Below are 69,646 nucleotides of genomic sequence, written 5' to 3'. Positions count from 1 at the left end.
TCCTGAAGAAGTCACTGCTCTTCTTTTTGGGTCTGTCATCCTGACAGCTGTCCCCAAGGAGATCTCAAAACCAAGACCCCAGTGTGCCAGAGAAGCATACATCACTGTGCTCTGATCTCATCAGCTCCTCCAGCCCTTCTCACCAAATGCTGGGGACACAGCCATGCTCTTCCCCTTCTCTTTATTCCTTTGTTCCATCCTCTCAATCAGGCTCTGGCTCAAAAAGGTTTCATTGCACAACAGCTACACTGGCTTTAGAAAGATGCAATTAAGATGAAACCCACTTATTTAAAGCAGATCCTCTCCCAGCCTTGCTCTAATGTCACCTTTGATCACTGAAACCAACCCAGCTCACAGACTGCCAGGGACATGTCCTTTCATTTCTCCCTTTCCTCCTCATTCCATTCAGACAAAACTGGTCTTTCTTCCTGCTGGTGCTCTGAGCATTTTGCAGAGCAAAGGACGGTCATTTTTTCATTGGGCAGCAGGAGAAAAAAGAGTGAAATGCCCTGGCTGTTGGCCATGAAGGTTGGAAAGGTCACATAGATCATGCTGCATTTTGAGCTCAGACAGCTTGGCCCAGGCACAGCGCTGCAAATAAGGATGGGCTTGGGATGGGCAGGGACCCCTCTAGTAATGAATCCAAAAGTAAGTATCCTGAATATATTGCGGAAGGCTGGACCATTTCCCCCATTTTATAACAGTTCAGCTCAAACCATCACTTAGGCATGGCTTAGCTTTAAATCCCTGGCAGATCCTGCTCAGCAGCCTCCATCCATACACTTTCACACATTTGATTGTCAGGCACTGAAACCCCAGATTTCCTTGTCATTAATGCATCCATCAGGTAGCATTTTCTATTAGACTGAGGTTTCCTGGTTGTCAGTGCTTCCACCCACACAGGCAGGTCTCTTCTGAACTCCATCTCTGCCTCCAAACCTCTCTGCGTCGCATTTTCTTTGGAAATGGAGAGCAAATACATGTGTATCCCTCTGTTCTCTCAGGGAGATGGCAGAGCAATTTGCAGGGTTCCCTGGGTGGACAGGTTCCTTCATCTGAACTGTTACTTCAAACTGTTTTGTTTTGATCTGCAGGAGAGAAATCTCTTCCTGAGAGAAGAGCAAGAAGCTGCCCTGTTACAAAACACCAGTGATTAGCAATTCATCACCAGCCCAGGGCCAGGTGCCCTCCCCACTACTATCTCAGGGGGACACATTTTTTCTAATTCTTAGAAGTGGACATTGGCATGCCAAAAGTTTCAGCACTGGCATTACAGATTCCTTCTGATGTCTCCAAGTATCTCTGATTTAGCAGCTTCTGAGGATTTCTGAGCACAGAGCACATTTCCAACGCACCAAGGTGACAGCCCATGGGCCACATTCTGTGTATCAACAAGTGACACTAGAGTGAAGGACCCCAGCCCCTGGCTCAGCTAAATCATTTGGTCGCCCCTGACAGGGGGAAATTTGTCAACTATCAGCAAAAGCTACAGTTTTAGAGGCATCCCACTCCATCAGACTGCTGGGGGCTGCATACTCCATTCCTGCTTTGATCAGGAGCTGGAGGCAGCAGAGGTTGGATTAAACCTCTCCCCCTCCTGATCTACAATGCCAGCTGAGCTGAAGATAACCATCAAGATCAAGGCTCCCAAGGTCTTGGTCCTTCCAGAGAGAGATGTCACTGATGGCTCTGAGGAAAACAGCAAAGACACCAGCCCAGGTGCTCCTTCTGCTGTGAATCTGCCTGTGAATCAGTCCAGATGGGCCATCACTGACCTGCTGAGTGCTCTTCAAGGCAGCTTGGACACAGATGGGGTATCAGGCATGGCAGGGCTCTTACAGCACATCCTGCTCAGAGCAGCCAGGGAGTGTGAAGCACAAAGCAAATGTTTTCTTGGGATCACTGAGATTTCCACATCCTGCTCTGCCTGAGAGACTGTGCCTGACTCCTCCAGGTCTCTCCTCCTGCCTTCCCCCTCCATGGAGGCTGGCTTTTGCCACTTGAAGTTGTGATCAGGAAATGGAGGGCTTTTAAAAACACTGCTATTAAGAGCAATAAAAATAATAGAGCAGGAACATATGTCTCTCCACAGGGCCATCACCTTCTGCTCACTTGGATTGAAGTGTTTTACCATCAGAGCATGACAGCATGCTGATACCTCACCAGAGCAACAAAACTGAAGGCTTTATTACTGTTATTAACCTGGTTTTCTGAAGAAAGGCAACAGAACACCACGTGTACCCACCAGTGTGTCAGCCCACCCTCATAACTCCTTAATTGGTCAGCTAATTTCAACCCACAGGGCTGGAAAGGTGGAGGCTGCCAGAAGCCTCAGTCTGTGCACATGCCACTGGGACAGACAGAGGGACAGGCAGAGGGACAGTGAACACCCAGCAGGGCAGATCAGCCCCTGGCCAGATACCAGAGAGCACCCTGAGAAAGCATGCAATCCCCACCCCATACCTTTCAAACCCCAGAGAAACACAGAAAGTCAGGCTGTGGGCTTTTCTAAGCCCTTGTTGGTTCCCTGGTCCAGTATGGAGCCAGCACCAAGGTACAGGGCCCAGGGGAGGCTGGGCCTGAGCTCTTGGCTCCCATTTGTCCTGTCACAGCACTGCCAGCAGGCATTTCCCAAAGTCTTGGTTTGATATATGCACTGACACATCCCATGTCCCAGAGAGACTCCCAAGGGGTTTCCAGGCCCTCCAGGCTGGGCTGGCTGAACAGGGATAATTGGACACCCCAACCCAAGCTCAGCAGCTGCACAGGGCTCCTCTCAAGGCACCCAGACCTGGTTTGAGCAATCAACCATCCCTCTTCTTGGTCATTCCTGTAGCACACAGCACAGCCCCACTGCTAACACCACACTTCCCAGTCACCTGTTTGGGCACTGGCTCCATTTCACCCCTCCAGAGAGGTCAGAGCTGCCCATGTCCTTCAAGAGCCGTGGGGAAGAGCAGGGATTTTGTCTCCACACACAACCACAGGCAATGCCACACGTCCAGGAGCACAGCACCAAGGTTTCATTGCCTGGGTGACATCCAAGGCACCATCCATCACCCAGGCACAGACCCAGGCAAGCAGCCAGACTGGCAAGGACAGGGAGGGTTTCCCATGGAAAGCTGAAGTCAGTCCAATCCACGGGCACAGTTCAGCCAAGAGTCCTCACTCCTCACACTCCCTGAGGAGCAGGGAGAGCTCTCCATCCATTTCTTGGAGCTCACATGTTTTGGTCTGTCACTTGAGCCCACTCCCACACAGCTGTGGCCAGGCTGCTCACTCTGTTTAGCAACACACGCGCACATGCACAACAGCAGGTCTGAAACAGTTTGGTTTTGCTCATATTTTCTTCCTTCATTACTGAGGTAAATAATCCATTTTAGTAAACAGAGGGGCATTGCTCTCGCATTGAAAGCAAGGTTGCCCTGGTATCAGTCTGTATGAGACAGATTAAGGTAACTCCATAACTACCCTTTTTCTAGTAAAATCTCAGTTGTTGAAGTTCTCCTGTCCCCTCAATGGTGGCAGGAAGGACAACTTCCCCCTGCCCAGTAGTTTAATCCCTGACCCACACCAAATTGGTGAGTGTTGTGCGTGAACAACACTGTTCAAGGGGAGACCAACTTACTTATAGTGAGAAACCCCATGGGCCTAAATCACCTCTGAGGTGAAGCAGGTCTCAGCACCAGGCTGTTTGGATTGGCAATAAGCAACTAGAAAGGAGTGGGAACTAAAGATCAATCTACACCAAGGGCTTAAAACCGAGCTGAACTTCTGGCCAGGGTTTAAATTGCACAGCAGCACACCCTTGGAGTAAAGCAGCAAAATAAATGAAGTCACTGAAACAATCACACTCCCTGCATCTTTAAGGTCAGGATTTTCACACCACCCTCTCTCCTGTGTTTTGGCTTCCAGAGTCTGTTTTTCACAGGTACAGAGAGTCGCAAGTCTGCAAAGGGGGAAAAAAACCACAACAAAACCAACAAACCAGGGAAGTGACTTTTGCTGTTGTCATTTTTCCTGTCTCCCAGCAACAACAGTGTCTTCTCCACCTTGCTCCCCTTCCAGCACCTCACAGCTGGCAGAGATCTTAGGAACAAACAAGGCTCCCTGCAGCGAGGGCTGCCTGGCAAGGGCTGATGCTTCAGTCTAGCATGAGGACGATCTTTTCACCTGCAGAGGTGACAGCTCTTGGTTTATGTCTAACCATCAGTTCTCATCCTCCATCTGCGAAGATTCCCAACCCCACTCCAGGGCTGAACAGATGGTGACAGTGTCTGGGCTAATGCCCAAGTGTCAACAAGACAGCTTCTTGTTTCCACACAGACTTATCCCTGGGAAGGGAAGTGGAAAAAAAAGCATGTGATAAGACACTGCCACCTCACCCTGTCTAAACAGTCACACTAACCCCAAAACAAGTTTCTGGGTTTGTATTATTGATGTTCCTCCTTTTAGGCCGAGGGAGAGCTTCCCAGGGGATAGATTTTGTTCCAAGAGACCTTTCTGTGTCTCAGGAGGGGAATTAGCAGTTGGAGCTTCCTTCAGAGCCTGTCTTTTTTCCAATTTATACATGAATAATCAGCATAATTTCATGCCAATTGTTTTGTGTTCTGACACCACAGATATTCTGTGTTACTCTGCTACCAAACTCCTCTGCTCCTTTTAATGGAATTGATTAAGTGCTAAACCACGATTTCCACATCCTCAGAATCATTCATACAATTGGTGCTGTGACAGAGCTGGGCACAGGCAGAAGCACATCCTCAGAAGGACGTACCACTGGCACATAAAAGTCAAGCACAGTCAGTGTTTGAGGACTTTGAGGGCAGGGTTTTTGAGAAGTGGTGGTGGCTCTGAAAGGTGTCTCTGAAAGGATCCCATCAGCTTACCTACATGTGTGATAACCATGCCTGCATGGGGACAGGGGAATTTCACACCTCTATAGATGTGTTTGCCTGACATTTTCATCATCAAACACTGATTTCAGCTTCCAGATGGCTTGGAATGCCTGCATGCTGGGGAAAATCCATTGCTCTGTACTGCCTCATGAAACCCATTCTGGAAACACATAGTGGGTGTCCATTCACTGCTTACTGCTCTTAGTGGTGATGGGGCACCACAAAACTTTCTTTCAGAGTACTCATGAGGAATTTATGCCACCCCTTTATCTATCCCAGATAGAAGATAGGACAGCATGCTCTATGCCATGAAATTTCCTCTAGAAAATTTCAGGACAAAAGTCCACAGGCAAGGGTAGAAAACTGTCCCTTAGTAGTTAAAGTCCATAGGGCCATTTAGGAACTCAAGGATCCCACTATGGCTAAAGGAAAGATGAAGCTCTATATCCCTGAGGGCAGACCTGTCTGATCTGCTGTTCATACTGCCACCAGCCTTGGTACCTCTGTGTGCCATCACAGACAAATTTAAAAAGTTACTGTGAGCAAGTGCATCTGACACTCACTGGTCAGGCAGATTCAGGATCACTGGGAACTTGGGAGCACCAGCAAAGTTGTACTCAAAGGAATTGTGATCCATGCTGGATTTATCCAGGGGAGCAACAAAGATTTATGGACTGTCACAAATATAGGACCATATTTGAGTTTGCTAACCCTGTTTCTATTCCAATGGTACATTGGATTCACAATCTCTCAGATAAAGCAAGCTGGACTCTGCTCTTATTACATGTAGCCTATCCCTATTAAATCCAAGGGAATCTCTTTGCTGTCCAGGAATGCTAGATCAAGACTTCCTTACAAGCAGGGCTGCCAGGAGGAGACCAAGGGCTGTGAGCCAGGAAGGTCCTCTGGTAGCCCAGAGCCACTGCCACTTACAGGCATCACTGGCCTCCTCCTGACCCTTTTCCTCTGAGTGCAGAACAGCAGCAGAGTTATTAAAGCACCAGCTGGGCTGGCAGAAATAAATCTTTCCAATCTGCCTGCAAAACCAGAGTGGCACAAGATGACTCTTGACTTGCTCTTGGGTGCCCCTCTGGGCTCTGGGGCACCTGCCATCATCCCTCCCCAGGATTGTGGGCATATCCTCAAGCTGTGTTTACAAAGGGATTTCAGGCTCCTTTAGGATAAGACGTTGCTATAGAAACAGCAGAAAGGAGACTGAGCTCACTGGGGGAAGGCCTGGCCTCTATTGGCTTAAGCAACAGGAAAGCCCATGAGGGAAATGCAATTGTCTGGAGATTGAGCAGGGAGCACAGCCTGTTTTAATGAATACATCCTATTTTTGGAAAAAGTAGGAAACTGAGTTTCCACAGCCCTTTACAACACCAAAAAGTGCAGGAAGAATGTGCCCAACACAGGGAACACCAAGAGACATTTTCCAGCCTTGAGGTGGGATCTCAGGCTCAACCACCCTGCCAGAAAACTTCTACCCAGCTGGAGCTTGAGCTCACAGCTCAGCACTGCTGTCATCACTGCGTGGTGTCTCTGCGTGGCAGATGGAGTATGACTGGCACAGGAAATGCAGAGGACCAGAGACAAGATGCAGATGGATAATTGAAACCTCTTACAACTGATGAGCTCTGAATAAACCTGCAACAGAATCATTAAAAGGATAACCAGCTCTCATCCAGGTGAGAGCCATTTCAAAATGCAAGGTACAAACTAAGAAAACAGTGAGTTAACTCCAGGATTACATCTTCCAAAAGGAAGAATCTGACTATGGAAGTCAAGCTAAGATATTTGACTGCAGGTTGATGCTTTCCCCTTTTCTAGTTTCCTCCTGCAGCCTCAGACAGGAAAGGGAATCAAAAAATACATACTACATACACACACACACTCAAAAAAAAAAAAAAAAAATCCAAAAAACCCCAAACCAACACACACCACCTGGAATAAAAACCTTCCAAAGGAAAACCTTTGTGCAAAGCTCAGCCAGGGCTCATCAGCAAAGGCCATCATTAACTGTGAAGTAGCAGGGCGTTTCCTTTCCCAAAGGCAGAGCTACCACACAGCCCTGCGAACAGCTCTTCACAATCAGCCTGTGTTGAAACAAACCCAATCAGTGAGACACTGAGAATGACTGTCCCTCCATGGATCCCTGCAGGGAGCTGATCTGATTACAGAGTGAGCTGGGGAGGGACCAGAAAGCACCCAGTGGGGGGCTGTGGAGAGGAAAATCAGAGCAAAGTCTCCGAGCTGAGAGCCTGTGAACAATAAACTCCACTGGGTGCAAATAAGAGACACTGGGGAAGAGTTTGCCTTGGAAAAGCTGCAGCTCCACAGCTGCACCAGCCTCTAGTGAAGTGGTCAGCTGGGAACAGCAGAGCACAGATTGTGATTTCCACACTGCCCTGAGTGGCCTGAACAGCTGAGAACCCAAGGGAGGAAAGCTCCAGCCCTGTCAAAGCCTGGTGAGCAGGAAGAGAATCTTTCTGCACCTACCAGCTGCAGCACAAAGGCTGCAGAGCCAAGAAGCACACGCTGGATGGATGGCATGGGCTCAGGGCGGAGGTGTCATTTCCCTCATGAGGAGGCAGGGCTAACAGCTGTCCCCTGTCAGGCTGGGAGGTCATCCCACTCCCTGGTGGGTGACAGGGCTCAGAAGTAGTGGCAGCAGTCCCTGCCTCACGAGCATCTCTGGTGCCAGCTCCAAGGAGAAGCTTTTAGAATTAATTTGGCCCCAGGATGCACAGACACTTGCATGCCACCAGCTGTCCCTAAGGTGAACACCCTTGCAATTCTTGTATGTTGCCATTTGTCATTTGCCTCTCCCCAGGACTGTTTCCCAGAATTTGCCTTCCCCAACAGCTGGGTCACCTAAACCCTGCCAAAAGTCCTATTTCCCCTCCCTCAAATAAAAAACCTGCTGGCAGTGGGGTCTGAACTCAAACACAACTCCCAGGAGATGCCTAGGTCCCCTCAGAAGTTTTGCCTAGAGCTAAGCTCCTGCACGGGGCTGGTGCTTAGGATGAAGCCCTCTCTTTCCCCTTGTCAGACACCCCAAAAAGCAGAAAGGGCCCAGAGCTGGTGGCCCTGAGCCCCCTGACTGTGGGGTGGCACCCACAGTGCACAGTTCCTCCTGTCACACTGCTGGGGGCCAGGAAGAACTTTATGAGACAAGCACCAGAGGGAATATATGAAAAATCATCTGCAAACCAGATGCAAATCTAATAATATTGCCAGCTCCCTGAAGGGAATGAGGAAGTGAAGCAACCTGGAACAACTGTCAAAATAATACACTCCCCAGTGTGGATGGGAATGGGTTTCTCACTAGGTGCCAGAGTCACTGGTTTAACCTTTCTGCTCACCCCTGTCTTCTCACTTTGAAGTAAAATGCTTATTTAACACCATGAAAAAAAAAGTTTAAAAAAGAAGAGCAGAAAACAGAGTCAGAGCATCCCCTGAAAGTGGAGATGAAAGGACACTGGAGGACAGAAATAGACCTGAGAGAAAGGCAGGTGCTTTGGGGAGGAATGTGTGCTGTGCTCGGGGTCAGAACACCCTCCCCTTGGCCAGATCCTGTTACAGACAGCAGGATCTGGATATACACAGAGAAATACAGAGATACAGTGATGGTAACTGAACAAATCCTGCTGGAGTCAGGCAGGCCCCTGTTACTTCTGGAGTCTCAGACAAGGTCCCAGCCAACTGACCCTTAAGTGGAGCTAAAGTCCCTGTAACACACTGAAAGACTTTGGTGTGTCTACACCACACTCATCTTTCTACTGATGCATCCACCCCCCTATTCATCTTTAAACTCCTTTATTCCTGCCCACATCTCTCTGATTTACACACCATGCATCCAGAGTAGCACTGGAGCTGTCTGGCACAGTAATATCAAAACTCAGAAAAAATTCCTTTCTGAGCCAGGAGGACCCATCCAGCCCCTAGACATTCAGGGAATGAGGCATTCTAATTTCTCAAGTCCTGCATTTGGGAAAAACAACTTTCCCAGAGGAGAAATCAATATCAGGGCCATTGGAGAAAGTGAGGTATCTATGGCCTTCCCTAGGATCATCCATCTGCATGCCATGGGAGCACGATCCTGTTGTAATTAAGAATATTCTTCAATGCTAGTGGCACCAACAGGACACAAATGGAAGAAGCTCTGTTATACTGACACCAGTCCACCAGGAGAATCTCTAGGCTGAGACCAGCTCTGTTTGCTTTTCACACAGGGGACAGTTTGGGAAGTTTTATTTGAGGAAAAAGACAGTTCAGGTTTATATCAGGAGGAAGATTAAAACACACTTGTTCTTTCAGCTCCCAAAGAAGAATAACCAAATTTGAAGGTCAAGGTCCAGGTCCTGCTCTCAGGTGAGGTGCAGGACAGCACCCATTTAACTGGTGAGAGGGGCTTAACTAGAGCTCTATCAGGTAATGGGATAGAAGTAACCAAAAAAAGAGGTGGAAGGACACTTAATCCCTTCAGTAAATAGTCACGCTAACATCTCTATTTGTGTATTTGCTGATCACAGTTCAGCTGGAAACAGAAGCAGACAGGGTGGCAGAAAGCACCAAGAGCTCCTGAGGGAAAGGGAGCTGGGAGCAGAGGTGGAGGGAGCCCCAGCACCTGAACAGGAGGAGCAGAGCAGGTGCTGATGTCAGGTCCATTGACAGCCCAGTTAAAGCAAAGTGATAACTCAGGCCCAGAGAGACAAGTAGAAATAAATCTAAAGTAGCAAGGGGTGTTTCCAGATTTTTTTTTTTCATATCTTATTGCCTGCCAGAAATAAGAGCGAGGGAAAAATTCACTTCTTATCATACCTTCTCAGAGATGCTGAGTAGGGTAATGAAATAGAAAATCTGTTTCCAAGGTACATTCAGCCCTGAAATGTGAAAATATTTCCCTGGATGGCTGGAAAGTGAAAAAGAAATAAATTATAATTCTGGCCTCCCAAAGTCATGGCAAAAATTGAGGTGTCCATTAAAAAAAAAAAAAAAAAAAAAAAAAAAAAAAAAAGAAAAAGAAAAAAAAGGAGGGGATATGTTTCTGGAAGAATTGGTCATTCTGATATTTGCCAGACAAATTCAGCCCAGGGCATGCCATGCCAATGAGTAACTAAAGATTCACTTAGCCACTATTTGAAACACTGGATTTGGGCATTCAGGGCAACACCTTCTCTCAGCAGCTTTAAAAGCCAATGTTCAGATGCTCCCAGATGCCCCATCTTGGGCAGCCTGCATAGACAAAACACACTGCTTGTCTGCTGAGCATGGTACAAGCAGCAAACACAGCATCTGACTGGGAGTATCCAGGGCACTTTGCCTTCCCAGTCCTCTTGCCTTACACCTCCCAGCTGAGGCTGTGGACTAGGGAAGCAGATGCAGACCTGGGAACTACACCTGCAAGGTGCAAGCACCTGCACTGCAAGGACAGTTCAGAACTGGAGCTTGGGGTGCAAGATCCTCAAAGCCACCTGAAGACTGGAACAAAGCTCACAAACGAGCACCTGAAGATAAGGAAGGTATTACTGAGCCCACGTGGGAGTGAGTTAATCCCAGGTTTTTTGCTGGCTATGTAAAAAAAGTCCCAGTAGCAAGAAACCAATGTATTCATAAGCTGATCTTTACACTCTGAAAATGCCCCCCTGCTACCCCTGTTTCCAAAGAGGGCAGGGAGGCTCTGTAGCCCAGCCCAGAAACATTGCCTAAACATCCTCACCTTCCTTGCACAAACCTAGCCAAAATTTATCATTATTTGGGCCCCATCCAGCCCAATTCCTGTCAATTTCTTCATAAGAAGAGATCAAACAGCCTCTTTGAGCCCCCATTGACTGCAGGGCACTGTGGTGCCCTTCCCCTTTGGACAGGTCTTCACCCTTTGGTGCTTCTCTCCCCTTTCATGCCATATTGCAGGTTACTCTCCTGATAAAATCTGTCTGCCTGCAGGACAGGCAGCTCCTGACAGATGTGTTGCAAGTGTCCACACTTTCCCATCACTTTCCTGTCTGCCACTGCCTCTTGGATATTAAAAATCACCTGAAGCGATGATTCCTCACTGCCCTGTGCTCCCTCCTCCAGTCTGTCACCGTGTAAGCCACTTGACAGGTGATTATTCGGTCACTGAAGGCAGGGAAGCCGGGCTGAAGGAAATTAGTGTCTCCTTAAATAAACACGATTTGGAGAGGGTTTCTCCCCGGACAGGCAGGCTATTTTGGGATCGCACCACTAAGCTGCATTATGGCTTTGTGGACAGACTGGCTCAGAGCAGCTGCCCTGCTGGCCTTTTGCACCCCTTGTTCCTCCCCTGAGGCACTGCTTAGCCTGAGCCATGGCCCATGGCCATGGCTTTTCTGTGCCTCTTGGTCAGACTGGGCTCCTCTCCCTGCACAGTCACTGTCTTGGTGTCCCTCTTCCAGGAAACACCACTGTCCCCTCTGTTATATAAGATGAATAATAAGCAGCTTAATTTCCTTGGACATGCACTGTGTTGTTCTGATTAAGGCAATGCACTCTTTGGCTTTAGGAACTGATTTGTGCAATGTTAGTCTCTGGTGGTCTGCCATCCCAGCTGGAGACATCTCTGCTCCCTGGCTTAGGTTGAGTTTACACCTGAGCAGATGATCCCTAGATCAAAAGCAGTGTGGAGCTATCCCTGTGGCTGGTGAGTGCATCATCATCTTCAAAACAGCCATGAGGAGCCATGCAAAGTTATGTCTCCCTCCAGTTCTTGGCTTAGTTACCCCTCCCAACAAGGTTTCAGTGAGAGACAAATACTGATTATGCTTCATACAAACCCCTCTACATTCCTGGCTGTCCTTGCTTTGGGGTAGGGCATCTTCAACATCAGAAAATCCCTCATAAAATCAGTGGGATGAAACTGAAAAGATTACTTATAACACTGTCCACAAGCTGATTTGGTCTGAATTATCATCCCCTTTTGCATTCATTTTCCATCCATACTTTTATTTGGTAGTTGGAGAACCAGCCTATATTTTTCACCAGCTGAACCTTCCACTTCCTTGGGCTCCCATTTGTTGGGAGCACCTGGCACAACTTGAGGCATTTCCTCTCATTTTACCACTTACTACTTGGAAAGAGAGATCAACACCCACCTCACCGTCTTTCAGGAAAAAAAATAAAGAGGATATTTTGCATGGTGTGAATGTTAGAGCCTGGGGTTGATTTTTTTTTTGCTTACCAACACAAACCCATTCATTTTCCTGAGACCAAATCTCCCAGGCACTGCTGAGACATAACCTCTGTCCTTCAGCATGAGCATAAAGCAAAGCCTGGGCAAAGTCAGAGCCCTGCAAGCCCCCTTTGAGCACTGTTGACTGTTTAATCCCTGCCCGCTGTGGCTCCTCTGCCAGGTGAGCACACTCCACATCAAAGCTTAATCTGTCATGGCCCAGCTCCTGGAATCACTTGTGTGTCAGCTTTCCCACTAGACCTGTACAGAACACCTTCAACTGGGCCTTGAGTAATTTTGAGTAATTTTTTTGTGTAATTTTGTACTTTCCCTCATATCTGCATCTGGAGAATTTGTCTCCCTGCAGATAGTCACATAAGCAGTTCAAAGGGAATTTGCTCTGGCTACAGGAGCTGCTCTGTGGATAGAGTCAAGATGGATTTCTGCTCTGCCCAGAGCTGCCACTTCTGCAAAAATATATTAAAAATTACATGAAAGTGAGTTTCTGGTTTGAAAACCCTTTCCACAGAGACACTGTGGTGTGCCACCAGAGTTCAGATCAAATGTGATCTATTTTCAGGTGGAAAAGATGGCTCTTTTGCTCGTATTGCTGATCACACCAGGCTCCTCTTGGGTCAGCTGTCACTGAACTCTGCTCATTCCCACAACCCAAATGGTTGCAAAAGTTTGAATTGTTTGTAAATAGAAGGTGACTGTAAAGAGAAGGAGCTGAAGTTTCTTGAACAACTGAGCTGAACATTTCCACAGCAGTCATAGTCAACAACCAGTTGCTTTTCACTCACCATCTGCCTGCTGTCAAGGCAAAATGGAAACAAGCCCACCCCCATTCATCACCTTAATAAAACCCATCATTTAACATCATCCCTGACACAAAGATCTCTTCATTCCCAGTGCTGATGCATTGGTCTCCACACAAGCTGCAGGAGCAATGCTAGCAGCAGCAGCAGTGGGAGGTTTTGAAGTTGGGTGTGAGCTGGACATCCAGGCATGAAGAACACCAGCAAGTCCCCTGAACTTGCACTGTGTCACATCCCTCCCCAATACTCTCAGCTTGCTTGAATCTGATGAGTTGGTTCCACTGTTTTCTGTGCTGTTGGTTGTTTTCTCATCTCATGAGCATTTTCCTGTTTGATGAAAATATTTTGCTCCTTTCCAAATGACTAGGGTTTCTGGAAATAATCACCTGTGCCCCAAACAAAAGAACTATTAGCCAGGATTAAGAAACAGGGAAGGAAAAAATAAAACAACACAAGGTTATTCACAGTTTGATACTCTGGCCTGCTTTTCCTCAGCTCTCTGCCTGTCATCCTCCTCCTGGCCTCCTGAGTTAGATAAACTTTGCCCTGCTGCTGCTATGCAATCAAAAAAATGTCTTTATTTCCTCTGTCAAATTTGGCTTCTTGAAAACTGGTAGAAATCAGTCAGGAAATCAGAGGGAAGGGGAATAATCAGAACTGTTTTTCACACTGGGGAAATCAAGGCTCAGAAAACAGAAAGTGAGTTTCCAGAGGTCATGGGGACTGTCCGTGGCAGAGAGGAAAGGGACCATGGGACTGTGTCCTTCTAACACCTTGGCTATATCTCACAGCCTCTGGAGACAGACTTACAGCATTACATATTTCTCTGGCCCTCTTACAAAGCATTTGCCTGCCAGCAGCTCCCTTCTCAGGGAGGGAGTCCCAGAGGTGGAGACTCACAGCAGCACTGGGAAGCTGTGTGACAGCAGGACAGTAGGTGTAGTCAGTCCCTGGGGACAGGTTCCCCTCAGACAGCACACAGCACTCCCTCTCCCCCTTCATTCCTGCTCTGATCTTCCCATTCATCTTCCCTCTCCTCTTCATCCCCAGATAATCCCATTACTTAAGCTGATGTCAAGCTGCTGCTAAGCACTGTCACCTCTGCCCTTGGCTGGGCTACAAAGCTGCCCCACACATGGGACACTCAAGAGGATGCTCATACTGACATGGGCATTGCTGGAGTCAATCATTTGGCTTGGAAGCTTCCCTCTGGAGCCATGAGGGTTTGAAAACATGACCTTGAGTTGTCACCTCACAGAGAGATCCCAAAAATTTGGAAGAAAATATCTGAAAGCAACCAATGAAATACACAGCACTGCTTCAAGGAGAGAGCCCTCTGGGGTCAGGGCAGTTTGGTCTCAGGTGAGGAGCAGATTCATGAGGACCCCTTGTTTTTAATGGGACAGGGGTCCTGTGCAGGTTTGTGGTTGTGAGCTCCTGGACCACAAGCTTCAAGCTGACCTGCTGCCCACAGCCCCTCCCCAGCCAGCTGCACATCCCCAGGCCAGTGCCAGTTCCCTGAGCAGTCCTGGAAGAGAAGAGGCACTACATAAAAGGCAAAAAGGGCTACAGGGGAGAACATTAAAATGAAACATTTGGAGCTGCCTCTTTCTATTGTGTCTTCCCCCACACTGTCAGCCTGGCCTTTCCTTGCTCAGCGCTGTGGGGGTGACTGGCTCTGATCAATTGCCCTTTATTTCCACATTAATTGAGGCAGATGGGGGATGGATATCTCCCTCTGCCATGCAGCCCCGTGCATAATTTTTGTTAAAAGCTTGTTAACTTGTCCTTTTTACTACTATTATTATTATTATTTCCTCCTTCCAAAGTCTTTGTTTCTACATGCCATTTAGAGAACCATAGGAAAGAATTTTAACAGTTATGAAATGCCAAATTATGCTAAATAGATTCTGGATGACCTTAGCAGAAAGCTGGCACATTGACAGACCTGCTATACCACCCATTGTGTCCAATATCAAGTCAAAGTCCTATCTGAATCTCCTCCAGGAGTGCCACATGGAATCCCATCAGCTCAAGGAATGGTCCCATCTTATATTCCCCAGTGGATATCCCAGTGCACTGCCAAGATCAGGTGCTCAAAGAACCAGAAAATGCAGGACACTCCAGCACAGAACAAATGATGCTCTACGGACCTGACTTTGATCAGTCAGGTGTCTGTTCACATGCTGGGGCTGGTGGGCTTTCTCTCCAGAGTATTAGGCAGCTTCCCTCCCTGGAAAGAGCTGCATCTTGTACTTCCCCATGGCAGGGGAGTGCAGGACAGCACAGAGCTCGTGTCAATGCTTTTAGGGAAATCTCTTCACCACCTTCTCCCTGGCTAGTTGGAAAGCTCAGGGTCACTTGCAGAAAACAAATATCTGCCCCTTAGCATGCCTGAGCACTCTCCCTCATCAAGGAAGGCTCAGCATTCAGATGAGCTGCATGTTTACATCTGCCACGCTCGCCCCGAGAGCTGCACTGCACACACTTGGATGGCCACAACAAAAGGTCATCTGGTTCCTCTGCACTCCCTCATGCATGAGCCTGGCAGGGAGCTGGACAGGCACCTCCAGGGGGAAGGGAAGACAGGCTTTTATCTCTTCTCACAGAGGAAACAGCAGCAACAGCCTTAGAAATCCAAGTTAGGAACCTTTCAGGGATAACACAGTTTCTTCCCCATACCTGCCTGCTACACTGGGAGATGTCACCTGCCAGCAGAGTAGTTGGAAGAGATGTGTGCACTGGCTTCATTCAGGTCACCTCTGTGTGGCTTTGCTTGTAAGAGAACAGCCAGCTGAGAGCTGCTGCTCTTAGATGGAAGAGAGGGAGCTTTGCTGAGCCCAGCAACAGGCAAAGATGCAAAGACACAAGGCTTTCTTCCATGTACTAGTGCTAAGAGCAGGCTGGAAAAAGGGTTTACTGCACAAACCTCCTGGAGATTTCTTTTTTCTTCTCCTGTTCCAGCTGAAGATGAAAATCCCAAGCTCCTGTGAAACTAAACAGAAATAAAGCCACCTGGTTTGGGTCAATTAAAATGTTTTGTTTCAGTAGCTTCTGAACATGCTGTTAATAATCAGCTTAAATTGCACAACAAGGGCGTTTCAAATTAGAGATCTAAAAATCTTGGTTGTCAAAGCAGGACTTTTCAAGAATTCAAGGGCTCTTTTGTAAACCAAGATACTTGTCAAAGCTGTTCTTTTTTACCCCAAAAAAACCAAAAAACAAAGTCCCCTCTTCAATAGATCTGCTATATTTTAGACACAAACAGAGACAAGGAGAGAGAAAAGTAAGGCACAAAGCTGGTTGGAAACCAAGGTCATAACCAAGGTCACTCACTAAATCACCATCACATCAAAGGTTTGAAATGATAGGATGAGTTCTGTGTTCCTCACTGGCATCTGCTATTGCCTTTTGTAACACCAAGATTTCACTAATGACTTAAAATGTCCAGCCCATCTTTCATCCTCAGTCATGACATGGAAGCTACATTACCTCTTTAGGAGATTAATGGGACCCTATTGCACAGGGACTGGTGGTTCCCTCATCATCCATACTGCTGATCCAGCATGTTTTGTAACCACTCTGCCTGGGCAGCTTGGACATGACTGAAGTGATAAATAACTGCCTCTGCTTTGGGTACAAGAAGATAAACACCCTCAGCACTGGTTCAATTGCTAAGGCAGAGCTGAAGATGATGTTGCTCTTCACAGAATGGGCTTGGAACCCCAAGAACCACGTTTACAAATGATGCTTTGTCACCTGAGTTATTGCCAGTGGCTATTGTCAGATTCCTGAGCAGGCAGCAGATCTGTGTTCACTAAAGAACAGGAGAGGCAGCAGTGGCAGAAAGAAATGTGCATCTCTGAGGGCTCAATGAATGCACAAGAATACAGCCAGAAAATAGTTCTCAATGTACACAAGTACACGTCCACACAAAAGTTAGCAGAGGGCAAAAAAAAAGCAAAGTTGGCTCTGTGGAGCCACCTCAACCACTTCCCCATGCCAATTTTGGGAAAACAGCCTCAAAAAAAAAACACATGAAGGAGGAAGGGATCTAGTAAAACAACAAAAATGGATTTTTAGAATTCTTAGAAAGCATACAGGCAAAATCCTATGAAGTGACAACATAGAAAAGAAAACAATATCTTAGTAAACAGATTTATTTTTCTACAAAGAATCCTAGAATAAACTGGGAAAGTATTTGCAAAGTTCCTGATAAGCACTCTAGGGCATTTCTAGAAAGTGAAACAAGAAATGGCTTGAAAGCAACATTGGCATGGTAAAACAAAGGGGAGATTTCTAGCAAGCAATGTGGAAATTTCTGGGAAGAAGCATAAGAAATCCTGGAAAGTAATATGAGAATTTCCAGAAATCGTATGGAGATATTCCTTGGAAGGAACCAAAAAAAAAAAAAAAGTCCTTGGAAGCACCCTGATAAAATTCAAAAGAAATCAAAGGAGAAATTTCAGGAAAAGGAAAATTATTGGAAAACATCTTGGAGCATTTCTAGGAAGCAGAAAAGAAATTGCTTGAAAGTAACTCCTGTTGTAAAATGTCTGCAAAATATCAGGGAAGTTTCTAAAGTTAAATGTGAAAATCCTGTAAAGCAGCTGGGGATAATCCTAGAAGGCTAGGAGAAAAATCCTGGAAAACAACCTGAGAACTTTCCAGAAAGCAATATGGAGCTTCCTAGAAAGAAAATTAGGAGAAAAGTTATGGAAACTCTGGAAAATTCAGAGAAAAATTATGATGTGTTCCCAAAAAGCACTTGCAGAACATTCAGAAAAAAAATCAAAGCAGAAATTGTTTCTGAAATTGCTTCAAAATTGCTAGAAATCAATGGGGCATCCCTGGAAAATGTGCTGGGACATCCCTAGAAAGCAATGTGGAAATTTCTGATAAAAAATGAGGAAAATTCCTGGAAAGAACCCAGGATAATGTCAAGAAAGGAAATGGAGATACCCACAAAGTAGTGGGAATGTTGAAAGCACTGACAGTGCTGATTTTGAAGGGGAAGAACAGCTGAGGGTGGCAGCAGACCTTGAGAGAGGATCAGGGGATTTGAGAAAGGTGTGATATCCCCAAGATCCCAAGAGTGCTGAAGGTGAAAGGCAGGGGAGCAGCACCCAACCTCAGGAAGGTCCAGCTTGGTGCTGGGATGACAGGAGACCAGGAATGTCACCTCAGAGACCAAGGCTCACACATGAGGGCACACAAGGGCACATTGAGTCTGCCCACATGGGCCTGATCCACATTCATCTAGTGTGTTCTTAGAAATCTCCAGTGATGAATAAACCTCTTTCCCATGTCAAGGCATCTCTGTATTTACCTTCCCATATTTCTGGAAGGGCTTTTTTTGTTGCCTCAATCTCTGAATGTCCTCTTTCCCTGTCCTCTTGGGCACTGAGAAGGATGTGTTCCTAAGGCCACAGGATGATTTGAGTGGAATGGGAGTTTAGGAATTCTTTAGGTCCAACTTCCTGCCCAAAGCAAGGTCAGCTCTGAGGTGAGAACAGGTAGTTCAGGGGCTTAAAATCCTGCAAAGGTTGAGATTGCACAGCCCTTCTGGGCACCTGTCCCACTGCTTGACTGCCCTCACACAAAAAGTTTGTGTTGTAAAGGGAGGATGTATATATAACCTAAGGATGTGTACATAACCAGCCTGAACCTCTCTTGTTCCACAGGATGTGCATTGCTGCTCATTCTCCTGCTGTGTTCCACTGCAAAGAGCCCAGGTTTGACTTTCCCATGTGTTCCTTCCAGAAGGCTCCTGAGCACATCTATGGCTGCCCACGCTGCCCTGACAGCCCTCCCTTCCTCTCTGGCAGATGATGGGCCCATCTGCCCAACTCCCTTAAGACCAGATCTGGTTTTTTCCCCCGTGGTTTCTTCAGAAGCTGTTTTTCAGACCATTTCTGCTCAGGAAGAAGAAGAGATCACAGAGGAATTGGTGACATCACTTCAATGATGTTCCTCTCCCCAGCTGACTCAGCTGTCTGGGAGAGAGCCTGGCAATTATCTCCAGTAGGCCTCTGCTCATCTGATTGACTTGCTTTTGCTTTCATGCCTGGCACTTCAAACATCAGGGATAGCAAGGCAGGGGGAAAACTTTCCTAATGGAATGAAACAAGGACTCCAAAAATTACAGCTGCCTCATCTGGAAAACAGAGCATGCCTCAGCCTCCCCCCAGGTTACCATCCACATGCCCAGGCTCAACAGCACTAACTGTAATCATCTGTAAACAATTAATTGTGGAAGTGGAAGAGATAGCACTCACATCACTTGCTGAAAGGCAGCGTGGAATATGACGTGAGAAGGTGAAATCCACTCTTGGAGGTTGCTGTTAGGTGTGGAGAGGGATGTGCCACGTCCTCGAAAACCTGAGCTCCTACTTCTGCCGCTGAGTCCAGGCAAGTCCTTTAACTGGTTTGTGCCTCAGTGTCTCCACTGTTCCACCTGGGAATGGCTCCCACTATGCAGGAGCAGAGCATCCAGCACAAGAGACCCTTGAGCTGTTCTAGCCAGATAAAACAGGCCAGTTCTGCTCGCTGCGGCCCACAGGCGAGGGTCACGCCAAAAGCTCTCCTCAGAGCCGGGTGATTCATCGCTATTGTCACACGGGAGCGGGCCCTGGCCTGCCTGTCCCCACGGCTGGGCACAGTCACATCCAGAGGATGTTACCTGGGAGCATTCTAATGGTGGAATGCCAGCAGACTGCTGTGGGCAGTGCCCTGGCTCCCCCAGGCCTGGTGCAGACGTGGCCACCATGGCCCCTCTGGGCAATCTCTACACCTGGCGGTTAAAGGAGTTTCCTTTCTGTCCCCGCTGTGCAGCTGCAGCTCTGCTTGCAGGTGTCCAACCTGGGCTGAGGAAGAGCTGAGCTGAGGGAAATGGTCTCAGCATCGCTGTGTTCAGCCTCTCCCACACCACCTGGGCATCTCTGTGGGGTGGTGGCTGCTCTCCAAGGGAATTCCTGCTCCAGCAGAGTGTGGGTACTGCTATGAGATGACAGCTGCTGCTGGGGCAGAGCCACACACCCACATGCTGTCTGAATAATGAAAACAAAAATGCCTCGCTCCCACTGGATGCTGTTTTATTGCCTGACTGGTGGCTGCTGCCATGTGAGTCACTTCCAGGGGAGGCCACGAGGCACTTCTGTTGCAAAAAGAAGAAATGATGCAGAGCCCGAGCTGCTGTGCAGTCAGGAAAGCAGATCAATACATGATCAGCAGATCAATCACTGTCTTGGGCAAGGGAATTCTGGCTGGAAAGGCTCTCCTGCTTTTTCTGGGTCATTAGTAGAGCCCCCTATTCTAAAGCAGGGCCTCCATCTAACAACAGCGCTCTACTTGATTAATGCTGATTAGCCCTGCTTTGCTTGGTACGTTGATTAAAAAGCAAGGTTCATTTCCCAGGTTTCCTTCCCAATCACATTCCCTAATTTCTTTTGGCACTGCCACAACCTCTTAATTCTTCAGTCCTTCAAGAAGCTCATCAGACAAGGACAATGCTGAGGCAGTAACAGGCAAAGGTCAGATATGGGTTATGTCCAAAGGGAAGCTCTCTCCTGGGCTGTGTTACTCCATGTAATGGGCTGTCTAGTGGCATTGTCACCTTAAAATGTTGCTCATGACAACTGTGAAGGTAGATAAAAACCCACCACCACTCAGGATGTTCCTACATGCTGTTCTCCTCAGACACATCTGCTTGATTCCCTGAAACTGTAGAAGCAAAGGGTCCCATATTGGCTTCTCTTCAAATTATCAGCTTAATTGTTGTAGAAATGGCTTTATGGCTTAGCCCGATGGTTCAGCCAGACTGGTCAGTTGCTGGAGCAGATGCAAAGAAATCCAGGAAACAGGGCATATACAAAGAGGTCTTGGCCCACTCTCCCCATCTTTGGTGGTCTGTGGTTCAAGGGCCTTCATCAGATGAAAGCCATACTCAGCTTATGGGGTTTAACATCCGCAAATCAGTTGTCAATCACACTGCGTGGAAATGCAAAAGGGACTTGCTTCTGTCTGTATCAAATCTACTGCTTGGCTGCTTTCAGAAATACCTAGTTATGAGGAAAGAGTAGCAATCCTTCCCTCACAGCTCCCCACTGTCCATGATATGAGAGGTCTCTGTCATTGTCCCTTAAGGCATCTCCTGTTCTAGCCAGGGGGTCCCTTCTTCACACAGAACCAATTTTGCAGCTTATTGGAAGTTGCTTCAATAAAACAACCATGGCTCAAGAAAACAAACATCCCATTACTGCCTCCTGCACAATAAGAAAGTGGAAATCCAGAGTATCTTTAAAACACAACCAAATAAATAACATTTTGAAGCAGAGAGCAATGAGTTAATCTGACATCTGAATATTCACTGCTATTAAGATGAAGACTTGCCTCCTTCAGCTCTTATGTAAATAGAACTCATCTGCGATGCAGATTTTATTAATTAACTGGCAAATCGAGAAAACCCCAATAGGCTGTAATTGAACTTCGTGTTGATGATAGATGAGGAGACACTTACAGGCCATCCACTGTGTCTGCACAGTCACTTCTGGGTCTGCTGCCATCCCTACCCATCCTCACAGCAGAGGGGCTGCCCCATCCTGAGCAAAATCAGGAATATCTGAGGGGCAAATGCCTGGAGCTGATGGGATGCCTGGAGCTGATGAGATGCCTGGCACATATTCTTCCTGAAACACCCTCTGGCTCATCACATTGCTTTTGTTCATGTTTTCTGCAGCTCCCAGATGCTCTCAGGGGCCAGGCACTAGCTGCTGAAGCTCCAACAGCAGTGAGGATGCTTATAGCTTTGAGGGGACATAATCACCTCTAATTTGAAGAGGGGACACTTGTTAAAGCTGTGGAGAGCTGGGCTGCTCAGATGTCCCCAAGAGTCCCAGGTGACCTGGGAAATATAGGATTTCCCTGTACATGGGGATGGAATACCCTGTGATGACATGCCCTGTAGAAACACACCCCAAACCAGGATGTTAGGTGAAGCACAGACCAGTCAGATTCCTGTGTGTCCCAGTGGTGGCTCTCTGCTGGGTAACATGGATAGTGGCAGAGCAGGCTGTGTGTGGAAAAGGCAGCCCTGGAGCTCTGCAGGAGCACTATGCTGCCCTTCTCCATCGAGGCAGCACACAGCAGAGCCCAGCAGGAAGGAGATTAAGGCATTATTGATGTAGGAGGAGAAGGGATGAATGAAACAACCCCCTGCATGGGTGCTTTGCAGTTCTTGGAGGGGAACTAATTTTGCTTTTATTTTGCTAGAGGAACAGCAAGGCAGCAGCAAGGAGCCCACCCTTGGAGCTGCTGAAGTCTGGGTTCTTCTCAGCGCGGGAAGAGGAAGTGGCATTTGAAGCACTGAGATGTGAGAAGAGTTTCATTATTGCTCTGGATGGCCCCTTCATTAGAGGAAAACACAGTATTTAATGAAGGGGAAAGAAAACTGGAGCTCCCTGCTGCGTCCAGAAATCCATCTCTTTTCAGCTTTGCTTCTTTCCCTTTATTTAAGGGAATGAGGGATGCTGGACCTATCCATCCCCATTGCAGCACATCCCTGGGTCTCATGAGGGATGCTCCAAGGCCACCCCAAGTGAAGATCTCCCTGCAGACAGGGACCCACAAGCACAATTCCTGCTTTGGGACTCCCCAGCTTTGGGATAGCTCCCCGTGCCCACACCCCGGTGGGCTGAGGCTGCTGGCCATGGGTGCAGATATGGAATACCAAGATCCACCCCCTGCAACCACACCCCAGGAGCTCTACACCAGAAATTCAGTGCCATTAAGGAGAAACTGCGGCACAGGGGATGTCTTACACACACCTATAAAGACCATGCTTGATTAAAAAGCACAGAGAATGCTTTCCCCATGGCTTCCTTGCAAAGTGTGTTCAGATTACCAGGGAAGGACTTGGTTTCTCATGACTGGCTTGACAAAGCCAACATGGGATTCACACGTCAAGCTAATTCTTCCCAGCTTGCACCAATTATTTGCCAAGGTAGTTTTGATCTCTCAATTGCACCCCATGAAGTTTTCAGCATGGAAAAGCAGAATATCTTTTCATTCTCTTTCTTCTCTCCTAATAATTGGGGTTTTTTATAGCAACATGTCAACAGACATCAGGAGTGGAACCAGCTCACATTCCCTTTGCTGGGACAACTCTAGCTCTGCTAGGAATTGAGATAAAAGGAAGCTTGCTTTCATCCCAGCATAAGCAGGCAAGAAGTGGAGCATGAACAGAGAGAAGACAAGTACAGAAGCTAGCACTGTGATTTTATTCTGAGTCTCTGCACCTAAAGCTGTCCTTAATCACCACTCATGACTCATAGCCATTTCTTTCACTGGGAGCTCCAGACAGGGTAATTTGGTTTCAGAGGCTCAGAGGCACATTGGCTGCAAGGGACCTCTGGATGTCTCCCATCCAACCACTTCCTAATTTGCTTTTGGAATTTTCTTGGGTTTCCTCATGACCTGTCCTGTTCCCAAAGTGATGAGCTTTGAATGTGTCCTAAGGTGAGAAAGCTTCCTGCAGCAGAGAACGTGTTGGAGGAAGAAGAGTAGTTTCAACAGTTGCCTGCTCTTTTGGCTGCTCTGGAAAATTTCCCAGTCCCCTTCACCAAGTCAGCTGTGCCAGGAGATGGATTCTGGGACCTGTGTGGGTCAGGATTCTTGGAATACAGCAGGAGGAGGGAATCCACAGGATCTCAGGAGACTGAGAAAAACAAAAGGACAGGGGACACAGCTTGCAGGAAGCAGTGAGGTTCAGGATAAGGTCAGGAGCTAGAGAGGGACTGTGTGTGAAGGTTGGATAACCACAGACTCAGAGCATCAAACCTAGCCATAGTCTGACACTAATAATTTTTTCCTGCTTGATTCTCAGCTGCAGCTGGAAGCTGGACTAAGGTTTGACTGGAGGCAGGATCAGAATCTGCCTGCTCTGCCTGTATCAGAGACAAACTCCTTAATCCTGGGCCTTCCTGCATTATTTACAGAGACCACATCCCCTTTTCAGTACCATCACCAGGACATTCCAGTGATTTCCAAGGAAAGGAGCGAGTTTCCTGTAAATTAAATTTCCAGCAAGCATCTCTGCTAATTAAAGATTATGAAATGAATTTACCATTGCGTCAATTAAAATCCATTCACAGCTAATACCTTCCTCTTTTTCAACGTCATTTATTTATTGAGGGTGGGGAAGGAAGGAACCGTGCTCGGAGTCTCCAGAAGTTCTCTGGATTTGGAACAGACTTGGCTCTGCCTCGTTACATGGAATAGGTCCCTGGAGAATGCAGACTGATTGCAATCTAATTTATGGCATTCATCAACATATGAATTAATGCTGGGGTCTCAGATATGAGATCTCTCTATTTGCCTCTCCCTCCTCGCACAGCCTCAGCAGCTCAGTTCCACTGCCATGCTTCCTTCCCTCCCAGTACTGCTACTTTCCTGCATTAAAGAAACAGCCTTGCTTTTGGTTAGGAAAGCTTGTTTATCATGAACAAACTGGGCATCTCACCTAAATTTCTGGGAACTTAAATCAACTGAAACCAAGGAGAATTTAATCCCTGTTTTGAATGAGTTTGGGCTCTGGTGCTCAGCTGCCGTGCACCTCAGCTTCCCCATCTGTGACACAGGGATGCTGTTCCCAGCCTCCCTCTGAAAGCCACAGGGAGAATAAAAATACACTTGTGCTTTGGAGCCCCGCAGAGGAGTTTGCAGAGGGCTTTTGTGTGTTTTACTATTGCTTCTCTGTATTGTTCTTGGCTTTGACCTTGCACTGAGCTGAACCAAAGAATAATCAAACAAAGCACTTATATTTCAGGTGCATGTTGGACACTTGTAAAGGAAAGCCTAAAACTGCAAAGTCTTCTGGTAGCAGCCATTAACCCATGTGGTGACTGGAAGCCCTGGAGGTGCTGGCAGGGTTATAAATCATGCAAGTGGTGGATGAAGGGCTGCTTGTCTGCTCTCTGCTGAGAAGCTGGCACAGACAAAACAAGACAGCAAAACAAATCTGGGGACAGAAAGTCGGTGTGCAGGATGCCTTGGGGCAGGGAAGGCTGGTCAGGGAATAGGAGGAGATGTGCAGAGGAGCAGAAAGCATTCAGACATTGAAAGGGAAGGCTTCTGCTTCGTTGGCATGAGCCAGGAGTAGTTGCATAGGGTAACAGAAAGCAGGCATAGCTTAGGAATGGAACTACAGGATGTCTGTCTGCTGGGATGAGGCTTCCTTTCCTTGGGGTACAACTCCACAGACAGAACTGGTTTTGAGACAGAAACCTCATCATTTGGGCTCTCTCACTGCTCAGATCCCAAGGTCACCTTCAGCAGAGTTCAGGTCTGGAGAAAAGGTCTGGTGCAATGTCATTGAAGCTGTTCACTCACCTGCTCTTCCTGAATTGTCTGGATGTTCATGGACTTAGTGGATGTGGCTTAGTCTTTTTTTTCTCTTCTCTCTGATGAAAGGAATAAAGCATGTAAAGCAATTTTTAGACTTATCTGTAGATTGCTTTGTTCCTCAAAAGTATCAGAGTGCTCCAGGGAAGAAGGGAATATGAAGTTCTTTGTGCTTGATGGGACAGAGAAGATGTGGATTCCCATTGCAGTGAAGAAGACTCAAGTTGGATTCACCAGGAAAAGCCATAACTCAACACTGAAAGACAAACTGCAAAGCTTCTCACTAATGGGAGACTTCCTTCATCTGGGGAACAGTAGGTTCAGCCAGAAGAACACACCATGCAACCAACATTTTAAAGAGCTGTGGACAATTTGATGTGGCATTAGTATATATTTAATCCCTTCATAGCAGTAAAGTGCAGGAGTCAAAGGATTTTGTCTTTGTGTTGTTAACAACCTATTCCAAAAAAATCCTGCCCTGCTCATTAGGAATGTCACTTTCACTCTTAATTTCAGACTCTTTCTGGGGATTTAACTTAAACTTCAAGTGAATATTTCCCTGGCTAAATTACTCTTTGGTAGCAGTGGGCAGGCAGATTGGCAAAAAAAAAAAAAAATAAAACAAAACAAAAAAAAAAGCACTATGCAGCATTTCCATCATTTCCATCACAAAATAAAAAAGGTGGAAGGGATGCAACCCCATCTCTGGTTGCACATGGGTTAAAAGCAGTTTCCATACTTGTTGAAAACATTTTTTTCTTTTCCTGGTACTGCTCCTGACTTTATCCTATCCCAAAGTAATCAAGCGTTTTGCTGCCACTGCCAATCACAGCTGCCTGCTGCTGACAAGAGAAGCGTTGCTGCTGGAGCTGGAGCACCACAGGATGCTCCAGGCAATGCCCCTGCTGGGATGCAGCAGAGCTCAGTCCAGACTGGAGCTGTTTTGTGCTCCTGTCACTCAGTCCAGGGCTCCTACAGTTCAGCAGGAGTTGGCTGACCTTGCCAGACCTGAATAGGGAAAAGGGATGCTCTCACCCATTGTCAGCCTTCCATCCAGGAGGGCTGTGCCCACCTCTTTCCCCTGCTCCAGCACCCACAGTAGCTGGATGTTCCCATCTGGGATCCACCATTGCTTTGGATCCAGGAAAAGGAGTGTTATCCACTCCCATTCAGGACACAGGCAATGTTCCAATCCCCCTCTGCCATCAGTTCCTTTAATGTGGGTGTTGTGGCAGGGATGGTCAGGACGTGGCCTCGGGCTGTTTTCCTACCTGTGAGGTTGGGATCAGTCTGCAGACACAGTTACAAGCTGGGCAGGCAGCAACACACGGCTCAGGCATGCAATGAATGCACTGTGAGACACTGAATGAGTGCTGGGAAATAGCAGGTGAGGGTTCTGAGAGGTGCTGGGGAAAGGGCACGGCAGGAGCACAATCTGCAATGCAGAAGAGAGCGCTGCATCACCTCTCGTGTGAGGTGGCAGATTAATCAGGAGTCACAGAGTACATTTGTAACCTGCCTGGCAACTCAGCAGCGCTTCTCAACCCTACCCAGCTCTCTCTCCACACCTGAAAATCCAGCATAACTTTACATGTCACTCATTAGTAGCAGGTCCTGCTCTGGGAGGAGAAAATACTGGAGCAAGGGCTTGGTGAGGGACAGGCAGCAGGGCCCCTCCTGGTTGTGTCTGTAGGGAATGAGGACTGGCATCTGGGGAGGTCTGTGCTCTAATACCTCTGCCTGCAATGAGGGGGATATTTCAGGAAAGGAGGTAAGTTTCCTGTTTGCCTTCCTCAATTCCTTCATTTCTTTCTTTCCTCTACCAATGTTGACGCTTAAAGTTTCCTCCTGAAGCCCAGATATCAGCAGGTGGACAGGCACCTCAGTGCTGCCCTTTCAAGCTCTCTAAAAACTCCAACAGGTTTGCATCCATGTGTTTTTTTCTCCACTTTGCTTGAAAGAAACAGCAGGTGAGGGGTGGTTTTCTTTGGATCTACATATCCAGCTTAGATGGCAGAGAAGAGAGAAAATGTAGAGACTGCCAGCTTCTCCCTCCAGATCCCTTTGAGAGGCTTTGGGAGGTGTTGGATGCACACAGCCTGGCTCACCTTCTCACTGGATTTCAGGATAGCAAAGCTGTGAGTGGAAAGAGATATGGAAAAACAGTACTTTTCCATCTGCTGGAATGAGGCCTTCCTGTTCTGCTTTGTGTCAGACTTACCCACAGATAACCCCTACAAATGCTTTCCAGCTATTTTTATCTATTTTCTGTCCAAGTAGCACTTTCTAGGGATGCAAACAAAACATGTAATTCATTCTTCCCACCTCACCTCCACTGCAGCTACTCCTGCTGGCCTGGGTTTGTTTATTTGGGAAATGTTCCCCTCTTTTTCATGAAGCAAGCTTTTCATGCTGGATAATTTTGTGCTTGCCTTCAGCCTCTCAAATCCTTTGAATAAGCCAAGCTGTCCATGAGATGGTGCCACACACAGAGTTAAAACCCTACTTTGCTTACCAGAGACAGCAGATACAGAACAGTCTTCCTAGGCACTGCATTTAATATGGCATATTTATTATGTCTATTACTATTATAATCTGGACTTCTTCAGCTTTAGGTACATGAATAATACAGGATGAAAAAAATGCTTTTAAAAAGGTGTTTTTATATATAGATAGATAAAGATAGCTCACTCTGATTCATCTGCTAAAAATTGCTGCTGTTCCTTGTTTGTTTGTTTTGTTCAAGCAGAAATTGCTGGGCAAGATGAATGCCAGGAATGGGAATACAGGATAAGCCTAAATTTCACAACTTCTTGTCATGTGGGAAGGTTGCTGTCAAAACTTTGGTACAGGTCTGGAATTTGCTTAGAAATGAAGTCTCTGCTCTGGGGTGTGGTGCAGCAGCTGAGCACAGCCAGGCAGGGAGGCAGGGAAGAGGATCTGGCCCATCCAGGGAGGAATGAAGGTCAGCATGCCTTGTCCAGGGGAAGGCTGCAGGCACTGGAGCAGGAGCTGTGCAGCCCCCATGGCCCAGCATCTGGATAGGAATGGCACCCTGCATAGCTAAAATTTGAATGGTTTGAAGGACTCCTGTGATGACTGGTGTACCTTGTGCCATATGAGGGTGTAAACTGTTGTGCCTGTTCTTCTGACCAGGTGCAGTGGTTTCTCTGGTGGGGATCAGTGTTTGGAGTCAGCAGGCAGTGCAGAAAAAAAAGACACAAAAAAACCCTTCAGGCTGTAAAAATGACCCTTGGGCAGACAAATGTCTCACTCAAAAGTACAGATGGAGGTATTGCTGCTGGAGATGCACCTCCTGACTACATTTTCAGCCAACTTGTGCATAGCTCTGAGCCAGGGAGAGACACAAAGCCTTCCCAAGCCACGGCACAGTGCACAGCAATAAACTCCAGCTCTGCTCTCCGCCCCTACAGCTCCGTTTGCACCTGACAGGTGCTGCCACATCCACAGCCTGTGGCCTCCTTGTCCCTCACATGGCACAACAGAGGAGATGCAGCCAGCAGGGGAGCTGGGAGCAGTGTCAGATCTCCAGATCTGGTGTAGAAGCTGGGCTCCACTTCTGTAGAGATCCTGGGATCTGGTCCCAGTCGCAGACAGGAATCCAGACTGTCTGCTCTGGGCATCACTAGTGATGTGTCAGAGTGGTTTTTCAGTTCTGCATGGACACAATTATTAAAGTCATGTCCCAGTAGTCAGGTGGATCCTGCCTTGGTGGAAATAAAACACCAGTGCTTTGACTGTAGCTTCACAGAGAGTAAGCCATAAAATAAAAATACTAAGGAAATAGCTGTAACAAACACTTGACATCCATCATGAGGGACAAAATCTGTCTTGACCCACTAAAACATTATTTGTTCTTTTTCCCAGGGGCCAAAACACCGCTCTTCTGCATGAGATATATGTCATTGGATATGTGTGTATCCCTAAATTTAATTTGTCCAATTGCATTAGGACAAGCAGCTAATTCCGAAATTCATTTTGTTCCCATAATCAACCCCTCTGCCAAATGGCATTTGGGTGGAATTGTGGAGATTGTGATTTTTATTTAAAGTGATTTATTGAAATCATTAGCAATGTTCCCTAAGTGGAATCCATGGCAATTCTTTTAATCTTCCCCCCATCACAGTAAATGCAAACATTTTTTTTAATAACAGAGAGATTGAAATAGAAGGTTATTAAAATCCACACTTGTATATTTCTCCATGCTCTCTCCCTCTATAATGGGTTGGAAACCATAATTGTGGAAATAAAGACTCCCTTTCAGACCAGAGATGCAGAGAGTGTATAATGAACAGTTAAGCATCTATTTAGTCACTTTGAATTGATAAGGGTGTTAATGAAAATGAAAGGAGCCAACTTTATTTCCGCTGCAGGGAAATGCAAATGGTGGGGGAGTATTTCTTGGTGTTGCCCTTAGCCCCTTTAATGGAGTCAGTGCCTGCAGCAGAGCTCAGAGCTTCCCCAAGTGCTTTTCCAGCCTCTTCCCACAGGTACTCAATGAAGGTCTAGGAAACTGAGGGGGTTTGCACTGTGTCCCACTGGAGTGAGGTCTGGGCTGTTGTCACCAGCTGTCCCCAGGCACACACAGAGCTGCCCCTGTTGCCCTCAGCTCTGATTAATCTCCCCAGGTACACACACCTTTGCAAACCCTTTACCTCAAATCACTCAGCTCCATCCCCTCCTGGGAATAAAAGGGTACAACAGGGTGGGAGCCTGCCTGGGACAGCCACAGCCAAAGCCAGGCACAGGGATGGGTCAGCCTGGACCAGATGCTCTCCTGTTCCCTCTGGTTGATGCACTGGTGCCATGGCAACTGCTAACACCAAGCAGCTGTGGTGAAAGTACAGCTTTGGAGCAGCTTCAGTCCCCAACAACCATGGCCATGTTCTGGGGGTTGTTCTTTTCCTCCTAAGAACCCCAGGCAAAAGATGTGCATCTGAGCAGAGCAAAGCCAGACTGCACTGTGCCACCCCTGCACAGAGCCCAAAACTCATTTCACATTGAAAAGCTCTTATAAAAAAAATAACCTTGCCATATTTTCCATCTTGGAAGGATAAAATCTGGTGTGGGAGGACTGAGAATTTGACAGAGGAGCCATTTGCCCTTAGCTCCTGACTCCTACCCTGGCCCTCAAAGCAGCTCTGCAGCTTCATGATGTGGAGACAGAGCAGCTCCAACTCTGGACATCAAGATGCTGGGGCAGGGGGGCATCAGGACCTATCCCACTGCAGGATATGTATCCATACAGCTGCCCAGATATCCTTCTGTAACCAGTCACAGCTCTGTCACTTGGGAGAATAAACTGTAGGATGCTGTTCAATGATCCTGGGAATCAGAAGTGACTGTGACATGGTCCATGCTCATTCCAGGGAGGGCAGAAGACCTTCTTTCTCCACATTTTCTTTGCTCTTGGGCTGGTACAATCTGTCCATCACCAACCCAAACCCTGGTGATATTACTGTACAGAAGATGTTGTCATTTTTTTCTATACTCTTCCAACCCCCAGGCAGCTGGCAGGATTGCTGCTGGCTGGTAACACACACATGCACACACACAAAGTTAATCTTTTGCTATTATTTCTCAGAAACTCCATTTGGCTGCTTTCAGGCCTAATGTAGTGATTTTCTTGCCCCTGTGACAGCTGTTTCTTACATAGGGAAGCAGCATTTAAAAAAAAAAAAAAAAAAAAAAAAAAAAAAAGAGAGAGAGAGAGAGAGGGAGGGAGAAAAGTGGGGCTGTGATTTATTTTCACCTCCAAATAGAGAAAGACAATTTCCCCCTTTCTAAGATTTCCTCTTCCTCCTCTTTAAATATGTCCCACTGCCTTCTTCAAACCAAGCCAGCAACTCAGTGATCCCAGAGATCCCACCACCAAGGCAGATGAGGAGATGTACCTGTAGGGAGCATGAACCAGTCTAAGACCATTATCAAGGTGACCAAGGACAGGCTGGCTCTTACCAGTTGGCACAGACAGCTTAGCAGGGAGGGGAGGTGGTGAGGGAGCTCAGCCTCGAGCCCTCCGTTCTTTCTGCACGGAGTCATCCCTCCGATGCCCAAACTTTGCCGTGCGGAGGCTGCGGGGAGGGCGCGGGGCCGCGGGGAGCATCGCTGCCCCGGGATGCCGGCGGTGGGGTCACTGATGCCGGTCATGTCCCCCCCGCTGCCGGCAGCGCCCGCCATGTGATTCCTGCCAGACAAAGGCTGAGCTCAGCGCCCGCCTAAGGCTGGACCCACGCGAGCGCTCCGGCTGCTCCCAACCTTCCCCTGCACCTCGCCGGGAACATCCAGCAGACGGATCAAAGCTCATCTTTTGTCATCGAAAGGATTAACTCCGCGGGGAGCAGCGGCGGAGGGCACGCATCGCCTGCTTCCCAGCACGCTGGGAGTTTTGGAGCCAAGCTCCCGGCTGCTAATCCCCCTCGCTGCTGGGAAGAGCCGGGAGAAGGGACGGGAGGGAAGGAGCGGGGAGGAGTGTCCGCACTCACACGCACACGCGTGCACCGGCAGCCCGCACTCGGCTCCGGGCAGCGGCTCCGCATCGGCGGCTGCGGGCGGGGAGCTCCGCAGGGAGCGCTGCCTGGAGAAAACAAGCTGGAGCATCAGGCGACGGGATCTGCTCGCTTGGAAAAGTCTTTCAGGTAAAAGCCGAGACCGACTGGGTGCTGGGCTCTCTGACTCTCTGCTCGTTGTCTCTGACTTGGTTCTGTTTTTTAAAGGAATCGATCGGGAGATGCCGGTAAAAGAAGTTGCTGAAAGCCAAGCCGGAATGGGCAGGAGCTGCGCATCGCCGGCCCCGTCACACAGCGGAGCAGCTGAACTTTGTGGGGTCTGAACATTTTTCTCCTTTGCGAACGCTCTGGGCAGCGCTGACGGGAGAGCCAGGACCGCACCGCACACCTTGCGCCTGACCGAGCCAGGGGCACAGCCGAGGGGGCACTTCTGTCTTTCCAAGGACCATCGCCTCTGAAAAAAAAAAAAAAAAGAAAGAAAAAGAAAGAAAAAGAAAAAAACTGGAGAAGGGCAATTTATCTTTCTTTTCCAGATGACTGAAAATATCTACAGGATCCTGTCTCTCCGGTTGTCATCTGTGAGTAGCATAAGGGAGAGGCGGCTGAGGAACAAAAATGATATCGGTCAAAATCATTCCAGCACCTACTTTTTCCTAAGGAACTTCATGCCCGTAGGGGTTTTCTGCGGGCATTTGCAGGAGTGAGACCGAGGTACCACAGATGCATCCCTACCTGATCATGTAAGAATTTGCAAATGAGAAACATACCCCATCCAGACCTTCTCTGCCCGCTTTGCAGTACATGGTTTGGTGTAAGCACAGCAATTCTCACCTCTTTCTCTCCCTTTTAAGTCTCTTGAGCTTGGAGACCTCTTTCCTCATTGCAATTATGATTATTTGCAACATCAGTGCCATCAAAGATTGGAGCACTTTCCTTTCCCAAATCCTTCCCAGCGTTAACAAGACTCTGAACTTGGTACAGCAAGTGGAAGCCACCACCAGCTCAGTGGTAAGTGTCCTCCAGGACCCCGAACAGGACAACTACCTGTCCAATAGCCAGTCCATGAACTCCAGCAACTTCACAGCTGGCCTGGACCACTTGTTCCAGTACTCATACTCGGACAATGACCAGCTCTACAAGGAGTACAAACCCCCTCCTCGAGATGCCATTCCTCTGCCCAAGGCTGTCCTCTACCTCCTCATGGCAGCCCTGGTGGTGGTGGCAGTGGCGTATGCCATCGTCGGGCATCTCATCAAGGACCTCATTTACGACTTTGTAGGTGAGTGTGGGCTTCACACTTGTGTGCTTGTGGCCAAAAAGAGAGCGGTGCCAAGCCTGGATGAGCTGCCTTGCGTCTCTCCTTTGATTTGGGTAGGGTTTAGACCAAGCCTTGACCCTTTCACATTTGCAAGAGTGTTAGTCTATTTTGTATGCTGTGTTCTCTAAATTGAGTTCTGTGTTGACCACCTAACCAGAGAAAATCCTTGGGTTTAGCCCCCTTCCCAAAGGAGCAGATCATGTGTCTGTGTTCATGTGTTTAAATGTGTGTGCGTGAGTCTGTGTTGCCAAATGACTGTAAAATCCCTTGGCCAGTTTCTACTGAGCTTGGATTAGAGATCTCCAACACGAAAAGTTTCATGGCAACAGATACCTGAGCACAGGATAACAACCCACTAGTGCATACTGAAAAAAAATCTGCCATATGAGCTTAACCCCTTATTAGGCACCGGAGAGCACACAAACTCCTAGGAAACACAGCTCAGCAGCCTGGTTCCCTTGATGGCTTAGAACAGCCATCAGAACCCCTGCAACAAATCCATGCAATGACAGCCCAAAGAGAGTCCATTTTTTTGAGATTTGGCTTCCTCCTCTTTGGTTTCATCCTCTTGCTGATGAATGCTGTCCCATCGGGGCCGAGAGCACAGACACTGCTGGCTGCTGTGGTCAGGCAGAGCAGAGTGCAGGCAGAGGTGCTTGACTGTTTATGACGAGCCCTCAGTGGTACTCTTGCTCCTTGCCCCATAATTTGTAAGGCTGATTGTGCTGGGGAGTGCAAACGTGCCCAATTCCCATCTGAATCTTTGGTACTTTTGGCCCCTACACCCTGACAGCCATCATGTCCTTTTGGGGGTCAGGACCTTGCTACAGTATCCTAGTGACAATTTTTTCAGCTTGGACAGAGAGCCAGAAAGGATCCCCAGAGGGCTTGAAGCTCCTGGCTCCTGACATCCCCAAAAAGCTCTGGGACCCATTTCCTGCACAGGGAAGTGAGGCTGAAATCCCTTTGCCCAGCCTTGCTCTGAGCCTAACCCCCAGTCAGGGTTGAAGCTCTGCAGGCTCTGTCTCTGCAGGGGGAGGGAGATCACACTCCTCTAGAACAAAATCCACGTGTTCATTCATGATTCTGCTTTATCTCCCTGCTCCTGGGACACAGGGACACACACCAGCCAAAACTCCATCCAGTGCCTGTGGGTGGACAGCCCCCATGCCTTGCTGAGGGGAGGGCAAGCCAAGTCCTTTGGGCAGAGGGTCATGACCAGGCAAGGGCCAGCAGATCCAGGACACAGGGATTTAGAGAGAAGTTATTTGGGACAAGAAAGGTCAAACCTCCTGGCAGGGAGCAGTACTTGGGGTCATGGGCTGAGCCTGGAAAACAGCAGGGAGCTGCTGCTGAGGAGTTTTTCTTCACTCCAGATGGGAGGGAGCGGATATATTGTCTTTAAGTGTTAAATTTAACACTTAATCAGGAGCTTGCTGGGGCTGCAACATCACCTGCTCTGCCACTCATCTAATTTAGTGCTGCCTTCCCACAAAGGTAGGCAGTGGGGACAGCACCTAAAAATATACCCCCAGATGTTCAAAGGACCAGGTCAGTCCACTTCCCAGTGCCCCAGCAGAGCAGACACCCCTGCCCCCATTGCTGCAGTCCCTGATGCAGGAGAGCACAGATGTGGGTGCTCAAAACCACCCCTTGGGCGAGTACTCCAAGGCAGGGCAAAATCCACAGAAATGCCATGGCCCTCCAGGCACTGAGGGGGCTGCAGCTGCAGTCGGGGGGCACCTGGGCCCCTGATATGCTGCTTCCAACTCGGCACCAATGTTCCCTGGTGACCTTTAAATTCATCCTCTGTGTGGGATGAGGTCAGCAGGGTGCCCTTTCTCTTGCAAAGCCCTTTGCAAAGGGACTTCCACAGCACCACGGCCATCCCAGGGGCTGGACAAGCACAGGGATAGCACTGGGGTCTGCTGCTTCCTGCCACTTTGGAAAAAGCCTTTTCCCAGTTTAGCACCCCTTGCTGAGGGCAAAGCATCCTCACCACCCCAAGTGGAGGCAATATCTCGCCAAGTTAGGGTCAGAAATCCAGATGTGAGCTTCTTCCCCCTCCAGGCAGAGAGGAGAAGGCATTTCCCAAACTCCAGCAGCACCCCTCAGTGCCAAAGGCTGCCTCCAGCTCATCCTAGTTAGCACTCCAGGCCCATCTTCACACAGTTTATACCCTTAAAATGATCCAGTCCTTGGAGGAGAGCAGACGAGACCATGTTTGTTAACACTGCCAAGGAACAGCCTTAAAGAGAAGGTTTCATTTGAATGAAATAAAATTGCATAAAATTACTTTAGGGACAGGACAGAGAGACCAAGGGATAGTAAATAAGAAGCTGCTCTATTAGCTGCTTTAACACAATGCCTAGATTTATATACTCAGCAGCAGCTCCAGCCTCTGCTATCAGCATTTCTGCACTAATCATTTTCAGAAATATACAGGGAGAGATGGAAATAAGATGCCAAAGGGCTGGAGCCTGTTTCAGGGAGATTAAAGTGGGAATAGTTAATCGCTGCTTTAAACAGTCACTCGAGGCATCAGGGATGATTATGACAGCTTGTCGGACACGGCTTGGGGGGTCAAAGCATCACCCAGCCCCTGCCCCCACAGGAACAATGAGAAGCAGGTGCTGGGCTCAGTTTCAGATGGTGAAGGGGTTCTCAGGATGCTGCCAAGATTTTTTTCCTTGGGAAATCTAAATGGGTTTTTGAGACACTGACACCTCTCTAGCAGATGCTTCTTTAAAAATCAATTAGAGCTTACCCAGGCATCCCCTGGGGGACATGGACACTGCTGTGATGCCCAGCAGGCTGGGGAAGAGTGGAAAATGGGAGAAGGAGGAAAGATGCGTTGCTGGAGAGTAGGAAGGCAGAGCACCTGAATATGGATAACAGGGCTCTGAAAGTGCTCCTCTTCAGCTCTTCCTGGCCACCTTAATTTCTCTCCAGTCCCTCCTGCTTGCTCCAAGCTGACCAAGTCTCAATTTGGCTCTCCCAAAACTCGTGAGATATCTCTGCCTGGGTTTGGATGTGAGCCCCCGAGGAGGGTGGGAGGGAGGCTCCTGCGTGAGCACAGCTCAGACCCCACCACCAGTTAAGGCAAATTGGGTCGAAGCATTTGGAAAGCTGCTTAACTCGGAAGCGCTGGAGAGCTGCCAGAGCCGGCGCTGCAGCGAAGAGCTGGCTTGGCAAATGACAAGGCTGTCACCAATGTACGAGGCGCCTAATTACTGCAATCCTCGGGAATCAGCCCGCCCTCCCTCCTCCGTGCCCAGCAGCTCGCTGAATATCGCTCTCATTTAAACATTAAAAAAAAAAAAAAAAAAAAAAAAAATTAAAATGGAGGAAAAGGGGGAAAAAATAAAAAGTTTGACTGGAAACAAAGCTGTTGCCATGGAGACTGCACGCGTGCGGTCAGCGAGAATGGGGAGAGCATCTCGCTGCTGCACGGGAGCCGCACGGGAAGGGCCGGACGGTCTGCGTGGGAGCAGCGCCCGGCAGGGAGACCTGGCTGCTGTCACCCGCTTCAGCCAAGCTCACCTCTGGGCTGCTCAGCTCCAGAGACCTTGCAGGGAACTTTTCCCTTGGGAATGGGTCCAAGGCAGATGCGCAGCTGGGGCAGGGCAGGGCAGGTTCACTGACACTGGCAGGACTGTGCTTTGGGACTGCTCAGAACCCTGCGCCATCCTTGGAGCAGGGCCTTTCTTCTCTTTGCCCTTTTGACCCACCAGTCATATTTTTATTTTCCAGCCTTATCTCCAACCTCCACATTTCAGGCTTCTTTAGGAAACGGTCTCCTTGAACAAGGAAACTGTGCATTGCTGAAAATAGCTGCTGGGTGATCCTGCAGGGACACGGGATCCACTTCTAATTGCTCCACACAGAACCACAGGGCTCTGAGGATAATTCAGCCCACGGCAGGGATTGCTGACAGTCTTAGGTCCATCACAGAGGGCTTATATATCTTCTTTTCAAGCTCTGTTCTGAGGATAATTCCTTCGCCTCCCAAAGTTGTGGGCAGAAACCACGTCAGGTTCCCTTCTGTTTCCCATCTCGGTGCTAACCCACCTCTGACAATGATCCCCTGCCTGTTTCCCTTCTGGTGCATGGGGTGCATCAGGAATTCCTTAGGTGGTTAGGGAAGCAGTGCTGCTATAGGATAATTCACCATGCACAGGCTGGGGCTGTTGGCTGCACAATGAGCCACACTGCTCTGGCCCTGCACAAAGGGCTCCCTCCAGGACAGCTGCACTTGCAGCCAAACCTTTGGAGCTCAGAGCTGGAGGAGAGGGACAGCTTCCAGCACACACTGCTGAGCATGGACCAAGGCCTCAGGGATGCAGGGATGCATCCCACATCAACCTTCCCATTCCAGTCCTGTGGTCCAGGGATGGGTGGTGCCAGTCCTCGGGGTGAGGGCTGTGTTTGTCTGCTGCCCTGCAAGGCCTGGTCTTCCTTGAGCTGAAACCAAGCCGAGCTCCTCACATTTTGCCTCTGGAAGATATGGGTAGCAAATATCCACCCCCAGGAGCATGACTGCCTCCCACCTACCACACCTGAGTCACCACCTCTCAGAGCCTTCTCTGGAGCAGCAATGCTGCCTGATGGATGGGACTGGGATCAAATGCAGGCTTGGTCCAGCTTGCTCTGGTGCAGAGAAGCTGTTTTTAAGAGAATATCATAATTAATTGAATGCCTTTTCCATGTCACCCCTTTTGCCACCAGATGGTTCATGCTGGCAACAGCTCTGCAGAGGACAGTGTCCTTACCTGTCCATCAGCAAAGCAGAGGACTCATGCTGTTAGGGGTGCAGGACGATTTTGACTCAGCCAGCACAGCAAAGCTGAGAAATTTCTGCAAAACAGGGAAGGAAGAACAAACTCCAACATCAAATTCATTTAGAAATAAGTGAATCTGAGGAGGAAAGGAGGGTTTCTAACAAATTACTGTTGCCAGGGCCAGACATAGATTTTCTATCAGAACAAATCTGGGAGTTATCTGTTGATTTTGCTAATCAAAAATCAAGAGTCTGTCCTGCAAACGAGACAGATGTGATGCCCAGCTGTGACTGCTGCACCATGTCAAAGACATGAGAGATACCCTTGAACTCATGTCCATCAGGAATGCTCCGGCCAGAGCTGGCCCTGCCTTGCTGCAGAGCACAATATGATTGCTGGGTCAAAGTTTTCTTTCAAAGAAAGAGGTGCTTCTGCTCCTGCTGATGGGAAAAGATCTTTTTTAGCATCTGCTTTCACACCCAGCTCCATTTAAAGCAAAACTAGAGCACGAGTTTGATTGTTCATCGAACGTGTTGGCCCTTCCTTTCCTGTTTCCATCTCTACAGGGACTGTGAATGTCTCACTCACCAGCCTGCATTTAAATTTCAGCCCTTTCTCCCACCCCCTTCTGCTCTTCTGCTTGGGATGTCTGTTTTTCAGCAGCTGAAGTGCCTCATAGACATCCCACCCTGCCAGCAACGCATGCAGGGGACCAGGCCACCTCCTTGGGGTGACACTGTGTACAGGGCAACCCTGTGCACCCAGACAACAGGAGGCTGCTGCCTGCTGCCTGCACTGTCAGGGCTTTCTGAGCAAGGACCAGCCCTCATGCTGGTACAGGAAGGGCACGCTGTGACATCTGGGCAACCCCAGTGTTTTTCTGTCCCCAAAAATAGAGAATATCCCAGGGGTCCTGCTTCCAGGAGTGCTGTCAAACACTTGGACGGAGCCAGGGAGGTGCAGGGGCATTTTGTGCCACATCACCCTGCTACTTGGGGATAATAATAATAATAATAGTAATAATAATAACAACAGTAGCTATTCCGTTGCTCTTGATTTGCCCAGTCTGCTCTATCTCCTCTCTCCAGCTGCTTTGGATCAATCGCTCTGTATTGATCTCAGCCCACCTCAGCACTTCCCACTCTCCATTGGCCCTGCAGACCCCAGCAGGCTCCCTGAGCGTCAGCAGCACCTGACCAGCAGGAAGAGGTGTCTCTGGGTTAGATGCTGCTCCCCAGCCTGGCTGAGAAAGTCACTTTGTCTCTCTCTTTTATCCAAGACATTCCCTACACACCATGTGCATGCCCTGGATTTTACAGCATGTGTTATGAGCTCCTTCCAGTGGCTGGGTAGGGCCAGGCAATGCTTCTTCTTATCTCCAAAGTGTGATTATGCTGGGTGTGGATGTGCACACTGTGTGATCTCTGCTCACCCCAGCTCTGCCCTCATCTGTCCCAGGTCCATTAGGTGTCATTAGGTTCAGCCTAACTTTGCTCAGCTTCTGGCTGGAGATTGTGTGAACCCATATGTAGGCTTAGATCCAAAAGAGGATTTTTTTTCCTTGCTGTGTCTATTTTTTCATATTTTTTCATGCATCCCCCCTGCCAGCTGTAAGTGATGGAGAGAGAAATACCTGACATGGTGCTGAGGGCTGCATCTCCCTTTGGCCAGTGACCATGCCTTGGCTCCCAGCCCTTGGCCTCCCCATCACCTGATTACCCCTCCCTGCAGGGTTCATCAGCCAAGGTTTCCAGCCTGTGCTTGCGTACAACATGAGGCTGTGCCTCCCATCCCCTGCAAAGTTCCTTCCGCATCAGAGCGACTTTAATCCCATTGACGCCAAAGATGTGCAGCTCTCCTCTCTCTTCTCCCTCATCCCTCCCCAGACACACCATGGTGACCCCAGGAGACCTTGGTTTCTCACCCACAAACTGAGAGGAGCCAGAGGGAGGAACTGGGGAGGATGGAGCGTGGCTGGGACGGAGCTGGCGGTGGCTGGCAGGGGACATGAGGGCGCTGACATTTTTATGGCTGTTTCTCCAGGGTCCTGCTGGCAGGAAATCCTCTGCCAGCTCCACAGGGCCTCGCTCCCCTCTTCCACACATGGCAACACGCTGAAGTTACAGGCCATAAATGGCCACAAATAACATGTAATTGTGTAATTACTTCACTCCTTACTTACACAGTCAAATCATAAAGGCATCGCAGTAAATACCCTCTAATGACAGCCTAATTACATCTTCCTGCAGATTACTGGGTAATTAGATCCAGCAGGCTCCAGAAATAATTCCCAGGGAAGCAGTAGTTGGGATTAGCCGTACAATCCAGCCTGCTCTTACCAGGAGTTACTGTGGCAGCCCCACAGGAGCCACCTTCCCCAGCACCCTGGCCAGCCACATCCCCTTTGCTGACAACAAACTGTGACACTTTTCCCATGCAAAAGGCTTTTGCTGGTGCCCTTGGTGCTCTCCCTAAACAGCCATCCCCTGCATTTCTGCCTTTACCACAGTGCCTCATCCAGTTGCTTGATTCTTCTTCTCCTGCCCACAAATGTCACCAGGGGTTGGTTCATCATCTGGCCACCAAATGCCACTTACCCCAACTCACAACCCTAGGCATGCAACTCTCTTTGCTTCCTGTTGCACACAGCAATCCTTATCCAGTGGCTGCTGAGACATTTGAGGACCCATCACTCCCTTTTTCTACAGGTTATTCCCCTTCTTCCCTGCTGCTCCCACTGGAGTTTTATGACTGACGCCAAGGAAAGCAAGCTGAGAACTTTAATAGTATTTGTAGGAGGGAATCTTGTTACTGCCTTTGGATTCTCCTCCCTGCAAGCAGCTGTGTGGGGGCTGGAGGAGCCTGCAAGGTCTTGGGGGCTAGAGACTCTGTCTGGGATGGACCAGACAGGGCCAGACTAGCAAGAAGGTGGTGGAGTGTTTGGCCTTTAGTCTAAACCCAGTAAAGCCAAGCCAAATCAAAGCTATAAAGGCAAAAATCCCTAAATGAGCCTTTTGGGCTTGGCTGGTTTTCCTCGGGGAAGGGCTGTGATGGGGAGCCCAGTCTCTGGTGGGGGCTGTGGGTTATGCCAGGGAAAGCTAAATGTCCTGGTTGAGACTCAGGGCAGACACAGGGCTCCCCAAAAACCTTTGCACCAATTCTTTGCTGAGTTTCCCAATCACTGCTGCCAGCACTGCGGTGGCTGAGGGAACTGTGGTGGTTCTTCTCCTGCCTTTCCTGCTGGACAACCAGCAAACCTTGCTAGTGTAGTGATGAAGGTGAAGAAAATAGGAAAACCAAGGAAAAACAGTCACTCTCAGGACATGTTGCCTGTGCCCAGTGTGATAAGAGCTCTACCCTCCTTGGAGACAGCCCCCTCCTCCAGCCAGCCCATGCTGGCAATGGGGCACAACCCCCTCCACTCCCTGTCCAGTCCCCCTGGCAGGGTGCTCACCTACCCTGGCTCCAGAGCATGAGCATCATCCTGAAAGTCATGTTCTGCTCTCTTGGGGATGGGGTGGCCAAATGGCTTCAGGCTGGATAAAAAAAATCAAACATTGCATTGCAAAAACACCAGAACTTTTGGCTTTTGTTTAAAATTAAAAAAAAAATATATATATATATATATATATAAGGAGAAGCTTTGGAGCTCTCAAAAAAGCCCAAAATTTGACCTACAGTGCACACACTGAGCACAGGAGACCCACAGGCCATTCCTGTGTCTCTGCTCACATCTGAAGAAATGTCCGGACACCACTGGTGAGCCAAGAAATGAGATTTTCCATTCACTTCACACCTGGCATTCCACTCTGGCATTTGCCATCATTCAGTCAGAGTTTTGCTGCAAAACTTTTTTCCACAGCCCATGAGAAAGACATAATCTTCCTGGGATGGAATTTCTGTGTCCCTGCTCCATCAGGAAGACTGTGTCCTCTGCTGAAGAGTCATAACTGAAATATCCTGTAGGGACAGAAAATAGCCCACCTCACAAAGGAGACAAATTGTATTCTGTGAGGTCCAGTGGCAAATAAGCAGAATTCCTCAGGAACAACAAAACCAGGCTGGTCCTTTTGCCTGCCCCTGAGAGCCACTTATTGCTTTATTTTGATAGCAAAGTGGTGCTGGTGCTTCACTGCCCACAGCCACAAGGTCCTGGGGCTTCTCTCCCCTTGCCTGGCTTTCCCCAGTTTTGGTATCCTCATTGCTGGTGCCTTCCCATCTCAGCATGGCATGGCCTCTTACTGCCCTAACAGTCAAATTTTTTAAAAGACAGCTGTTTGGGAAACAGCAGCACCTGCTTTCACTCAGCTGCAGCACCTTGTGCTGCAAAAGATGGTCCAGCCATGCTGTCATCCAGCAGTGACACTATTATGGAGGGGGATCAGTCACCTTCAGGGTTGTGGCGGTGGCTGGATCAGCTCAGAGCCAGGTCCTGATGCTCTGGTGACCAGCAAGAAGCACAGCCCCAAAGCTGCCATGGAGGGTTTGAGGCCCTGGCATGGCTGTAACATTCTCTCAAGGCAGAAAATGCCCTGTCTTAGCCATGTCTGCAGCCCTGTTTGGATGTCACATAGTTATTTAATCATTTACTCTGTCTGACAGCAAAACCCCACTTTAGGAAATACATTGCTAGAGACCCCAGATGTGTGCTTCACTTTGGAGGCACTCCACTCTCATTTTTGGGATTAACAGAGTGATTTCATCTGCCTAAGCCAGGAGGGCTTCCAGAAACCAGCAGCCTGAAAACCAGCCCAGATCTGGGAAGAGCAGAGATCCCAGCACCAGGGGAGTGGAGGGAGCTGAAGGGGCAGGGGTGGGCAAGGGACACTCCTGGAGGGGCAAGCACCCAGAACTAGAGGTATGGTGTGGCAGGAAGCAGCAATTTTCTGGGAACAGCCAGAGCTAACCAGAGGCTTGCTTTGTGCTTTTCCCCCCTCCAGACTGGATCTTTGGCCCCAGCCCGGATGACAACAGCAACAAGAGCGACATCAACTGCATCAGCAACAGCGTCAACGAGATGAGCGAGATGCCCGAGGCGGCGCGGCACCGCGAGCGCCAGCCCCAGGACGTGGTCATTGCCATCAGCGAGACCTGCCACCTGCCACAGCAGACGTGACCAGCAGCAGGAGGGAGCAGCAGGAGGGATGCAGCAGAGGGATGCAGCAGAAGGGTGGAGCAGTGGAACAGTGCAGCAGCCACCTTGCAGGACCGGGCAGGGAGAGGAAGGGATGGGCACCGTGGAGCAAAGCTCTTCTCCCCCTGGTTTTATCAGCCTCTAAGGACCTTGCCAGGGTGGGTGGCATCACCCCTTCTCCCAGGCTTGTCAGCCCTGTCCTGACATCTGCCCTTGGGTTTGTGACCCTCTCTTTGTTCCCTGTGAATAGCAAAAAAGAAAAAGCAAATGCAAAATACACCCACCGAGCAAAGCTTGCAAGAGAAATGAGCTGGAGAGAGGCCGGGAGCTCTGTCCAGTGGCGTGGGAATGGGGTGGGGAAAAGGGGAGAGGAGACAAGGAGGCTGCAGAGAAATGTGTGTGTGTCTGCATTTCTGGGGACAGGCCCAGGACACAGCAGGGAGCTGGGAGCTGCAGAAAGGCACAGAAAGGTCAGTAGGGGCCAAATCCCCCTGCCAAATCTGCCTGGGCCATCACTCCTGCCTTTAGTTCTGCAGCTCTAGCTCACAGCCCTTTTCACAGGTGTGTCACTCTGGGACAGCAGAGTGACAGCACAAACTTCCCAGGGAGCTTTATTCCTCTGTACCTGGGGCCATCACATTCCCTCCACCACATCTCTGCTTGAACCCAGAACCCCCTGACAGGGAGCAGCCTCGTTGGAACTTGGTACAACCCCTTTTTCTAAGGAATGTCCCTGGAGAGGGACCTATCTGCATGAAATCCAAATGCTTTATAGGGTTAAATAGCCCTTATATGTCTGCATAATTCATGCCAGAATGACCACCTCCTACATCACCCCCAAACTTCTTGCCACCCCAAGAGGTGCTGGCTCTGCACTGGGATCAGCTTCATGTGCATTGGTGAGCAGGGAGACCTCCCTCTTCTCCCTGGATGCCTTCCTCTCCCCAGCCAGAGCACCACCAACCAAAACTGCCCTTCTCTCTGCCCAAAGATTCTTTCCCATTTGTAACTCCAGGCACATCCCTGCTCCTCATTGTTTATGGAGTGTGGGGCAAGCTCCCAAACCATGTGGGAAAAGGAGCATCCTGATGGCTTCATTGCTGTTTTAAGATCAGCTCTTACCCCACTAAGGGTTTTAAACCAGGATCTCTGTATAGCAGAGTGGAGGCAACGGAACCCAGCTAATTCCTTGTGTCTCACCCTTCTGAAGATCCCTTTACTCTCTACATCTTCCCTGAACTTAAAAACAGGGTTATACTGATGTGCCATAGAGCCAGTCTTGAGAAAAGGCCATGGTCCAGACTTCTGCCTCTGTGTTCAGGGAGACAAGTCCTGACTTTTTCCAGCCTGCAGTACCCACAACACCACAATAGCAGGGGCCAGAACAGCATTTTCCCCTTCTGAAAGTGGTTAAGGAAAATGGATGTGGTTCAAACTCCTGTTCCAACAGCTTTAAATGAGAGCCATTACCAGCAGTGCCACTCTGGGGCTTTGTTGGCTTTTCAGCAAGCCAAGGTGGAGGACAGTAGCTCAGACCTTCTCCCCATAACTAACCATTTCCGGTCAGACAGGGTTCTGCCACCGTCATTTTTCTCTGTTTGTTCAGTGCTGGGTTTGTAGCGTGGCTGCTCTGGCACCTACCAGGCTTCCCCTGTGCAGCTGGGGCTGTGCAGGGCAGCTGGGCAGCAATGCCCTGGCAGCACCAGGGGGATGCTGGGGATGGTCCCAGCAGAGTGTGTCACCCTCTGGGAATGAGGGAATAAGGCTGCAGCACTGGAGCTGGCTGTGGGCTGGGGAAACTGGGGAGGTGCAGATTCCTGGGGGACAGGAGGTTTTGCAGGGAGGGGCTGGTTTGCTTGCTCAGCTGCTCTTTCAGTATCAGCAGGCTGGAGGGACAGCGGGGTCACCCAGGGGCCTCTGGGACAGTGAGACACTGTGTCTCCCCCTGGCACTGCCATGGTCCCTGCCATGGGGACATGCCACTCACTGGGCACCCCTGGTCCCCCCACGGCTGCAGCAACAACCCAGTGACCCATCTGCACTGCAGCCCCATCACCCATCCGCTGCTGGAAATGAGCTGGAGGCTTCCCTGAGCATGGAGGCAGCCTCCTCCACTCCAGCGGGCTCTTGCTCCCTTCCTGAGCCATTCGGGGTCCCACGGGGGTTGTTTGATCCCAAGAGATGCTCCTGCAGCAAGCAGCAGCTCGCAGCCAGGGCTGGCGTGGCTGTCCCCGCCGTGCTGCGAGCAGGAGCAGAAGGAAGGAGCCCAGCTCCCTCCTGTGGCCACCGGCCCCGCCAGCCTGAGCCCTGCTGGGAAGGGGCTGCCGAGGAGGTGCCCTCAGCCCCTTCCCTCAGCCCCTCTGAAGCCCCCCATTTGCAGGGGTGCCAGGAGGGATCCTGGTGCTGTGTCCATCTCCAGGACTGACCAAGCACTGGGTGATGTTACAGCAGTGTCCACGGTGAGGGGAAACACCGACCTCACCAAGCACCTCCCTGAGCTGCAAGATCACACCTGGGCAATGCCAGGAGCCAGGGCTGGCACCAGGGCTCTGCAAGACCCCATGGCTGCTTTTGGAACTGACCCCACTGGAACCTGACCCTATCACAGAGGACAGCTGTTTCCCAGACCACCTTCCTTCACACCCCCATCCTGCATCATTGCCATCATCAGGCACCTGCCTTCCCCCTGCTTTGTCCCCACATGTCACCAGACCCCACACGAGAGCTGAGCTCTGAGGCTGATTGTGAGCCTGGCAGAGAGTCCCAAGACCACGGAGATATTTTACCTCCAGATATTGGAGGCAGAGCATGGCTTTTGGCTGCAACAACCCCTGTCCCTCCAAGAATTCAGTGTTTTTCTGTCCAGCCATGCACCCATGCAGCTGACTGCATTTTGGAAGACACCTCCAGTACCCTCAGAGGACCTTTGAAGCAGAGTGGCAGGACAGGACCAAGCAGATGAGTGAGGCTGTGAGGATGGGGAAGTGCTCCACGTTTTTGTTTGGGATGTGCAAATGGTACAGCATCCTCATGTGCTCTTCTCGCCGACCAGGACCCCTCTCCAGGCTCAGCTGTCCCCCTCAGCCCTCTCCTTGCCCCCCACAGCCTCTGAGCAGGGGACAAGTTTTTGGTGATCCAACAGCAGGGACCCAGGAAGAGCGTGGAGGGGGAGTTTCTTTGCCCAAGGGAGGATTTTTGGGGATGCTGAGGAGGAAGGGGTCTCATGAGCGTGCCTGGCTGTTCTGACTGCTCCCATCCCTGCACCTCTTCCGTGCAGGAGGTTGCTCTTTAATTCCCTCCTTCCTCCCCTAAGCGCCTTAGGGAGCAGAGACGAGAGATGCTGGTGCTTTTTATAGCAGCCATAATCCCTGCTGCTCACACTGCCTGTACCTCCTGTCCTGAGACACAGGGCTGAGCCTCCAAAATGGGGGCTGCTGCCCAAAAACTGTCTCAAAACCCTTTGGCTCCCAGCATTGCCTCTCTCCCGGTGCACAGACCCCAGCTGGAGGTGGTTCTGGACTTTGGAGAAGGTGTGGGACAGCTACAGGTGCTGCACTCTGACAAGGATGGCCAGGCAGACATACAGAGACACATAGATGAGCACCAAAACAACTGCCTGGCCTCCCTGCACTCCTCCAAGACTTGTGGAACAGGAACCAACCCCACTGCACAGCCACAAGAAAATCCTCAGGCACAAGAGGAGACTGGGGTTTACTTCCTTTCTATCTCCCCCAGCTTTATAAAAGGGAAGCTGAGGAAGGAGGGAGCAGGGAAGGGGTTCCTGGCCCTTCAGCCCAGGAGAAGCTGATGAGCTTTAAAGGCTGAGGAAGCCTTTCCTTGGATGTGAGCTTCAGCATTTTGTCAGGATCATTTTGGTGCTGGGGTGCCTGTTTTCGCTCACCCACCCTGTGCCTGCCATGCCTGGGCATGCAGGGGAGGAAAAGGGATGTGAAGTGGAGCAGTGGAAGGCTTGGTGTGGGGCAGGAGCAGGTTCTAGGAGAGGTGTATTTCACCTCCTCTCCCTGTCCTGGTGGTCAGTGCTGTCCTTCCACCCAGCCCCAGTCCCTGTCACCACCCCAGCCACCAAGGGAGGGCACGAGCACTGCAGCTGCTTTGTTCCCACTGCCATTTCTCCCTCCAGCAGCTCCACTTCTCTCCAGCCAAAAATCTCCCTGACTTTGCACCCTGCTGGGAAGAACCCAACACAGCTCTTGACCTTTTACTATTTGTGCTTTACTGCCCATGGTTGGGCAGATTAAATCTTCTCTGCCCACCACCCCAGATCAGAGGGTCTCACAGGAGAGGGCAGCCTGACAAATCCTGCCTAAAACCATTCCAGCCCTGCCTGCCCACTTTGCCCTGCTGGAGGCCTGGCCCCTGTCTCCCACAGCTTCTTTGCAATACATTTGCTGTAATTTTCCCTTTAAACACCCCACAGGAGGAAAAAAAGCAAACAACCCCGGGGGGGGGTGGTTCTTCTAGGTCAGACTGAGCTAAGACAGGGAAAGAAGATTAATTTCTCAGAAGAGCAATTCAGATTTTTCTGCTGCTCCCCACTGGGGACCGAGGCAGAGCTGGTGGCAGGAGCACACGTCTCCTGGGCACACATGGGCTTTGGTTGTCACCCCTGGGGTGGCACTGAGCAGTCCTGTGTGGGAGGTGTAGAGGGATCCTCGCCCAGCGAGGGGTGATGAAGTGGGAAGAAGGTGGCATTTCAGGGATGCTGATGGGCCAGGGTGAGTGCCCAGCACCCAGGGAGAGCTGTGCCACCACTGTGCCCCTGGCTGGGTTGCAACAGGCAGGGAATGGAGCCCTGAGCCTGTCCTTGTCACCCTCCCATGTCCACACACCCACACGAGTCCCTGAGCAGTCACACTTGTTTTTCACTCCCGAGGAGTGCTGGGGAGCTCCAAAGCCAGCGGATTATTCTCCAAAGCAAAGGCCTGGCCTGCTGCCAGCCCCTGGCAGGAACAAACAGCCTGGGGAGGCATTTCCCAAAGGCTCAGCTTGTTCCTGGTTCACGCTCTGACTGTGTACCCCTGCTCAGCAGCCTCACAATCACTCAGCTGCACACACCAACAATCTCAGGAGAGGGTTCCCAAAAGGGGAGAGGAGGCAAGAGGTTACCAGGAAACCCCACTTGGAGCAGAGCATCCCTGTCCAGTGTGGTTTCTCCAGGGTGTAGTAGAGATCCAACAGAAGACAGGCACAGGGAAAGAGTTGTCTCTTGTTCTCTTTGCACAAAACCTGTAGGAGGTTCTTTGGAGATCTCTGAACCCGTGGCAGTGGGAAGGACACAAGAATCCTGCACTGCGCTGCTTTAACCCAGTGCTGGGGGATTCTGGGCTCTGTGGGGAGCAGGCTGGGTGACAGGGCCAGCCTGGGTACCCTGCCCCAAAGGAGTGGGCTGAATTCCACTGTCCTAAACTGGAGGCAGCTTTGGCATCATGGAGCCCTTCCTGGGGATCTGGGGATCACCACTTAGCTGCAACCTGCACCCAGGAGACCATCAGAACATCCCCCCTGCCAAAACAGGGCAGGCTGAGAGCAGGGGCTGGGGGCTACATTTAGCCTTTCCTGTCCCATCTGTTGGCCTCTCCTGCCCCTCACTGTCTGCAATGGGTCAGGCAGCACAAAAGCAGAGCTCTGCTCCCCAGAAAGGGTTACAGAGGAGCAGGGTGTGTGGGAGCTGCACAGGGAACAAGGGTCAACAGGGAGCATCAATCTCCAGATAAGAGGAGGGTGGAAGGCTGTGATCCAGCTCCACAGGCTGTGCTAGCACCCACACACCCCGTGGGTCACCCCACAGTGGTGTTCCCCATGCCAGCGAGCCCATGGGGTGGTGTGGGGCCACGGAGTTTGGTCACCTCCCTTCCAGCCATGGGGACCATGCTCTTTTTCCCCTGAGAAAAGGGTATTTTCATGCTTTCTCCCCACAGGAACTAGCAGAAATCACTTAAATGGCTGCATTGCTCTGGGGACAGGCCCTTTTGGAGCTGAGCCGCACGCAGGGAAGGGAAAGCCCAGGGGACATTTTAATAACAAGCAAGGAGAGCTATTGGAGTGTTTTACTGCCTCGTTAAGGTAGTCTAATCTCTGTGTATATCTGGAAGAAAAAAATTGGCTTGCTGGTGTTTTTATTGTAACAGAGGTGGGTGTTTTCTGGCACGGCTGGGATCCCGCCTGCTTTATCTGCTTGTTTTCTTACCTGATACTGGCACTGAACAGCCCAAGAGCAGCTCAAGGGCAGCAGCAAGCAGGGTCAGGGCCAGGCAGACCAGGAGGGAGTTTGTGGATCCGTGTTGTGGGGTGTTTCCCACCCACGGGTGCTCTGCACCCACCTTTCAGCCAGACACAGATCCCCGGGGTGTTTCCCCAGGAGAGGTTTGGGACCTTGGCTCTGCAGGTGCCTGGGCAAAGCCCAAAGGTGGGTGATCCCTCATGCAGGCAGCCCAGAGACAGGGAGATAACCACCCCCCCAGCTCCAAGGGCTGGCATTTGGGGGATACACAGATTTTGGGACTAGGGGCACCTTGGGCTGATGTAAGCCAGGCTGAAGAGTCCATGCCCAGAGAAGCCCCAGCAAAAGTTCTTCTGCAGCAATACAGGCTTACCTGACTGCTGAGGTCTAGAATTGTAAGAGGAATAAGTCAGGCATTTTATTGCTAATTTTTCTTCATGATTCTGGATGTTTTTTTACCCCAGCCCAGCAGAAACTGGGGAAATCCTGCTGAGTCCTGCTGGCTCCAGCATGCAATTCCCCATTCTCAAAAGCTCTGGTGTCAAAGCTGTGAGCTGGAAGGGATGCTGGGGTTGGGATGGCAGGGCTGGATAAGCTGATTGCATTTGCTTTGGAAAAGCTGATGTTTGCATGAGCACCAGCTCTAGTGGTTTTAAAGGGATCCACCCAGGAGCAAATCCCAACAGCCTGATATCAGAGCTGTGCTGCTCCCACTCCAGCTGGGCTGGAGAAGCCTCTGCTCTACACCCTGATCCACGCTGCACCTCCTGAGTGGAAGAGTCAAAGCTGCCACTGCAGAACACAGAAAGCAGACTCCAGCACAGCTAACAGGGCTGGCAAACAGCTAAAATTATCTTCCTTGGAAATATGGGGCAGGAAGAATAAAGGTGCTGTTTGACACATAGTCCAGCCGAGATCAATACAGCCACACTTGCTCCCAGCAGATGTGCCCTGGTACCCAGCTGCTTCAGGAAAAGTGACTTTCATCACTGATGTGAGAAGGGACAGATGCCCAGACACTTGGACTGTGCCTGTCTCAGGGCTGGGGCTCAACCTGCCCTTCTGCAGGGCTGCCAGAGGCTCCAGGGCATTCCATCCCATTCTCCCCTTTCCCTAGAAACACGAGTGAGCTCAGCAAAGCACTGACAGCGTGGCCTGGGAGAAACACAAACATTTATTAAGCCAGCTATTTTTTGTTGAGAATGATTTTAACAGTGCCAGAGGACTTACCCTGTCTCCCCCAGGGACCCTCAGCTGATTCATTGCATGCAGGGGTAGCAGGAAAGCAGGGGACAGCCAGCCTTGGGGACATGGTGGCTCCGTGTCAGCAGCACAACTACACAGGAAGCCACAAGCTACTAGCAGGGAATGGCAAGCCAAGCACAGCTGATCCAGGGCAGGCAGATGGATGCTTGTTGCATAAGGCAACCCACTCTCAGTTTGCTGGGATTCACCCAAGTCCTCAGCAGGTATCATCTCTGAGAATTTTGGGTATTGTCCTGCTCTCCACATCCATCCAGGGAAGTTCTGAGGATCTGCAGGGGAAGGGAGGGTGCTTGGGGCTCTCAGAACAGAGGGTAATTTCCATTGAAGGTGCTGCTTCACAGAGAGGAAGTCAAACCTGTTGGTCACCTAACCACAGCCAGCTCACATCTCACATCTGGAAAGTCACAGCCAGTCACCTCCCTCTCTCTTAGCTTCCCACTGACATCATGAGACAATGTCCTCTCTCCTACCATCCCAGCAGACAGATCCCAGCTGTGACCCACAGAGGCAAGGGAACAACAGCACAATGGTGAGAGCAAAGCCATCACAGCACTCTGCTGGGGACAGATACACTCGTGGGTTCTGAAGTCAGGACACTCCGGGCTTATCCACAGATGTGGAAGAGCTTGTCTCCTTAAATCAGGATGCTCAGGTCCTTTCCTGCATCATCTGGGGAAGGCAGAAGGTCCTGCCCAAGCTCTCACAGCTCCAGCTGCAAGCCATGCTCTACAAGCCAGCAAGGGGCGTGCTGGAAGGCGTGGTGGGGACAGCAAAAGGCACGGGCAGAAGCCAAGGCTAAAAAGACAGAGATGTCTCCAGGGCAGAGTCACTGCAAATCCACTCCAAGGGAGCAGCCTCATGTTTCTGGTTGCTGGTAGGAGGCACAGACCTGGCTCCACTCATCACACAGCCAGAGAAACACAGCCTTCACCACTTCACACCATGTCAGGGCAGAGCAAGAGCCTCTCTGAGCCTGAGTCCTGCAGGCTCTGCCAGGCTGTCCCTGTGCTGCCACATCCCAGGGATTCTGCAGGACTGTTCCCAAGGTAGAAAACAGTCCAGGAATACTGGGAGAACTGGATTTCCATTTCTCACCCAGTGCTTTGTCGTTCTCATGTCATCACATCAGGAAGTCTGCATCACCATCCTTCCTCTGCAGGGCATGGACAGAAGCTCCCCAGCTCCACCTCAGAGTGGCTTCACAGAGGCATCTAAACCAGGCAGGGCTTCACCCACAGGGAAGGGTCTTTTAGCATTCATCATGTGCTGGGGCCTAACCCCAGATCTACTCTGCCTTGGATGAACACTGGCCTTGAAGACAATGATGGAAATGGGCAGCTCCAACAGGGATACCCTGCAGATGGTCCTGCCCCACACTGAGCATGCTGGTGCCACCAAGCTGTGGATGCACAGCAGTGTCTTCTGTCCTTTCAGGGTAGTCATTGTGCAAAAAGGGTCCCCAGTTTTTGCACACAGGAAGCTGAGGATTAGAGGGAGAGATCCCAGGTTTCCCCACCACCAACAAACACAGCAGAGGGGTGTCCAGCCACCTGCAAGCAACACCCTAGAGCAAAGGATTAAATCTAACAGGACCCACCTCACCCCTCCTCTCCCAGAAATGTGCAGGGCAGGCACCCAAGTCCCTTATGGCTGCATCACCAAATGCTGCTGGGGCCATCAGAGAAACAGTGCAACACCACCAAACCAGCCTCTCCAGCCACCTCAACTCTCCCAAGCACCGACAAGTGAAGCAGAGTGGGCAGCTGGGAGAGCAGGAGTGGGAAGGTGAAGCCATGGGCTATAAGAATGTCACATCATCCTGTGACTGGAGCCAGCGCCAGTGGGCATCGTACTCCAGGTGCAGTTTGCTGTTGAGTTTGCAGTTCTCAAGGTCAGCCTCAGCTTTCCGAGCCTTCCCATCTGTATTTCCCTGCCCTAGCCTCTCCCTGGCCCCTGGTGAAGATCTGGTGTCTCTGTCTGGTTCCAGAGAGGGGGACTGCTGGCCCAAATACCCATTGGCCACCAGGTGATCCTGGGGCAACCCAGGTGGGGACAGGTCCACGTGGGGCCACTCGTGCTCCTCTTTGTCCTTCTCCTGCTTTGCGATCTCGGGGTCGATCCTGACCCAGTCCTGCTCTGCCCTGGCCAGGGCTCTGCCCGCCGTGCCAGTTTCAGCAGCGTTGTGGGAGTACTCATCCATGTCGTCAGCCAGGGTGTCCAGGTAGCTGCCGACGGAGATGCTGTCCAGCCTGTCGTTGGGGTCCTGCAGGCTGTCCCAGCTGCCCCGCCGCGAGGCCTCCTGGCTCTCCACCAGGCTGTACTGGCTGCTGGCCAGGCTGCTGCAGCGGCTGGTCAGCGTGCTGCGCTCCTCCAGCAGCCACTTCACCGCCTCGATGCCCTCGTTCACCACCACCAGCTGCTGCAGGATCTTCACATCCACCGCTCGCAGGTAAGCCTGGGGGGACAGAGAGAGAGCACAGCGGGGTCAGGGGCTCCGTGTCCCAGCCCAGCCCTCAGAGCTGTCACTGTGGTGGCCACAGGTCTCCTAAGCTGCCTGATGAAGAGCATGGTGTGGGGAAACACCCCACAGGGAACCATCCCTGTCCAGGACCTGGGGACACGGCCATCAGCGACCAACAACTTATGGTTGCCACCAGCCACCAACCCCCTCAGGGAAAGAAACCCAGGGCACTTGTGTTGCTGTCTTCTATGGGAACAAGGAGTAAGCAAGGAACTGGAGGTATTGGATGCAGATCTGATCCCAGAGCATCCTCCAAGGCCTGGGAGGCTGCTAGCAGGACAAGAGGAGGTATTGCTCAGTGTAAGTGTCCAGCTGGACCACCAGCACTTCCTCAGGCTGGTCCCTTCGTGCCTCTACTTCTCACCTTCTAGGGTACAAACCAAGCCTGGTGACAATGTCACATGGCAGGATGTGGAGACCCAAATCACTCCCAAAACAGGAGGAGAGGCATTGCTGATCACAGCACTCGCCTCACTGACTCCTGCCCCTCCGAGCCTGGGGAAGCTCTTTGCAAACCTCAGTTGCTGCAGAAACATCTGTTTTCCTAATGGAAAGCCCCGTGTGCCAAGACATTCCTGTCTGTATGATACTGGCCGCCAAAAGCCACTGGATTTCCCCTACACAGGACGCAAATATTTTGCCAGGAAAGGAATTAAGACCACGATGGAGGGAAAGGGAGAAAACCCACTGCAGGGCATGTACAGGCAGCCTGAGGGCTGCAGATGCCCATGGACATCCTGTGCCCAGCACCAGCAAGCTGTGACAGAAATCCATGCACTCTCCAGGGATCATTTTCAAGCACAGCGCCCGATCCTCAGCATCCGGTGCCCTGGAGTCACTTGCCCGCCCACGGTGACCCCAGAGCCTCCTGAGAGCCCTGTCTGCTCCCACAGCCATAGAAGCATCTGAGGAAGGAGCCTGGGAAAACTCCAGCCAGGATTTTAGCACGTGACACTTCTCACTCCAGATGACAGAAAAAAAAAGGGTCAAAGATTTGTAAAGACCCAATATCAGCCCTCCTATCCCCTCCTCATGCTTCTCAAGCTGGATTTAAAAAAAAAAATAGCAGGGATGTGCCCAGATTGGGGCAGGAGCCAGCTTCCAAGTGCAGAAATTTCCTTTCTAGGCAAGTTATTTAAAAAACTGCCTACAATGGACTTTTCTGCACGCACTGTTAAAGCATCTGGCCTTGGCAGGGAGACTACGGAGGAGGAGGAGGGCTAGAAACCCCTGGTGGGGGTTCCCCATTTTTCTCTGCCTCATGCAGAACTGCAGCTGTCAGAGATGCCAGGGGAGCCAACCCAAAAGCAGAGGGTGGGATAACACTCCTCGCTTTCCATACTGGAGTTAGCTATCAATTTGATGCTAGTTCACGCTAGCCTGACCATTGCACTCCAAGAAACCCTTCTCTCTCTGTGGGAGGAGACCCAGCACAGACTGCTCTCTGTACTCCCCCACATGCACTGAAGTTCACTGCACGACCTCGCACCAAGGACAGCTGTGCAGGGGACTGTCACACTCCTCCTCATGCTCTCCACGGGCAGATACAGCCCTGCTCCCCTCCCCGGCATGCAAGAAACCTCATGCACCTTCTCCTTTCAAGATATCTAGCCCTAGGGATAAATCTTCCTCCTCAGATCAGGAGGAGAGAGTGGGAATTTGCTAATTTCTCCTCCCACCGCCCACTCCCAGGCCAGCTTATCCTCTGAGCACTGGGTTTGCCGGTCTCCTGCTGCTCGGGGCGGGGGGGTGAATTCTGGTCCCTGTTCATGGGGATGGGGAGATGAGGGGAGCCCTGTTCTGGGTTTTGGCACCTGGGTTCCAATCCCAAGCTGCTGATCTGGGTGTGAAGCGTCCCCGCTTCCTCACTGGCCAGCCAGAAGAGCCAGGGCAGGGCAAGGAAATGCCTTTCTGAGCCAGGATGAATAATGCCCGGCCCAAGCCAGGCCTGGCTGCCCATAGGCTGAGGCTGCTCGCACCTGGGCAGGGCAATCACCGCACTGTCCCAGAGACCTTTCTCCTCCGGTCAGGGTGCAGCCTGCAAGCCGCTGCGGAGGGAGGATGAAAGCGAGGGAGGATGAAAGCTCTCGCACCGACGGGAATATTGAATCAGCCCAAGTGGAGGGCTCAGGATGGGTGGTGCTCCAGCTCCCCGAGGGCACCCGGGGATGCGGGCGGATTTAGCCCGTTTCCCTACGGAAACAACGCTCATTCCCACCCGCTCGGCATGTTCGTGCGTGGGAGAGAGAGTCCCTTCCCCCAGCTGCACTTGAACCCATTGCCCAACCTCGCCACGTTTCCCGGAGGCGCAGGCATCGCCGGCATTTGCTCCCTCCACGAAAGAGGGAGGCGAGGAAGCTCCATCGGCACTCCCGGGAAAGGCTGCAGCGCAGCACAGCCCTGTGCGAGCCGCCCGAGCAGCCCCGCACGAACCGAGCCCCGGGAGAGCTCCAGCGATGCCCTGTCACCCTGGGGGTCACACCTGGGGGAGGGAAGATCCACCACCATGTCCTTGGCGAAGGTCCCTGCCCCAAATTCTGATACCGGACACCGCGATCCCTGGCGGCGCCCGGGGGTGCGAGCGGGGCAGGGACGGAGGTGGCCGAGGAGGTGGATGATGCGCGGGCTGGGGAAGGGGAATGAGCCGGGGGCTGTTAATCCGCACTCGGACGAGCCAGGGGGGGTCTCCAAAAGGCAGGCACAGCGCGGGCACTGTCCGGGACTGTCACCGGGGGAGGCGAGCGGCTGCGCCAGCGGCTGCGGTGACCGCGGGATGGGACGGTCAGTTACCGGGGGGCGGCCGGCAGCGCTGCCGGCACCGCGGCACTCACCAGCTCGAGGCGGAGCGTCCGCAGGCGTTCGGCGAGCGGCGGGTGGGCACCGCGGGCCGGTGCGGGGGTGGCGGGCGGCGCGGGCGGCGCCGGCGGCGCGGGGGCGGTATCGGCCCGCAGCCCCCGCAGCAGCACGGCGGGCGGGCGCCGTCCCACCTTGCCCGCCAGGTCCCGCAGGTCCGCGGGCAGCGCCTCCCCGCCGCCCTCCATGCGGGTGGGGCAGCGGCGGCCGCGCTGTCACCGCGGCCCGCGCTCGGCCCCGCCCCCGCCGCGGCCCCGCCTCCGGCCCCGCCCCCGCCACCACCTGCCCGCGCACCAGCGAGGTCCGCCGGGGCGCGCGGAGCGGCGCGGGGCGGGGCCGGGGGCGGGGCCGGCGCTGGCCACGCCCCGCGGTGTCGCTGCGGCGCCGGAAGCGGCGCGGAGGGTGCGCGGGGCGGCGGCGGCACCGCCGAGCCGGGACCGGCCCGGCCCAGCCCAGCCCAGCCCAGCCCAGCCCTGCCCGGCCCAGCCTGGCCTGGCCTGGCCCGGCCCCGCCTCAGCGTCCCGTGAGTAGCGCGGCCCGCACACGCCTTCCGGCCCTCCCGGACTCCCCAAGCGGCTGGGTGTCCCTCTCCCCGCCGCCGCTCATTGCCACCCTCAGACACCCGGCTCTCCCTGGGTGCCCTTCGCCACCTCCGTCCCCCGAGTGCCTCTGGGCCCCTCAGCGCTCCTCTCCCCGCCCTGCCTGGCCTTGCTGGGCACGCTGTGTTCCAGGCGGGTCCCTGGCTCTGCCGGGGCTCCACATCCCGCCCAGGCCCAGCGGTTCGCTCCCCGCAGGGCGCCGGGCCTCCCGCTGGCACGGCTCCTTGCCCAGGGCTGCTGGAAGCTCCAGCAGGACGCCGGCCCGGTGCTGCTCCCCGTGTCCGGGCTGGCTGCACCCCGATAGCGGGGGCGGACTGTTAGTGGGGAGGGTGTCTCTCCACCAGGGACCCCACGGCCAATGATGGCCTGTTCCATAACAGCTGGTCCAGGATCTATTGTGTGCCTGTGACTTTGGGCTGCTTCTCTTTCCCAGAGCGTGGGAGTGGGCCCGTGGCACTGCAGCAGCCTCGCTGAGGGATTGGCGTGGAGCAGAGGTTGTCAATGCCCATGAATTCAGGGCCTTCCCCTCACCCTGCAGCAAGGCCTGGGCTCCCGCATTGCTCCCAGCAGGAGTTCTGGCAGGCAGCTCGGCTCCAAAGCGCTTTTGCTCACAGCACATCGGTCCGGTCCACAGCCACTGCTTGTGCCAGGCTCTGTCTTTGCTGGGGAGAGGGTTTTAAGGCACCTCTGTCACCCTCACCCCTCCCAGCAGGGAGCCCAATGGACATGAGAGGAGAGCAGCACACATCCTGACCCCTGCCCCACACGGCTGCCCCCGTGCCAGCCCCCGGGACGATGGAGGAGTGGAAGCCCAACCCCGCTGTGAAGCCCCACAAGAAGCGGAGCTGGTACCTTGCCTGGAAATACAAGCTGATGAACCAGCGCGCGCTGCGGAAGCTGTGTCAGGTGAGCCACCCACAGCCCTGCACTAGATTAGGAGGGATAATCTACAGGATTTACAAGTTTGTGGAGCAGCTGCATGGGTGGAAGTGCGTCTGCTGGCAGTCTGGGTGACCTGACATGCTGAGGAAGCATAACTTGTTCCCCAAGAAGCTGCCTCCAAGTGCCTGTATGTGGAAGGGTCTGCCATGTGTAGCAGCTCCTCTCAGCTGCCAGCAGACCTGTTGAATGGCTATGGGGAAAGATGCAGTTGTCCAGGTGGCCTTGGGGAGTTTTCAGTTGACCTGTTTGCTCCCATCCTGGCTCTGGACCCATGCTGAGTGCTGCAGGGTTCAGCCTTTAGCTTTTGATTTGCAAACCAAGCCTCATATAAGGCACAACAGGTGGACAGAGAAAATAGGGCTTGGTAACAAGATCTCATGCCCCAGAGGCAGCTGCTGTCTGGGAAAGCCTCAGGCTTGTTTGCTTGTGCTGTAAAACAGCTAATCCTTGCTGGAGACGGTGTCCTGGAGTGTGTCTGGGCCTGTAAGGACAGGAAGGTTTGGCCCCATGGCAGCAAAAATATGAAAAGGGGCTTTTCCTGAGAGGAGCTCCTGAGATCTGGTAGTTGGTTGCTGTGGCAGGGAGCAGGGAAGGGTTTTGTGTGTGCCTGGGAGGACAAAGGCTCGTCTTGGCTCCCTGGACAAGAAGACTGCTCAGTTCTGTGTTTGATAGGGTATTCAAGGCTTCAGAATGGGTCTGGTTATTCAGGCAGGCATTGCTCACCATGCTGGGACACAGATCTCTCTACTTTGTGGCACTGCTTAAAGCACAGATGAAAATTTGGCTTCAGACTAGACCAGAGCTGCAGGTATGGAATAGCCAGGTCTACAGCTGCCAAGCATTCATGAGTTAGCTATGACTAAGCCAGCTCTGCTAGACCTGGCTGCTGGTGTTGCTTAATTCTTATTCCTTATTGCCTTATTCACTCTGGTCACCAGGGCTGTTCCCTCATGTTCCCAGTGGTGATCAGGGCAGAAGGTCTGGGCAGGTTGGTGAGGTGGCCTTGCTGCCTCCCCATGAGCCCACGGCTCTGTTCGTGCTTAATTAAAATCTTTCTGTGCACAGATCCCAAAAGGTGCTCATAGTCCTGAGTCAACAGCAAATTAGCAAGCCAAAATGCCATAGTGACATTTATACCATCGTGTTGTCTTATTGCTGGTTTTCCATTTTCCTCAGTTACTCCTTGAACCTGCTTGGCAGAGATAGCAGCAACACAGAGCTTTGAGGCAGTAGCTGGACAGACAGGGCAAGAATCTTTTTAGTGCCTCCCACCAAGGGCAGGGTCAGTGTGTCATCCCAGCCCCATTAATGACCTTAGAGAATCAAGGGTCTGTTCCATAGCCCCTGGACCTTCTCAAACCCTCAGTGTCAGCATCCTCAGGGGTTGCAGTTGAAGTTTGCTGCAGACAGTAGGGCTGCAGCCTGGTCTCTGCAGGTTCCTGAAATCAGACCTCTGCTTCTTCCTTTTGTTTGATTCATCTGCACTGCATCTCCTCTTCTCTGAATACCCTGAGTGCATCCTCTGGTTCCAGAGGGACAGATGAGAGTAGTGATGCTGTAGCAGAGGCAGAAGTTAAGGTTACCTTGGGAGCTGTAGCTCTGAATTACCAAACTCTTTGCCTGCAGGGACCCTCAACCTTGATGCAATAATTTAGCAGGAATCTGCTCCCAGATCTGGAAGCAGGGATACGTTGGAAGTGGGTTAATTCTCACATATCAAGGAGTCAGTGCTCTTCAGCCTATGAATGCATTTCATCATGAAACTCAGTCACCTGTATTTCTTTTTGCTTCCCTTAGAAAAAAATCAGGGGTAATGTCAGATGCTTGTGATCCCATGCAGGATCTCCTTGGGGTGTCCTGCAGCCCATGCCAAGGCAGGCTGGTTTTGGGGTTGTTACTTACAAATTTCTAACATGGAACATCCTGCATTGCAGACAGGTGCTGTCCTCTTCCTGCTTGTGACTGTAATTGTGAACATCAAGCTGATCTTGGACACCAGGAGAGCTGCTTATGAGGAGGAAGATGAGTCTGCACAGGACTATGGTGAGGGACAGCATCCTGTTGTGCTTTTAAAGCAAGGAAACTGAAAGGTTTCTTTGAGTCAGGGCTAACTTGTGACCAGCTACATCACAAAAAACAGGTCTGTGCATGTGGGTTTAACAAAAATTAGAAAATGCTGCTCCCTTCTTCGTCTGCAGAGATCTCTGTGGGGTCAGCCAAGGCCAGATCTGCTGTTACTTGATATTTCCCCTTACCTGCCATCCCTGTAAATTCTGACCCATGTCTCCTCGGGCTGGGATGCCTGCTGGGCATGTCCTTCTGGAAGTTTGGCTGGACTAGCACAGAGCAGGGAAAAGCTAGAGGTACCTTGACTGTTGAAACTGGGAGTTCCTCTGCTGCAGATGACGAGATGCTGAATGTGGAGGTCCCCAGGCACCCTGTCAACAGCAAGAAGGTCCTGGATGTCGAGGTGTACTCCAGCCGGTCGAAGGTCTATGTGGCCGTGGATGGGACAACAGTGAGTGACAAGTGCTGGCTGTGCTGTGAGCAGGGGGTGGACAGAGCTGAATGGGTGAAGCCACAAACAACAGTGGTGAGAGCACTTCAGTGGCTGGCAAGAAGTTCTGCTTCCAGGACTTCTACTCTGGCACCCATCACTGCCATGAGCAAAGCCAAAGAGATTTGCCTCTTGTATGGGGACTCTGCTGTGCAGAATGGGCAGGGAGTAGGAAGAGGTCTTGGCATACAATTTCTATCATTTATCCACTTGCAGGTCCTGGAAGATGAGGCTCGGGAGCAGGGAAGAGGGATCCATGTCATTGTCTTAAATCAGGCCACGGTAAAACATCCCTGTGTCTTTCTGACTGGACAGTTTGTCCTTGCTGCTGAACTGTTGGGTGCCTGAGGCCAGGGGCAGCCAGGAGGGAAAAGTGCTTTTTGTGTGCAGTTTGCAGAGCATGGCACAGTCACCCTGAGACTCCCTGCAGGGTTTCCTTGTGCTGCCTGCTGTCCTTGGGGAGTGGGCAGGAGAGGAGTTGTGAGGTTGGGTGATGCTTCCCATGGACCTCTGTGCAGGAATGCCTGAGGGCTGAGCTTGCCTGGGGACTAACTCTGGGGATTAACTCCCTGGCATACCGGAAAAGCCACTCCCTGTGTTGCTCAGGGAATGAGGCTTCCAGGGCAGATTTCCATAATTCCATGTGTCCATGCCATGTAGTATTTAAGATCCATCTGACGTATGAATACCAACAGGGTCATGTGATGGCCAAGAGGGTCTTTGACACCTATTCCCCCCATGAAGATGAAGCAATGGTACTTTTCCTCAACATGGTTGCCCGTGGCCGGATCCTAATCTTCACCATTAAGGTATGTGACCCTAATATTTAAAAAAAAAAAAAAAAAAAAAAAAGTCGTCTTGAGTCAGGATGTCCTGAAGCTCATCTGGGCAGTAGTCTCCTGAATGTCATCAGGCATTGCCAGTACTAAATGTCACATCCCCACAGGGCTGTGACTCCCTGTCTGGATCACCTCCCTTGTCCTCTTGCTGCAGGTACTGCTGTGGCCAGCAAAGCAGGAGAGCAAAAATCACAGAATCACAGCAATAGACAAGGGGTTAGGTGGAGAATAGAAGGAAATAAAAGGATGTAGTGGGATCCTTCTGGCTCCCAGTTCCAGGCTTTACATGGGCCCTGTGGACTGTGCTAGGTCTGGGCTGCTGTGCAAGCAGCACTGCACTGCTTCAAGGTTTCATGTTTAGCTGTGTGAAGTGTTGCTTAACATATGACCCTGCTTGAAAACAACTTGGTCTCAAGGAAACAGGAATTCATAACTCTTCTGACCTCCCTGTGTGTCATCATGAAGCCACCAACAGCTGTAGTGGCACAGAGACCCTGAAGGTTTCTGGCTTAACCGCTTCAAGAATAGGGGTGGGACCTGTACCCCTTTGGTATTGGTGGGAGAATTTTCCCTGTCAGGAGCCAGACCTCAGCTGCAGGATTGTGTTTTGTTCCAGGACGAAGGCTCCTTTCACCTCAAGGAGACAGCCAAGAATGTCCTGAAAAGCCTGGGGAGCCAAGTTGCACCATTCCTGAGCTGGAGAGACATGTGGACATTTGTTGGGAAGAAGGGGGGTGAGTCTTGCACAGGCTGGGAGAGGGTTTGTGGCTCCTTTCTTTGGGAGAAACCAGGTAAGGACAATCCAGGCCATCCCCAACAGGCTCTATGAGCAGGGAACAAGTTCCAGAGAGTCACAGCTCCATTCCTGGGAGTGAGGGAGGGTGTGGAGGCAGAACATGTTCCTTCAGCAGTTTGCCAGAGGCCAATGGGAAAAGGTGCCAGCTGTCCCCCAGGCTGACAGCCCCTGGTCATGCCTTACAAAGTGGGGCTGGGCCCTTCCAGGCAGTCCTGACCCTGTGTTCCTGCTCCAGGAGAAGTTTATGGGGAGAAGCACGCCAAGTCACCTGCCCTCTCAACGTGGGGTGACCCTGTGCTGCTGAAGACAGAAGTTCACTTGACATCTGTGGAAGGTAGGAAATGCAGGCTGCTCTGTCGTATCTCTGGGAGATGTTTTCCTGTTGCCTGGGCTTAAGTCAAAGCCATGGGTCTGGATTTAAGGCTTTTTGAGATGATGATGATAACTTTTAAAATGGGCTTAGCTCCCTTTCTTCCTGCTTCCATGGCAATTCTGGGCATGGTTGTTGAGAAAGGTGAGGATGGAGAAGAGGGAACATGGCCAATTGTCACCTCTCCAAACCAGACCTGGTCAGGTCTGTTTTCTGACTGTTGGCCTTGTGCAACCTGCTGCTGCTCAGAGAGGCCAGAGATGGGGTTGGGCTCTGAATGGCTCTGGGGTTGTATCTGGCATCCAAAGTGTTTCTCGTTCACTGCCAAGGGCTGGCTTGCTGGCTGAGCCCAAGGAGAGCCCAGGGAGAGCCATGTGTGTGGTATCCCAGCCTGGAGCACCCAAGGTGAGTGTGTGGGGGTGACAGGACTGTTTTTCCTGCTTGGTGCCTCCAGATGCCGAGTGCCATTGGCCCGACACGGAGCTGAACCGGCGCCGCAGGAGGTTCTGCAGCAAAGTGGAAGGTTACGGCAGCGTCTGCAGCTGCAAAGACCCCACTCCCATCGAGTTCAACCCTGATCCCGTGAGTGCAGGGGCACAGTGCAAGGCAGGCTCCAGGAGGGAGGGCTGGGCTGCACTGGGTGTGTCTGGCAGCTGATGCAGAGCACTGTCCTTAAGCACCGAGTGATGCAAACTGCCCCTGGGCAAGTCCTTAGCCACAGCAAAGGCGAGGTGAATACCTGGGGGCAGGTCGTGTTGGGGCAGGGCAGTTCCTTTGCTCTGAGTTGCCAGAGATAGTGACCTCATTCTAGGGATATCACTGTAAGGAGCAGAGCCCGAACATCTGGAGACAGAGCAGCTATTGTGACTTTTGGGCTGTCTGGCACAGTGCTCAAGGGTTCAGACACAGGTCTCTGAGTGGATGCAAACTGGGATTTTGGAGCTGGGTCAGAGGTGAGGGGAAGAAGGGAAGCTGGCAGGGTCTCCAGTAGTGCTGAGGGCATCCTGGTTGGTTGATGTGGCCCTGAGCCAAGAGGTAGGGCTATGCAGCTCTGCTGTCTTAGCAGTGGGTCCCTACCCCTTGGATCCTGCTCTTAGTGGCATAGATTCATACCATCATTTTGGTTTGCATGGCCTCTCCCACCCCCACTCACACACCTTGTTCTCTTCCAGCTCAAAGACAATAAAGTCTTTGATGTACCAGTAGCTGTCATTGCAGGGAACCGCCCCAACTACTTGTACAGGTAAGCACTTCCAGAGGGCACAGCTCCTCTGCTCCGTGCCACAAGAGCAGGCATGGCCCAGGCCCTTCCCTTTCACCTGCTGGCAGGATCCAGCCTCCTCCTGGGGTTGCCTGAGCACCAAGGGCAGACCTTGGGGGAGGGGAAGGGAAGGCATAGGTAGGTCCTGCTCCCCCCAGTGCTGAAGGGCCTGTGCCCCCCGGGGCTGTGCTGCACTCAGGCCCCTCCGTCTCTCCTCAGGATGCTGCGTTCCTTGCTGTCGGCTCAGGGCGTCAACCCACAGATGATCACAGTCTTCATTGATGGGTACTACGAGGTGAGAGCACTGCCAGAGATCCCTGTGGTTAGCTCTGTGCCCCCCAGCCCAGTGCTGGCCCAGTCCCTGCAGGGTGGCAGGTTGAGAGCCTTGTCACCTTCCTCCTGCTGTGTGTCATGCTGCTCCTCACCTGCTCCTGTACAAAGTCAGCCACAGTTAGCCAAGCCATGAGTGTGCATAAAGCTGCCTTGGCCTTTCCCAAAGCCTTTCCCATGTCAGGAGGGGTTGATGTGCAGGAATGGCACATGGTGGTCATGCTGGGCTCTCCTCATCCCCTTTTCCCACTTGATGAGCATCGTCAGCCCCTTGAGCAGGCTTTGAGTGTAACACCAGCTGTCCAGCTGCTTCACATGGAGAGGAGCAAACCAGTCCAGCCATGCCTGTCCAGCTCCATTCTCAGTAAGAGGCAAAAAGACACAAAACTCTGTGTGTTTTCCCAAGGCTGAAAGCTTAAAGGTTCATGAAAGCTGGGGCCAGTGGAGAAGAACTGGCCCTTTAGAGGGGCCAGTTCCTCTCACTCAAACCTGTATAGCCCTGGAGAGTCCCACTGAAAGCCCTGTCTCTCTGGCAGTGGAGTGTACTCTGGGACAGGCATGGGGGATCTGAGTAGATCTTAGGAACTTGCTAGGCCTCATCTCTGCAGCATCCAATGAGGTACTGCCTGCTTGCCCTGGGATGAAGATAGTTGCTCCCTTGCAGGTCTCTCCCACCACTGCCACTTTGTGGGGCTGGGGGAGCTGACTTGTTTATGCAGGCTCTTGCTGCACCACATCAGAGCAGTTAAAGATAGCAGCATCCATTGCCATGGCAACTGGAGCAGCATCCCTTAGCTACGAGGGGGCAGCCTGGATGCTCGAGCTGCCATGGTGGATACCAGGGAAAGGGGGAAGGGTTGGTGCAATGGGAGCTCCTTCTCTCTTTTGTGGCTAGGAGGTGAGATGCACAATAAGGGGATGGAGAAGGCCTTGGTGGCTCCTTCTTGGGGCAGAGATATGTCAGCCCAAATTTGGATTACTTCAGACCTCTGTGCTTGGTCAGAAAGGTCTTTTTCTTGGCAACTGTGAGAGAAAATTGAGTTGATTGTGGTCTTGCCATTAAGCAGCTACTAGGTTGTCCTGGCTATACTTATTTTCTTTCTCCACTGTTTGTGGGGAGCTGGGAATCTGGGACCTCTCATATATTTTTGGGTACAACCTTGGGTCTGCAAAAAGGGCTAACAAAGTCATGATGATGCTGAAGGACCACAAGGGTTTGGCAAATTCTGTGCTGCAGGGTCTATATTGAGCCTCACTAGTCTCCAAGAAGACAACTACATACAGGGGATGTTCCTGTTGTCCTGGGGAACTGACCCTGGCAGGGGAGGGGAGAATGGCCCACACACTTGATGAGCTTTGTACTTTTCCATTGCAGGAGCCAATGGATGTCGTGGAACTGTTTGGCCTGTCAGGAATACAGCACACTCCCATCAGCATTAAAAATGCCAGAGTTTCCCAGGTGAGAGAGCTTTACAGATCCTGGGACAGTTATTTCCAGGGACCTGGGATAGCATTTGAGGGAGGCAGGCTTAGCCCCAGATCTGTGCCAGATTGATGCTAACACAGGCAATGATTGTCTTTTCTTGTAGCACTATAAAGCCAGTCTGACTGCAACTTTCAACCTGTTCCCGGTGAGTGAGACTGCTACAGCACAGCCTTCCCCTGGCATTTGTGCTCCCTGTCCCACAGGAGCTGGGATCAGTCCTCCAGGGCAAGGAACCACACAGACACAGCACACTGCTTCTGTCTGCTCTGTCCTGTTCATCCTTCTGGTGTTCTCCTTGCCCTACAGGATGCTAAGTTTGCTGTGGTTCTGGAGGAAGATCTTGACATTTCCGTTGACTTCTTCAGGTGAAGTGGGGGTTCTGTGCGGGTTCCTGTGTGGGATCATTTCCTGGAAGCTCTCTAGATGCTCAGGAGAGGCCAGATCCCTGCCACCTCTAGCTCACTTATCTGAGGATGAGCAGACCCTGGCAAAAGCCCTAACTGAGCTCTGCCTTCAGAGTCTGAGGCCACTGTCCTGGTAATCAGTGCAGGGTGACTTCAGGGTAAGGGGTCTCTTCCTGGCTGGCTTTTTGGAGACATCCATTTACATGGTTGGAGCTGCCCCATATCCAGAGGACAGGGACAATGTCTAATGAGGCTCCTGTTTCTTTGTAAGGAGAAAAGACTGATGGGCTGGAGACAATGCTGTCCTCTCCCCATGGTGAGATAGATGCAGCTTAGCTTGTTTGGGTGCTGCTCCCCTGGTCTCCCACCAGCATCAGCTATTGCAGCCCGAAAATTTGGATAAGTGGTTCCAGCAGTTGTGGCTCATCTGGTGGAGAGTTTGCCTTGGTTTTTCTGGTAGAAGGGTGTTTGACTAGGGTCAACTCTTTCCTCAGCTTTCTGAGCCAGTCAATACACCTTCTGGCAGAGGATGAGAGCCTGTACTGCATTTCTGCTTGGAATGACCAGGTGGGTCAGAGAAGAACGATGGAACAGGACCACCTCTGCCCTGTGTATCCATGTCAGATACACAGGGGGAACCTGGGGTCCAGGTTCCATCTTTGAAGCAGGGTGTGTGTCCCCCCATTTCCCTAATTGGTCTGTCTCCGCAGCCCTGGACCCTGCAGAAGTGCCTCTGCAAATCACCCTCCTGTCCCTGCCATCTGCTTCCCAGTGGCAGTTCCCTTCTTCCCATGATGAGAAACTCAATGGAACATGATGTCTCCCTTTTTTAGTGAGGGACAGTGCATTCAGGGTGCTGAGCACTCCCCATAACGTTGCAGGGCTATGAGCACACAGCTGAGGACCCCTCACTCCTGTACCGTGTGGAAACCATGCCAGGCCTGGGATGGGTGCTCCGGAAGAGCCTGTACAAGGATGAGCTGGAGCCAAAGTGGCCAACCCCTGAAAAGGTAAGTACCTTGGAAGGACCTTTTCTTCTACAGCCCCAGCTCTGCCCATTAGCAATCCCTGATCTTCACCCAGTCCTCGGGTGTGTATCTCCTGGAAGGGCTATCCCTGTGCTTATGCTGGGAGGGATGCCCAAGCAGATTGGATTTGGGACAGGCAGTGACTTGAGGAGGCACATAACCATCCACAGAGCTGGGCCAAAGGGGCTGGACCTGGTGTGGGCACCCAGAAAGGTCCCTGGATGGCCACACTGCCAAAGGCTGTCCCCAGAGCTGAGTGTGAGCAGCAGTTTCCCCTCCCCAGCTCTGGGACTGGGACATGTGGATGCGGATGCCCGAGCAGCGGAAGGGCCGGGAGTGCATCATCCCGGACATCTCGCGCTCCTACCACTTCGGCATCGTGGGGCTCAACATGAACGGCTACTTCCACGTGAGTGACCCCCTGCAGCCCCCAGGCCCTGTCCTGCTGCTGGCCTCTGACTCAGACACCTCCCCAAGTAGCAGAGTGCTTGAGGTCATCTCCAGGTATTGCTGACCCATGATCAAACCTGGTTTTCCTTCCCTGCCCTCTCTCTTTCTTCCAGGAAGCCTATTTCAAGAAGCACAAGTTCAACACAGTTCCAAATGTCCAGCTTAAAAATGTGGAGAGGTGAGTGCTGGTCACAATGAGACCTTGATGAAACAGTTGCTTGTTCTGACCCTTGTCTCCTTGTGCTGGAATCATCTCCCATCTGGATTGGCCATAACCTGCATTAGCACACTGGCCTCTGCTGGGGAGTCTTGGCAGTGGTTTTTGCATGGTGGGTTTGATTACCCTGTGGCTCCAGGGAGACATGTTGAAGGGTTGTGGTTTTGCATCTCAAGAATATGTGGCAGTCCCTGTTCTCCATTTATCGTTTCCACCTGCCTTTAGTGTTACACTGGGGCAGTCTTAAATTTGAATCAAACGAGCTGACTCTGATCTCTGTGTTCTCTCGTCCTCCAACAGCTTGAGGAAGGATAACTATGAGACTGAAATTCATCGGCTCCTGGGGTGAGTGCCTGCTGGAAGGTGGGGAGACCACAAGATACACTGGGTGAATAAGCCAGAACAAAAGGAAGTGTCGAAGTGGCCCTGGTGGTCCTAGCCATATCTTGCATGTCTGAAGCACTCTGCAGTAGGAATAGGGAGAAGGTGGGGTCCCCTCTCACTCCTTTTTCTGTTTCTACAGTGAGGCTGAGGTCTTGGACCACAGCAAGAACCCCTGTGAGGACTCCTTTGTGCCCGACACTGAGGGCAAGGTCTATGTCATGTTCATCAGGATGGAGCAAGAAGCAGATTTCACCACCTGGACTCAACTTGCCAAGGTGAGGGCCCTGATATGGCCTGTCCTCAGCCCTGCACTGGTCTCTGCATCTCTGGGAAATACCTGGTTGTTGTTCTTGCATTTTCCATGGCACTGACACAGCTCACCAAATGGGTTTTTGCTGTCTCTGGGTGATGTTGAAGCTCTTGGTGTGGCTGGAGGAATGCAGCCCTGTGCTACCCCAGTCTTGAAGTGCTGCCCTCTCTGCTGTGTCTCAGTGAGGGCAGGGATTGTGGTTCTTCCCACCAGGAGACACCGGGCCCTGGTGTCCATCCCCAGACTCTGATCCCTTTTCCTCCCTCCTCACTATCCTAGTGCCTCCACATCTGGGACCTGGACGTCCGCGGGAACCACAAGGGGCTGTGGCGGCTCTTCCGCAAGAAAAAACCACTTCCTTGTGGTGGGGGGTCCCCTGCCTCCCCCTACTCGTGAGTACCAGGGACATGGAGGGCTGAGTAATGCCCCATCCTTGTGGCACTGGTCCCTGCCTGGCACTCACCATCACCTCCTTCTGTCCCAGCCCAATCCTTGGGGGACACCACTTTCACTCCTTAATCAGTGTGGTGGAAGGGGGGACGGGATAAATTCCCAGGGCTGGAGGATGTCCCAGTGGGAAGGAGATTGTACCAGGCAGTGCTGCTGGAAATTGGGGTCCTGAGGGGAACCATCAGCTGTGCCTGCTCCCATCCACCCTCCTCACCTGCAGGTCCAAGAAGCCCTCGACAGTGACACCAATCTTCATGGAGCCCCCTGCCAAGGAGGAGGGGGCGGTGGCAGTTCCAGCAGTCGCAGCAGCAGAGCAGACGTGAGGCTGGCAGCTGGAAGCAGAGGGGACCAGGGGAGCACAGAGACCCCCACAGTGCAGAGACACACTTGGCAGCAGCTCTCAGAGGCTGGTGGCTGGATACAGACTCCTGTTTTGGGCTGCAAAAGCAGGTGCTGGGCTCCCTCCAGCCCCCTGCTGTGGTCTCCCTTTCCCTTGCACAGGACAGGGTCCTTCCCTGTAGATATGCCACCCCTGTCCCAGGAACTTGGTTTTTTTTTAACATGGATGCTACTAACGCTGCTCCTTCTGCCCCCTGGCTGGGCAAGGCTGGAGGAAGGAGATGCTCAACTGGAGCCTAGAGGAGGCCTCAAGAAACAACTCTACTCTTGGCCCTGAAGTCCTGAGAAGGCAGCATGGTGCAAGTGCTGCAGCCTGCCAGCTGGGTGTTATTTATTAACTCTTGCCTGCTGGCTTTGTACCATGTGACGAACAGAGTGCTGAAGAGGGGATATTCCAGCATCTCTCCTGTTACCTGCACAATGGATGCACCTTGAAGATTGTGTGCTGGGTTGGACATCTTCCTGCACACTGGCTTTGCTCCATGGGCTGCAGGTACTGGTGCAGCCCAGCTCACAGAAAAGGGAATGCTGGAGAGGAGCTGGACTTGCTGCAGACATGGAGGGGACAGCCCACACCCAGCATGAGAGTGGTCAGCTCTGGGAGTTGGAGGTGGTTGTAGGTAGAAGTGGACCAGGCTGTGTGCTCTGGCTCAGACTGTCCTCACCCACCTTCTCTGTGGGGAGCAGCCCTGCCCCTGGGTCGTGGGAGAGGGGGTGAAAGTGCCTTGCAGAGCAAGATGGGAGCAGCCAGCAGGCATCATCCCCTGGCTGCAGGGGCAGGGTGTGCCAGGGTCACCTGGAGCAAGAGATGCTGCACTGTGGTACTTACCTGTGGCACTGTTCCCTGTCTCCCCATCTTCCCTGCCCTGGTAT

The 69,646-nt window shown here is 51.4% G+C and overlaps 3 protein-coding genes and 1 long non-coding RNA gene across 4 annotated transcripts; 3 read left to right on the top strand and 1 right to left on the bottom strand.

The window, feature by feature from the left end:
- The first annotated feature begins 22,117 nt into the window (after window positions 1-22,117).
- Window positions 22,118-24,025, top strand: LOC306806026. Its single transcript, XR_013775364.1, has 2 exons — window positions 22,118-22,278; window positions 23,791-24,025. It is a non-coding gene; the product is annotated as an uncharacterized lncRNA (long non-coding RNA).
- Window positions 24,026-31,112: 7,087 nt separating this feature from the next.
- On the top strand, window positions 31,113-43,868 carry LOC306805915 (uncharacterized protein). The gene is made up of 3 exons (XM_079314205.1): window positions 31,113-31,966; window positions 32,045-33,116; window positions 42,877-43,868. The coding sequence occupies exons 2-3, from the start codon at window positions 32,639-32,641 to the stop codon at window positions 43,050-43,052; spliced, it is 654 nt and encodes a 217-aa protein (XP_079170331.1). The 5' UTR covers window positions 31,113-31,966; window positions 32,045-32,638; the 3' UTR covers window positions 43,053-43,868.
- A 6,599-nt stretch (window positions 43,869-50,467) lies between these two features.
- LURAP1 (leucine rich adaptor protein 1) lies at window positions 50,468-56,201 on the bottom strand. The gene is made up of 2 exons (XM_079314519.1): window positions 55,930-56,201; window positions 50,468-53,032 (listed from the first exon to the last, which is right to left on the bottom strand). Exons 1-2 carry the CDS (start codon window positions 56,137-56,139, stop codon window positions 52,376-52,378), a joined length of 867 nt encoding a protein of 288 aa, XP_079170645.1. The 5' UTR covers window positions 56,140-56,201; the 3' UTR covers window positions 50,468-52,375.
- A 125-nt stretch (window positions 56,202-56,326) lies between these two features.
- POMGNT1 (protein O-linked mannose N-acetylglucosaminyltransferase 1 (beta 1,2-)) lies at window positions 56,327-68,829 on the top strand. The gene is given in 24 exon segments (XM_079314321.1): window positions 56,327-56,474; window positions 57,263-57,456; window positions 59,427-59,535; window positions 59,895-60,010; window positions 60,266-60,331; window positions 60,745-60,858; window positions 61,505-61,622; window positions 61,920-62,018; window positions 62,509-62,636; window positions 63,227-63,297; window positions 63,535-63,610; window positions 65,021-65,104; window positions 65,235-65,276; window positions 65,438-65,496; window positions 66,030-66,102; window positions 66,417-66,545; window positions 66,847-66,972; window positions 67,127-67,191; window positions 67,531-67,575; window positions 67,754-67,889; window positions 68,204-68,269; window positions 68,271-68,291; window positions 68,294-68,316; window positions 68,595-68,829. Coding segments are annotated over 23 exon segments (1,980 nt in total). The 5' UTR covers window positions 56,327-56,474; window positions 57,263-57,345; the 3' UTR covers window positions 68,698-68,829.
- Window positions 68,830-69,646: the final 817 nt, after the last annotated feature.

Source organism: Erithacus rubecula (assembly GCF_903797595.1).
Source record: "Erithacus rubecula genome assembly, chromosome: 10".
NCBI lineage: Eukaryota > Metazoa > Chordata > Aves > Passeriformes > Muscicapidae > Erithacus > Erithacus rubecula.
This window is presented reverse-complemented; position numbering and strand designations above follow the sequence as displayed.

Bases quoted from the DNA above. Each gene is read 5' to 3' on its own strand.
- LOC306805915 (XM_079314205.1), top strand. From the start codon at position 32,639: ATGGTTTGGTGTAAGCACAGCAATTCTCACCTCTTTCTCTCCCTTTTA. The intron at 33,117-42,876 runs GTGAGTGTGGGC...TCCCCCCTCCAG, and splicing joins CCTCATTTACGACTTTGTAG to ACTGGATCTTTGGCCCCAGC.
- LURAP1 (XM_079314519.1), bottom strand. From the start codon at position 56,139: ATGGAGGGCGGCGGGGAGGCGCTGCCCGCGGACCTGCGGGACCTGGCG. The intron at 53,033-55,929 runs GTGAGTGCCGCG...CTGTCCCCCCAG, and splicing joins GGACGCTCCGCCTCGAGCTG to GCTTACCTGCGAGCGGTGGA.